The sequence below is a fragment of the Vipera ursinii genome (assembly GCF_947247035.1).
Source record: "Vipera ursinii genome assembly, chromosome: 3".
Taxonomy (NCBI): domain Eukaryota; kingdom Metazoa; phylum Chordata; class Lepidosauria; order Squamata; family Viperidae; genus Vipera; species Vipera ursinii.
This window is the reverse complement of record NC_139516.1, coordinates 164,890,462-164,962,550: the sequence shown is the minus strand read 5'-3', so window position 1 is coordinate 164,962,550 and position 72,089 is coordinate 164,890,462.

Genomic DNA, 72,089 nt, shown 5'->3' with positions numbered 1-72,089 from the left:
TGGACTGTTGTGTGTTTTGAAAAATAGATTATTTAGAATCTATGTTGCACTCCAGTCTTTAATTAACCTAGTATATACATAACAATATATGATGTTTTCCATGGTGAGCTTAACATCAATAACAACATTTATTTAAAAGGCTAAAATAATTTCTGGTGGTATTATCCGTACATTAAAATTTTGTTTAGTCACAATCTTTCACCTTTCACATTCTGGACAAGCAGTGGTCATGTATCCTAGCAAAAGATGTTACATATGTGCATAAGTGTAGTCAGTAGCATATGCCTTTTTAAAAATATCAAACATGCGAAGAAACAAAAATAAGTCCAAAATATCTGTATTACATCCAGAAACGCCAACTTTGCAACCAATATTTCTCATTCATAACTATGGCACCCTAAAGATACCTGCATACATGCAAATGCTTCTCTGGGATCAGTAACGCCGCAGGGATTGCTCTTTCCTTCCTGTAACAGATTGCTGGGAAATACCAAGCTTGGCCTTGAGAATTCCAATGTTTGTTACAATTTTTTCTGGATGTGGTTGTAAAGAGGCTGTTTGGCGCCAGAGACCACTGCCACGAGGAACACAGCTCTGGGTCGGGGTTCGGAGCAGCTCTGGGTGGGGGCTCAGCACGGGCCATGGCGTGGCAACTGCAGGGAGGGGAATCCCCACGGCGGCTGTGGGGAGGGGAATCCCCACAGCATGTGGGTCTGAGCCACAGGGGTGGGGGTGCAGAGGACGGGCGGCAACGCCGTAGCAAGACACCGGCATCACTCCCAGTGACAGCACCTCTGAGTTCCGGCACCTTTTTTTTTTTTAGAAAAAAAGTACTGTGTAGAAGTGATATCCAAACTCCACCCTTCCAGCAAGGCATTTTCCCAATGTTTCAGGCTACAATTTCCCCATCATTTCCAGTTAGTATATCAAATAGCCCTTCCAGCTGGGGATGAGAACACACATGGCCCATACCTTTGGGGAATGTATTCCCCAATACATAGACGAAGATAACAATATCCTAAGACAGTTCTTTCTTTTAATCAATTATTTGCTACTAACATTTCATGTTATTCTTGTAGTCTTTTTTCTTATTCCTAATCATAATCTTAGAAAAGTAGGCCAGTTCATTAATTTTGCTGAAGTCTATGTAAATAGCTTAAAAAGCAGGGATGTATGTGGGGGACAATCCCCATGGAAATATATTATCATAGAAAAACAGCTGTAGGAAATGTGATCAAACTATTTAAGCATTCCTTTTCTTCTGTGCCCAAAATTAATGAAAAATTGTCTACTTTCATATAAATTGAAGTTAGTTGGTAGAAAGTGGAAGAAGATGAAAAAGGTGTATAGAAAATCTCCATCTTTTTTTCCCTTCTACACCCACCCTGGAAATGAAGACAATTTCAATCATTGGATCTATAACTGTCACTGAAAGCCACAGGCAGACAAGTGACAGGGCATGCTGCACAGATTAATTTGTCTAAAAAGAATGTTAATGAAATGTGTAATAGATGTAGGAAGTCATTTTTCAAACAATTGCTTTAGAAATCTAATAGGCAGATTTATTTTTATGTACTTATTAAAGAAATGTGAGCAAGATAAGTGAGGTTGATTTTAATCTTTCCTATTTGTTTTTGTGTGCTGTTTCCATTATCTGCAATGCAGTAATTAGCAATATAAATTTTACTTCCATTAAGAGGCAATGAGGTGACCAAAGAAAACATGTTTGTGAATTTAGCCTCTCACACACAGATCAAAGATCGTATGTATTCATGGCTATAATGAGTAGGTGATGTACTAATGTTCTCCAGTGGGCTGAACTTTGTTTTTGCAAAAACCTTTCAGTGTTTCACTAATTGGTTTTAGCACCATTAAAAAGGTGCTGAAATCAGAAGGAAAGAAATTGTCAGTAGTGGGTGGAGAAGGAATAATTCTGATTCTCATCATATGCTAGAGATATTAAATTGTTACAACACAGGAGAGGAGGGGAAATGAAGACTTGTTGCTGTTTTATTTTTAAAATCAGTCTCATTATGAATTCTCTGTAATGTCCCAAAATATGCTTAACTCTAATAACCACAAGTCTCAGTTTCACAGTTTTTATTTTTGAGGAAACAACTTGCCACTCTTTTTGTTTGCAATGTGCTGCATTTTCTTGAACGAAATGTGTGAGGAACAGTGTAGTAACAAGGCAAATAGAGCTGAATAGCATATGCTTCGTGCCAGTCTTTTAATTCATATCTGATTATCTTTCTGAAAATGCTATGTCCACTACGCATGAACAACACCTCAGCTCAGGCTTATGGCTGTGGGTATCTGTGATCCTGTCCAATCTAGCTGGGAATTGCAAGCACAGGTGGGTATGTTAGTAATTTTCCAACCTAATTCTACAAACAGGCCTGACTTTTGAAAAAGCAATAAAACGCACAAAGCAGCTGCCTTGTTGGGCAAGTAGGAATTTGGATTCTATCCAATATGGAAAGTCTCCAGTACATCTTGAGAAATACAAAACTAGTGTAAAAGTACATTTATAGTATTTTGTCAAACGAGTTGCTTCACTCTAAGACATACTATGACTGTCATTGTATTGACAGCATTTAACATGAAGACTTACTCATATTTGGAAATTCCCCATTTCTTTGCTTTTTTGCCAAGTATAATTACACATTAATCAAAGCAAAATTATAAGAAATCAATAGCAAAAATCTCAACAGCAGGCATTCTGGTGGAGGAATGGTGTGGCAAGGGGAACCAAAAATATTGGGTTCAAAATTTGAACAGTTAAATTTCAGCACTGTTATAATTATGGAAACGTTATAATTATGGAAACGCAGTGCAACAAACTCAAGGCATCCATAAACTGAAATAAGAAAGTTGTATTTCTTTTCACAAATGGAAAATACATTGAAAACTTACACTGCAACGCTGGGTCCTTGGTACTCTCTGAGCTTGTTTGTTTTTTTGCAGATGTTTCATTAATCAAAATAAGTAACGTCATCAGTGCTAGAGATGATGTTACTTATTTTGGGTAATGAAACATTTGCAAGAAAACAACCAAGTTCAGAGAGCACCAAGGACCCATCATTGATCACCCTTGTTTGGTCTGGGAAACCTATGCAATTATATCCTTAAGAGTCCCTTGCTGGTATCACAGTTGCAGAGTTATCTGAATAATACTGTTTTTTCTGGATCTCTTTCAGGCGGGCTTTCAGCCACTATCTGGTACTGATACTCTGTTAGAAACTAGATTTGAGGAATGTGGCTCTACTAGTTTATGAACTCTTTGGTGCTCTTTGAGCTTGACTGTTCGCTTGTAGACATTTCATTATCCATCTAAGTAATATCATCAATGTTAGTAAGTATGGGTTTTCTCCCTGTTTATATACAGTAGATTGCTCTCCCAGTGTTGGCAGGGGTGTGGTTTTCTTCTTGTTAGTTCCTTAATTAGGGTATTGGATTCCCCATCTCTTAGTTTATGATTATTAATTTACTAATCTGTATAAATCAAACAAATGAATAAGTATGCTAAATTGCAGTACAATGAGCTATTCAGCTATGAAGATCTCAAATATTCAACCATGCATTGAAAGTATGCATAAGATGTTTATTAAGTAATGAGGTCTAATTGCACTCTCCTATGTAGCTCTTAAATTATGTAGCTCTTTACTAAAATATTTTTTTCTTATAACAGTGTATGTTACACAAAACCCAATATGCCAATTTAAAACTAAATTGGCAATTCCTTCATCTTTTGGTTAGTCTTCTTTGATGCACTGAATAACCTTCACATTATATTGGGTTGCTCAATAGTGTGACTTACTTCAGAATTGGCCAGTCTTGGATGAAATACTGCTGCTAGGTTCAATGAGCATTTAGTGCTTGGTGTTATGGGCTCTTAAAAAGGATTTTCATATCAACAATTTTCAGTTTAGAAAATTGTTACAATTAAATATGTCATATATGTATCCATATCTACATCAATGCTAGATTTCCTTCCTTTCTTCCATCCATTCTCCCATCCACCAATCCACTGTAATATATTTATAAAATATTTGTAACATAATAATTGTAAGATCAGGCTGATGGATCACCAATAAAGGATATGCTAATTTCATGTTTGTCTCCAAATATTCTCCAGAAAAGTATTTTTGAAGTCCATGAAGAAGGGATGGTCCAGATACCCAAGAACACAATATAAAATGCACATACAAGGGGGTTCCATCACTGAGAAGCTCAATAGTAAGGCTTCATAAGACATTCCTTTGGCAGAGGAACTGCCAATAGATTCAAGCAGAGAGGATAATGACAGTGAGAAGCAGAAGCATTTTGCCATGGAGGGCTTTAAAGAATATAACCACATTGAATTGCACCCAATGGTTAACTAGTAACAAATGCAGCTCTCTTAATAGCTGTTCCACACAAAACTTTGATAACAAGCAAGCAGAGCCAGAAGCAATTAACAGTCTTTTATGCTTAAATTAATTTGTCATAAATTACTCACAGAAGTTGACCAAAGATGAAAGGACTTTGCCACATCTCATAACAAATTGCCTGAGAGTTTGATCCCTCCCTGTCTTCACTTAGTGCAACTGGCAATTGAGGAAGAAAAATCATGGCAAAATAGGTCTCCTACTCCAAACTTGGCATCTATCCCAGAAAGATTGCCTAGTTAATGGTGCTAAAAGCTGCCAAAAGATATTGTGGGACCAGGAATGTTAAATTCCCACTATCCTGCTCCCACCAAAGTTCATCCACAAGACTATGCCTTGCATCTTATACTAAGGCTTGATTGTTCACTGATAAGGGCTCATCTAATCTAGTTCATTCAGAATGGCTATAGTAGCAGGTCCATCACCTTTTCAACATTATTTCCTGAAAAGGGAAGATCAGTTACTAGACAATAGTTGTCCAAAATAATAAGTTGAGAAAGGAGCACACTACCACTTTTTCAAGATAGAAAGTAGGTACCCCACACTCAAAGATGCATTCACTACTTCCTATCACCTCTCTGGCAGGGATCCAATCTATAGGAATCAGGCTAACAGCACAGAGAACCCTGTCCATCTTCTCAAGATCCATCAGTTCAAACAACTCCCAAATATCCTCTGCCATCTCTGTTGGACTTACCCAGCAAATGTGAGCAATTTTAGCCTCCAGAAGATGAGGAGCATAGTGGTCCAGATATGCTTGGTTTTTTGTATGAGGCAGCTATCTGCAGATGCAATAAGAGCAGAGAAGTAAATCCACTTTGTCACTCTTACACCATAGCCTAGGCTCAAATTTGAGCTCTTTCCCATATCTAGTCATACTCATTCCTTATTTATGCCAGTGTTGCTCGAGGCATCTCTTCTGCTGCTTCATATCCCAGAGCTCTTCAGCAAACCAATTTCTTTGTATATTGCTATTACTTAAAAAAAAGCAATAACATTATTCTCTTCCTGAGAAAAAAATGGTAGGGCTGCCATATATGAAAGAAAGAAGATAAGTTCACTTTTAAAATAACACCATCATTATTTATCATCCCTTTTCTCAATTATTGTATCACAAAGCAGTCACATCAAATAGAAAATCACAAAATGCAAAAGAGAGAAAGGAAAGTATAGGGAAAATACAATTCTCAAGGCTAGAACTTGAATGCAGAGTACTAAACTCAACCTTTCTTTCCTCTATAGGTTGAGTTGTTTTAGTTGGGTTGTTTTTGCTGGAATAGCAATGTGCCTCTTGGTCCCTAATCAATGGATGGAGTGATTGAGACACTCCATCCATTTAAAGCCAAATAGTCATTTCTTGTAAGACGATCCTGAAGCACAGTTTTTTTTATTTTTGTTTTTGTACAAATCTTTTAGAAGTGGACCTGATTTTATCACTTGTGGTTAGGGAAAACTTGAAGGTACAGGCTAAAAGAATAAATATGCAATTGATTCAAAGAGTACTTTTATGCACCATGCTAATCACTGAATTACTTTAAATGCTCCTTTGGCAGAGTGGATTTCATCCAGTGGTGCATTCCAGTAAATTAAGTGAAGTTCTTATACATTTTTTTATAGCACATTATGATCCCTTTTATCTCCCTATACATCTGCACTCTGACCTCAAACCAACCCAGGCAGATAATATTCTATGAATTCCCAGTTTGAGTTTAAGAATTTAAGATTATCCCAACCTTTACCGTTAATGCATACTTAACTAAATCTGTCATTTAAGAAATGCTATTTCCCTTCAGAAACTACTGAAGGAAACTACTACTTAAATATAATATGTAAGTTCTAAGAAAGTATCATATGAGGCTTTCCTCTGCTGTATGTGTTGCAAAGCAAAGTTTTTTCCATCTCACTTTAATTAAAAGTGAATGGATTTCTGCTCTTGATATAAAACACTAAATGAGAAGTTTCTAAGCAGAAGCAATGCATCGCATTAATATACATATACTTTATACCCAACAATAAAACCTTTTTGTTCCTAATGTCAGTTTATTTCAATTCAATTACAGTTTATGTAATTATTTTAATTAATTAAAATTTTTATTTTGTTGTCCTCTGTGAGCATAGATGCATAGATTGTTGGGGAAATATGAAACAACCAACAAGCTGGAAATACATCTTTATTTCATTAAAAATAATCATGAGCATTTCATTAGAAATAAAGGAGGTACTTGGAAGAAACAAGCAGAATAAATAGTTAACTAATTTTCAACTAATTAATAAGGAATACCTAAGCAAAATTTGCATCATCTATATATGCACAATTGTTCTTCAAGAGGATTCCCTACATCTGGACATAACATAAACATTTTTTCCTTGAAAGTAAGAACTGGTTTCACCATCTAGAAACTGTGGTACTTGTGCCAACTCATCAGGATAGTTAGAATTTACTTCAGGATATTCATCAAGGCTATCTAGGCTCCCTGCACAGCTCTCCCTAGTGGTAATTCATAATCATTATCATGGTATATTGAAATTCCTCTTCATCTGTTCTGTATCGATCGTAGTTAGTGTGTTATCAGGCACAAACAACCAGGCCCACATGTGCAGAATTCAAGCTAACTATTTTATTAAGTTCTGCCTATAATACAGGCATCTCCCCAGTCTGGCAGCTTTCTCTTGAACACCATTAGATAAGGAATTCAGGGAGAGCAAGTTCTGGCCCTTTTATAGTTGCACAATGACTCTAGACTACCATGCTTGATTCTTCCCCATTGCCAAGCTGGGTATTTCCCAACTTGAATGGAAGGAAATGTAAATCACTAGTGCATTGCAGGTGTCAAAGGTTAATTATACTTCTTATTACAGATGATATCATCTGTAATTCTTTGCAAAATCTAAAAGCTTTTGGAAAATACATCTACCATTTGGGCTCAGCTAAGAGGTAAATAAAGAACAAAGATTCCAGATATGTTTCATATTGTTTTTGGAAGTTCCCTTTATCTTACTTAAAATTTTATAGATACTTTTTCAGGAATGTAAGTGCAATATTTCTTTCTAAATATTGCACAAAGACTACCCCAAACTCTGAAAGACCTCTTTGATTACATTATACAGAGAAAATGGAATCCCACATGTCTTCTAAGTATATGTGGCAAATAGCAGGCGATTGGAGATGCGACAAAATGAAACTCCTTGAAAATGTGTATTAGACCCGCATTGATTCACTAGTGCCCTGCTAAAGCAATAAGACTAAATGGACAGGCATGAATGCATTGTAAAGACGAAGTCATATTGTAGCAAGACCTTTGAGCAGAGCCTTCTTCTAGAGATTGAAAGTTGCCATTGTGTCAAGGCATTAGGTTCACAATCCCGTTCTTTACTACCATCTATTTACAGTCTGAAATATGGTTTGAAGGCTCAAAGGTGATGAATGTAGGGGTTTAATTCTACCCAAATTCGGTTGTCACTTTCCCCCCTTGCCATGAGGTTTGCCACCTTATTTCCCCAACGAAAACTTGCTCCAGTTTCCACTCTTCCTACTCAGTTGGGTGGAATGTGCTTGAATCTCTTTGTTACCAGGATAAAGGGAAATTCTCCTCGAGGGAAGTAACAAGAAGCAATTGTTACAGGATAAGGCTTAGAAGGGCTACAGAAAATGTTATAGCTGAGATTATGAAAAGGTCAGCTGCTTGACTTTGTGATCAGTTTTGATAATTATAGAAGTCTCTGTGTGACCAGTCATCTTAATAACAGTTATTTCCTTGAAAAGCAGAACTCAAGATAAAAGTTCCCAAATAAGGGAACTGTGTTTGATTGGGCAGCCAAGTGATGTAAGACATTGTTTTTGCCAGAGATGTCCAAATTGTGCCCAATTTGTTAACAGAATAACAAAGATGGAAGAGACCTTGGAAATCTTCTAGTCCAACTCCCTGCTCAAGCAGGAAACCCTATACCATTCCATAAAAGTGGGTGTCCAATCTCTTCTTAAAAAGTCCGGTGATGGAGCATCCACAACTTCTGAAGGCAAGCTATTCTGAATGGCCTAGCCTGCAACAGAAACAGAAGAATTGTATACAATTTGATCATAGCTTTAGGATTGTTTTTCTAGTCTTCTCTGGGATTGCTCGTGCCCCGCTCCTTTGAGAATGTAATCACAAGGTCATTGACAGAAAAAGTAAGCCAACTATTAAGTTTAAGTTTATTATATTTGTATACCGCCCTTCTCCCGAAGGACTCAGGGCGGTGAACAGGGCATATATAAAAATACAAATTACAAAAATTAAAAAGAGAATTAAACACGAGCCCAACTAAAACAGTAGAAAAATGTAAAAAATCCCCAATAAAAACCCCAACGCATCCCCCATCAGGCCAGGCCGGCCTGTTCAAACAGGTAGGTCTTCAAGTCGCGTCGGAAGGAGCGAAGGTCAGGTGCCATCCGGAGCTCAACCGGCAGCTGATTCCATAAAGCCGGGGCACCCACAGAGAAGGCCCTCCCCCTGGGGGCCACCAGCCGACATTCTGTGACCGGTGGCACCCTGAGGAGGCCCTCTCTGTGGGAATGCACAGGGCAGAGGGAAGTTGACGCCGGCAGCAGGTGGTCCCCGAGGTACTCCGGACCCATGCCATGTAGGGCTTTAAAAACCATTACCAAAACCTTGAACCTCACCTCATTGGATTAAAGGTTTTCTTAATAAACCTTAAACCTTAAATGAACGAACAAAACTCTAACATTCAAAACAAAATAAAAATAAAATAAAGATGGTATTTCTGATTAAGGCAGGCATGTCAAACTCGCGTGACGTCACTGAGACGTATTATGACTTTTTCCCCATTGCCAGCAATGGGGTGGGCATGATGCATCCGGCCCGCGGGCCAGCAGTTTGACATGCCTGGATTAAGGGCTCACATTCAAAAGCAAATATTCCTTATCAATAGCCTCTGTAAATGATATTTTAAAACACCCATATCTCACTTTTACAAGCTTCTAGTCCAGGGGTGTCAAACTCAACTTCATTGAGGGCCGCATCAGCATTGCGGTTGCCCTCAGGGGGCCGGGTGGGTATGGCCAGGGTGGGCGTGGCCTACTGGGTGGGCATGGCTAGAGTGCGTATGGCCTACTGGGTGGGCATGGCCAGCTCTACATCGTTCACATCAAGGGTGCCTATGGGGGCCTGGGCAGGAGTGGGACAGGTCTGAGGGTCTCTGGCAGAAGGAGGGTCTCTGGGCCAGGGCCAAATCAGTGGGGGCCGTTCCCTCACTGTTTCCAGGATGGCTTCATGGGCCGCATGTAACCACTTTGTGGGTCGGATCCAGTCCCTGGGCCTCGTGTTTGACATGTCTGTTCTAATTTTTCAGAATAAAAGTCATAGCTGGCAGGTTCACAAAAATGTTTGGAAATGGTGAGCAAGGAGAATTAAAAACACAATAACACAAACAACAAAATCAGACAAACAATAGTCACATAACATTACAGTGGCATTTTGTCTACTTTTACAGCCCAACATTTGTGTTTGCATTTACAATTAAAATTGTTTTACTAATTATGTTCTTTTTTCATCTACTCCATGAGGCTTCTTCTGAAAGCGAACACAATATTAGTTAGGAACATTCTTTCCTTACAGGCATTAAAATGAATTGTTTAAAAATTAAATTAGCAGTGTACATCCACTGCTTAAATAATCTTAGCATAATCAAATAATAATAGCTAAATTCTTTAGAAAAACAACACTGTATTGAGTTAAATCTGCCAGACGTAGTAAAGAAAAAATTCCAGGTGGTAGCTGTGATGTGGTTCCACCTTTATGTTTATGTGCATTGAAAACAGGTGGAGCTTGCATTGCATCAACAGAGCCATCATTTTGACTTTTTTGACCATGCCCTCATTACATTTATACAGTAACTTATCTGGAGTCATGAAAGACAGAACTAGAATTAGGAACCATTTATGCATGGCACCAGTTCTATCAAAGAACTTGACATGTTTTTATTTTTTCACATATTTGCCATATAGTTCCATAAAACCATATGAATAATAGAAATGGGAAAATATGTTGCTTGAGCTGAAGGCAAATTAGTGTGGTGCAAATTAGTGGCGATAGTTTGACCCACCTCATTGTGTTTGGGAACTTTGACATCATATAAGTAAACAGGTAAATGTTCACAAGATATTTCTTGTTATTCAAATTTCTATCTGAATTGTCATATACATATACATATACAGACAACCAAAATTAGTATAATAAAGCTGAGACAATAAAAGACTTATGTTTGATAAGTTGTGAAACTGCCTGATTTAATTTACAAATTTGTTTGGCTTATAATAAATTGGATTTTGAATCAAAGTGATTTTTTGAAAGTAGCTGAGAATGTAAAGTGACTTCTGCATATACACATACACTGACACATGGATAGGCTTCATTTTAATAGCAAAATTAAAAATGAAATAAAAAGTTACTGTTTTTGAGTAACCAGAAAATTTTTGAAGCTTTGGAATAAAAACAAACAAACAATGAAACTACATCAATCTCTGTCTGTGTACTGGCCTAAGAAGCTGTTAGGCATATGGTGTTAGCCTACAATGTTGGGTTGAAAATATATTAACCATAATGCTATGTCTTTAAGTTGTTAATTGGCCAATGGGTGTGTAAGTGTTCTCATGGCCATAAGAGGGAGCTAGGAAGTAGTTTCTCTCTCTCTCTGAATTCACTGCTCTCTACTATTACTGTTTTTGCTCTGCTGTTGGTTTACTACTGTTGTAACCTGAACTGTGTATTGACCTCTGGACCGGTAAGAAGACTTTGTAGTTTGGATTACTCCTTGGACTGTTGCTATTGTTTATGACCTGGACTGTTTATTTTTGACTGTGCATTTTTGCTTTTACAACTCAGTGTACTCTTACTGTGTGACTCTTGCTGTTCTCAGTACCCTTCCTTGTCTGTGCAACTCTTTGGTAGCACAAGGAGACCTCTGCACAACAAATTCCTTAACACTGGTTATGGGCCCAGGCTTGTACTGAGAGTTAGTTCACACAGTTTTCCTAGCTGAGTTTGTGTTAGCCAATTTGGTGTAAAATGGCACAAGAACTGTTGTCAGGCATCTTCTGGATAACCCGGTTGGATGGGACAAACTATGTTTCCTGGTCCACGAAATGCTGCTTGCTTTTGCGCAAGGAAGGACTATGGACTGTTGTAAATAACCCACCTGATACTACTGCTTGGGATCCAGATGACGAAGAGGATGCAAAGAACATAGACGACTTTAAAAGAAGCAATGAGAAAGCTCTTTGCATTATTGGACTAACACTGAATGACCAGCAGCTTGTCCATATTCGTGGTGAGGAGTCTGCTGCTAGGTGTTGGGGCATTTTGCGAAGGCTTTATGTTTGAGACAGTGTGGGTGCACATATACACCTTACACGTAAGCTGTTTAGGGCTCGTCTGCAGAAGAATGGAGATATGCTGACCCATTTAAACTACATGAAGGCAACTTTTCAAGAGCTTCATGAAAAGGAGCTGATTTTTTCAGAGTTGCATCAGGTCTACATTATTCTGTCATCTTTGGATGAGAGTTATGATGGGTATGTTTCTTCTTTGGAAGTCCTGACCAGAGAGGAACTGACATTGACTAACATTACTGGGAGACTGCTGGAAGAGTCCAGAAGGAGGCGTGACAGAGACCAGCTGAGAGAGACACAGCCACGAGAGGAGCAGCCATTTACCACTGCTTACAATATCAAGAAATGTTATTCTTGTGGGGCTAGAGGGCATATAGCCAAATTCTGTAGAAAGGGAAGAAAACAGAATGTTAATAGCAGTGGGAAGGCTAAGAAGAGCATTGGTTTAGCTATTTCTGATGAATCAACATCCAGAAATAATGAATTGTGGGTTGTTGATAGTGGGGCTTCACAATGCATTACTAAAGAGAAAAAGAGGTTTATTAATATGAAAAACAGCAACCAATATGTTTCACTGGCCAACGGTTGGAGTATGAAGGCCTCTGGTGAAGCTAATTCCTATTGTCCATGCATTAATGAACAGTTACCTATGTTATATATACCTAAACTAAGATTCAACCTGTTATCTGTAAGGGAATTGGTTAAAGTTGGGTTTGTGGTAACATTCAGAGGGGAGCAATGCACTATTGAAAGGAATGGAACCTGTGTAACTGCTAATTTGAAAAATGGTTTATTCGTTCTCACAAGTAACCAGGTTAGTACAGTTAAAGCTAACTCGATATGTGAGAACAAGAAGCCACATGATGAATGTATACATTTATTGCATAGGCGGTTAGGGCATGTGAACTTTAACTCACTACGTAAAACAGTTGAGTTAGTAGAAGGAATTAAACTGAAGCCATGTAGTAAGTATTTGAATTGCAATGCCTGTAATCAGGAAAAGAGTAAGGCAACTCCTGCAAACAGGTTAAACAGCTTCAAAACAACTGTTCCTTTGGAAGTTGTGTTTGCTGATTTAATTGGACCCATGAAACCAAGTTTAGGAGGGTCATGTTATATTTTAAGTATCCTTGACCACTACTCTCGATATGGATTTTGTTATTTGCTTAAGTCAAAGGCAGACACTTTCCAACAATTTGCAAACTGGCTGAAGTTTGTGGAGAGAAAAACAAAGAGAAAGGTTCAGTGCATAATTACTGATAATGGTACTGAATTTACAAACAAGCGTTTTGTTGATATGCTAGAATCAGCTAGCATTGAGCATAAACGTTCAGCCCCTTATAGGCCTCAACATAATGCATTTGTTGAGAGATGTGGGCAAACGTTACAAGCCATGATGAGAACCATGTTGCAAGATTCTGGATTAACAGATAGACTGTGGGGGGAGGCAGCAAAATGTGCAAACCATGTTCTGAATATAGTTGTTAAAACTTCTACTGGTAAAATACCATACACAATATGGCATGGTAGAAGACCAAACCTTGATTACCTGCACACGTTTGGCACCCCAGCTTGGGTCCACATTCCTGCACAACTCAGGAGTAAAGGCCAACATAGGGCTAGGCAATTATACTTCGTAGGTTACGAAGCTAACCACAGATCTTATCATTTCTGGGAACGAGGCACAACTAATGTATATAACAGTACTAGTGCAAAATTCCTTGAGCACGTTGGTTGGGATAGGTTAGAGCAAGAAACTGTTAATACTGATCCTCTAGTGTTTGAGGACTCTTCTGATAACGTAAGTAGTAATGATAATATATCTCCTGTAAATATAAAAGATGAAGAAGAGATAGGGGAGATAAAAGAGGAATCAGAGGAAGGAAAGGAGTCAGAAATTCAAAGCCCTGTAATTCCTTGGCGTTCAACACGCATCAGACGTCCACCTGATCGCTATGAAGCTAGTATAATATGTCAAGTTAGTTTAGTACCTTCTAACTATGATGAGATCAGGATGTATCCTGAAAAGGAACAGGCATCATGGAAAGCTGCAATGAACAGGGAGTTGAAGTCTTTGCAGGATCTTAAGGTCTATGAGAAAGCAAAACTGCCTCCTGGTGAGCAAGCTATAGGTTGCAAATGGATATAAAAAATAAAGAAGGGTGTAGATGGGACCGTAACCCATAAGGCACGTTTGGTTGCACAAGGTTTTGCCCAAAATACTGAGGATTATGACGAGGTGTTTGCACCCAGTCTGAGGGCAACTACTTTAAGAGCAGCTTTAGTATGGGCGGCTAAAAACCAATATATGGTTACCCATGTAGATGTTGAAACTGCATATTTACATGCTCCATTGCAACATACTATTTATTTAAGAATACCACCAGGATTGACCAGTGATAGAGACCATGATTGTTGGGAATTAAAGAAAAGCCTCTATGGACTGAAACAATCAGGCTATGAGTGGAATAAATGTATAGTTAAAGAGTTAAGTGCATTAGGTTTTGTAGCCAGTAATGCTGATCCTTGTTTGTTTAGAAGAGAACACAATGGAGTGTTATCTTTTCTTTTATTATTCACAGATGATATTGCAATAATAACAAAAACTGAGTTAGAAGCACAAACCATCATTTCAAGATTGCAAAATAAATTCACAATTAGGAATCTTGGGAAAATAAGCCACTATTTGGGGTTAGATATTGTGAAAACGAATAGGGGTTTTAAGGTGTCGCAAGCCAGTAAAATATCTCAGTTATTAAAGAGATACAATATGGAAATGTGTAAACCAGCAAAAACTCCGATGGCTATGGATTTTAAGGACACTAATGTTGAGAGCCCCTTCATGGATTACTGCCTTGTCGTGGCGAAGGGGCTTGCGTAATTCAATGAAGCTATGAGCTATGCCGTGCAGGGCCACCCAAGACGGACAGGTCATAGCTGAGAGTTCTGACAAAACGTGATCCACTGGAGAAGGAAATGGCAACCCACTCCAGTATCTTTGCCATGAAAACCCTATGGACAGTACCAAAAGGCAAAACGATATGACGCTGGAAGATGAGCCCCTCAGGTCGGAAGGCGTCCAATATGCTACTGGGGAAGAGCAGAGGGCTAGTACTAGTAGCGCCAGAAAGAATGAAGCGACTGGGCCAAAGCCGAAAGGACGCTCAGCTGTGGATATGTCTGGTGGTGAAAGGAAAGTCCGATGCTGTAAAGAGTTTTTCTCCATAGGAACCTGGAATGTAAGATCCATGAATCAAGGAAAGCTGGACGTGGTCAAACAAGAGATGACAAGACTGAACATCGACATCTTAGGTATCAGCGAACTAAAATGGACAGGAATGGGTGAATTTAATTCAGATGACCATCAGGTATACTACTGCGGGCAAGAATCCCTCAGAAGAAATGGAGTAGCCTTCATAGTCAATAAAAGAGTAGGAAAATCAATACTGGGATACAATCCTCAAAATGACAGAATGATCTCAATTCGAATCCAAGGCAAACCATTCAATATCACAGTAGTCCAAGTCTATGCCCCAACCACCAGTGCTGAAGAGGATGAAATTGACCGGTTCTATGAAGCCCTACAGCACCTTATAGAAGTAACACCAAAAAATGATGTCCTTATCATCATGGGGGATTGGAATGCTAAAGTAGGAAGCCAAAAGATAACTGGAATAACAGGCAAGTTTGGCCTTGGAGTACAAAATGAAGCAGGGCACAGGCTGATAGAATTTTGTCAAGAGAATAAGATGGTCATAGCAAACACTCTTTTCCAACAACCCAAGAGACGGCTCTACACATGGACATCACCAGACGGTCAACACAGAAATCAGATTGACTATATGCTCTGCAGCCAAAGATGGAGAAGCTCTATACAGTCGGTAAAAACAAGACCAGGAGCTGACTGTGGCTCAGACCATGAGCTTCTCCTTGCAAAGTTTAGGCTTAAACTGAAGAAAGTAGGGAAAAGCACTTGGCCACTCAGGTATGAATTAAATCATATCCCTGTTGAATATACAGTAGAGGTGACAAATAGATTTAAGGAATTAGATCTGATAGACAGAGTGCCTGAAGAACTATGGACAGAGGTTCGCGACATTGTACAACAGGTAGCAACCAAAACCATCCCAAAGAAAAAGAAATGCAAGAAAGCAAAATGGCTGTCTGAGGAAGCTTTGCAAATAGCTGAGGAAAGGAGGGAAGCGAAAGGCAAGGGAGAAAAACATAGATATGCCCAATTGAATGCAGAATTCCAGAGAATAGCTAGAAGAGATAAGAATGCCTTCTTAAATGAACAATGCAAAGAAATAGAAGAAAACAATAGAATAGGGAGGACCAGAGATCTTTTCAAGAAAATTGGAGAGATGAAGGGAACGTTTCATGCAAAAATGGGCATGATAAAGGACCAAAATGGCAGGGACCTAACAGAGGCAGAAGAGATTAAGAAGAGGTGGCAAAATTACACAGAAGAACTATACAAGAATGAGCTTAATGTCCCAGATAATCACAATGAGGTGGTCACTGACCTCGAGCCAGACATCCTAGAATGTGAGGTGAAGTGGGCCTTAGAAAAGCTGAGCAACAACAAAGCTAGTGGAGGTGACAGTATTCCAGCTGAGCTATTCAAAATCTTAAAAGACAGTGCAGTAAAAGTGCTACACTCAATTTGCCAGCAAATTTGGAAAACTCAACAGTGGCCACAGGATTGGAAAAGATCAGTTTACATTCCAATTCCAAAGAAAGGCAGTGCCAAAGAATGTTCAAACTATCGCACCATTGCACTCATTTCTCATGCTAGTAAAGTTATGCTTAAAATCCTACAAGCTAGACTCCAGCAGTATGTGGATCGAGAACTACCAGAAGTACAGGCAGGATTTCGAAGAGGCAGAGGAACTAGAGTTCAAATTGCCAACATACGCTGGATCATGGAGAAAGCTAGAGAGTTCCAGAAAAACATCTACTTCTGCTTCATTGACTATGCTAAAGCCTTTGATTGTGTGGATCATAACAAACTGTGGCAAGTTCTTAAAGAGATGGGAGTACCAGACCATCTTATTTGTCTCTTGAGAAACCTATATGCGGGTCAAGAAGCAACAGTGAGAACTGGACACGGAACCACTGATTGGTTCAAAATTGGGAAAGGAGTCCGGCAAGGCTGTATACTGTCGCCCTGCCTATTTAACTTATATGCAGAGCACATCATGAGAAAGGCAGGGCTAGATGAATCAAAAGTTGGAATTAAGATTGCCGGAAGAAATATCAACAACCTAAGATACGCAGATGATACCACTCTAATGGCAGAAAGTGAAGAACTAAAGAGCCTCTTGTTGCGGGTGAAGAAGGAGAGTGCAAAACTTGGGTTGAAACTTAACATTAAGAAAACCAAGATCATGGCATCTGGCCCTCTCAATTCTTGGCAAATAGATGGGGAAGAAATGGAGGTAGTGACAGATTTTATTTTCCTGGGCTCCAAGATCACTGCAGATGGGGACTGTAGCCAAGAAATTAAAAGACGCTTGCTCCTGGGGAGGAAAGCCATGGCAAATCTAGACAGCACACTAAAAAGCAGAGACATCACCCTGTCAACAAAAGTACGTATAGTCAAGGCTATGGTCTTCCCAGTTGCAATGTATGGCAGTGAAAGTTGGACCATAAGAAAGGCTGAGCGCCAAAGAATTGAGGCCTTTGAACTATGGTGCTGGAGAAGACTCCTGCGAGTCCCTTGGACTGCAAGACGATCAAACCGGTCAGTCGTAGAAGAGATCAATCCTGACTGCTCTTTAGAAGGCCAGATCCTGAAGCTAAAACTCAAATACTTTGGCCACCTAATGAGAAGGAAGGACTCACTGGAGAAGAGCCTAATGCTGGGAAAGATCGAGGGCAATAGAAGAAGGGGACGACAGAGAATGAGGTGGCTGGATGGAGTCACTGAAGCAGTAGGTGTGAGCTTAAATGGACTCCAGAAGATGGTAGAAGACAGGAAGGCCTGGAGGAATGTTGTCCATAGGGTCGCGATGGGTCGGACACGACTTCGCAGCTAACAACAACAACAATGTTGAGAGTCCTGTATTTGATAAGGCTATGTACCAATCTTTGATAGGAAGTCTTATGTATCTGAGTAATTGAACTAGACCTGATATTTCTTACTGTGTAAACCAATTAGCTAGGTACAACAATAATCCAACTGTTAGACACTGGCAATCAGCTAAACGAGTATTAAGGTATTTGAAGCAAACTATTCACTACTCGTTATATTTAGAGCCAAATCGTGAGTTAATCCTTACTGCATATGCAGATGCGAGTTTTGCCTCTGATACAAACACTTGTAAATCTACTTCAGGGTTGGCTATAATGTTGGGTGATTCTTTGATTGGATGGAAGTCTATTAGACAAAAACACATAAGCTTATCTACAATGGAGGATGAATTTTCATGTCTATCAGTGTTATGTACAGAACTGCTAGTGTACAAACAATTATTGTTAGATATGGGTTTAAATGTAAATGATCCATTCATTGTATATGAGGACAATCAAGCTGCGATAAAGATGGCTAATAATGCTGCAGTAAGAACAAGATCTAAATATACTGATCTTCGTTATTTAAATGTCAGACAATGTATCAAAGATAAATTAATACAGCTAGAGTATTGTTCATCTGATGTAAATATTGCAGACCATTTTACGAAGGTACAAAGTGCTGTGAAACACAATGCTAATTGTGAAAGAATGTGCATAAGATTGTAAGAGTTATATATTATTCTACCCAAAGGGGAGAATGTTAGGCATATGGTGTTAGCCTACAATGTTGGGTTGAAAATAGATTAACCATAATGCTATGTCTTTAAGTTGTTAATTGGCCAATGGGTGTGTAAGTGTTCTCATGGCCATAAGAGGGAGCTAGGAAGTAGTTTCTCTCTCTCTCTGAATTCACTGCTCTCTACTATTACTGTTTTTGCTCTGCTGTTGGTTTACTACTGTTGTAACCTGAACTGTGTATTGACCTCTGGACCGGTAAGAAGACTTTGTAGTTTGGATTACTCCTTGGACTGTTGCTATTGTTTATGACCTGGACTGTTTATTTTTGACTGTGCATTTTTGCTTTTACAACTCAGTGTACTCTTACTGTGTGACTCTTGCTGTTCTCAGTACCCTTCCTTGTCTGTGCAACTCTTTGGTAGCACAAGGAGACCTCTGCACAACAAATTCCTTAACAGAAGCTTCCCTAAACTAAATGTTCCAATAATTTTCAGAAAGTCTTGTATTATCTTTCTTTTAGAGTTCCCCTAAAATTAATTTATCTTTTTCATCTTATGGTGGGAGCAAATGCATTTCTCTTAAGGCTATTGGTTTTAAATGGAAAGCTTTCCTAACCTCTTGGTTTTAACTTGGGAAAACAAACTGCTAATGGAATTTCACAACACTTAACTTGTTAGTAAGGGAAGTTAGTAAGGGTCCTCAGATTTCTTAATTCAATTAGGGCAATAACCTATGTAAACTCACGTATAACAAGTAATATTTAATTCAGGTTGTTTATTTTTTAAGGAACTTTATAACAATGAATTACTGGAATGAGTTAGCTTTAACTCTCATCATGACCCTGATATGAATAAATAAGCCAATACAAAATATTGCTTTGATTGCAAAATTGTGTGGTTTTTTCCTAAATATGTTTCAGTACATTGTATATATTCTTAGTTCATATGGTATGAAGACAGAATGTTGACTTGCAAGGTACATGTAGTCATTGCTTAGTGACTGCCAAGTTTAGCAACCATTCAATGTTATGATGGTGTATAGCTGGCTTGAGACAAGCAGAGGCAATGGAGAATCTGACCATGAAATCACAACTCTGAGTAATCTGTTGTCTCATTTAATAACTGAAACTGATTTACTTAACTACAGTGGAGGTCGTAAGTCTGTCATATCTTGTAAAATCTCACTTGATGACCACATTGCTTAGCAACAAACCTGTAGTCTCTAGATTCAAAATTGTTAAAATGAACATCCTTAGGATGAAACTGAGCTTTGGTTGCATTTATTACATTGGCTTAAATGTGACAAACCCAATCTGTGCTATCATTATCACTGGCAAGAACTGCTGTTATGGTATGAATATAATTAAAGAGAGTAACCTAGTCTTTATCTTATTAAAATGTATTATGTGAAACTTTTGATTAACTAAAGCCAGGATGGGGAGCAAACTTAGTATCCATTGGCCACCTGGTGATTTAGCTACATTTCCTGTTTTTCATTTTGCTTACTATTTTTATTCCCTTTCTGTTTGGCTTATCCCAAAAGGGCATAGGATGATGAATGTACATGTAATGTTAAATTCTTAAATTATTATTTGGTCTTCTTTAAAATCATACCACATCAATTTCCTAATGTCGACAAAGGGAGCATATTAACAGTTCTACCTTCTTATTGTTTCTGAAAATTTAAAAATTTATATAATAGATAATATATACTGTATGTAGTTTACACATTCAAAGAGTGCTGACTTTTTAAAAACAGATTTGAATTTCAATGTATGATACTCCCCCCATCCATTTCTATAGAATAGAATAATAGAGTTAGAAGGGACCTTGGAGGTCTTCTAGTTCAACCCTCTGCTTAGGCAGGAAATCCCTAGGCCATTTCAGACAAATGTTTGTCCAATCTCTTCTTAAAATCTCTTCTTAGATGATCTTAAAATCTCTTCCTAGATGATCTTAAATGATTTATTTATGTACTTATTTATTTATTTAGCAAAATTATATGACCACCCAACTCATACATGGTGACTTCGGGTAAGTGTACAGAAATGAAAAGCCACAATTTAAATTCCCCAACTCTCACCACCTCCCCATGGTGATGGCTAGCACAATCAAACAAGCCATTTAATTGGCCTCCTATCAGCTTGGGATCCCCAAGTCCACTGACAGAACCATGACTTCAGGGCCTTTCAGAAAAGTAACAAGGTGGGAGCTGAATCTGTCACCAGGGGCAAATATCCTTGAGGGCGTGGCCTTTCTTCATCATGGTCTGTAGCTGTAAAGCTCATAGTTATTTCTATAGATGGTATCCCCAGTTATCTCTATAGATATCCCCAGTTTATTTTGGCTTAATTGATTTTATTTTAATTAATTTTTATTTTATTTCTTTTTATTTTCTAAACGTTACAGCCCCAAAAATCCAGCATGCCTTGGGGCATGTAGTGAAGAGCTCAGGCAGGGCCAAGGTACGAAGAGATGAAGAACCAAGAAATGATGAAGAATACCAATAAAGAAGAATATTTCTAGCTCAGAGTTGAAATGAGTGCTTTCTGAGCTTGCTTGTTTTCTTGCAGACATTTCATTACTCAACTTGGTAACTTCATCTGTGCTAGTCATGAAGGAGATTCAGGGACAGTTGGGGTCATGATGGAAATCAAAGAGAACTCAGGGGGAGAAAAAAGATAGGAGCCCTAACAGAACAAAGAAAAATGTTTAGTGATATATGGTAAAGAGGGAATGCCATAGGAATTGTGAGTCACACTGAATATCCACTGGGCTACATCAAATTCTGTAGTGTACTTTGTATTCTGCACTCCTGATGTAGCTATTATCGAAAATATTTTAAATAATATGAAAAGTAATTTTACCAGTGATCTTTCCTCAAAGAAAGCCAAACACAAATAAAGCACTTCTCATTGTTTAGTGTAATAGAAGAGTGCATATCATTGTTGTTTTATTGTTATTTCAGTTGCTTGAATCATAGTATTGTATACTGAATCCCAGTGATTAAATGCACTGGCTAGCTGGCTCCCAGCCAGAGTGTATCATGCTGAGACTGCTAACAACTGTTGAGCATGCAGGAGGTGTATGCGATCCCATTTATCACATCCACTTGGCTGACAACCAAAATGCTCTTTGAGAGCAGAACATTTTTCATTTTACAGATGCCATGCATTATTTTCCCTTATTTACTACATGTCTATACTGTCCCACAGCCAAAACACTCATAGCAGTTACAAACCAGCATGTGGAAACAATATTTTATGGCTTGCAACATTTGCACAGCACTCCATAACTTAAAGTTTTCTAGGTAGTTTACAATAAGTAAATATTTTTAAAAAACTGTTCACAAAGAAAATAGAACATAAAACTGCAACATTAATAACGAGTAAAATACAGTAGAAAAAAAATCAAAGACAAAAGATAAATATTAATGAGATCAAGGCTACAAAACTTCTTTTGAAAGCTAAGTGAGCAGTGATACATGTGAAGTAGGAATTCTCAAGTTGCAAATTTGGTTATTGATTGATTATGTGCTATCAAGTTGGCTTTGAATCTTAGTTACCATATAGATAGATTTTAACCAGGATAATCTGTCCTCAAACTGGTCTTTCAAATCTTACAGTGGTACACCTATCGCTGATGTAATTAAGACCTTCCACCTTGCTGGTGGTTATCCTATTCTTCTCATTCCTTCCACTTTCCCAGCATTAAAACTTTTCCAGAGAGTTTAAGTCTTCAGACAAGGTGACTGAAATATTATAATGTGGTCATTTGTGCCTTGAGTGAGAACTGTGGGTTAATTTGTTCAATAATTTGTTTGTTTGTTTTCTTGGTATTGCTAACTTATGTTCAAGGAATACACTCTTTTCAGTTTTTCTATGGTATTCTCTGGAGTCTTTTGCAAAATTCATAAGCAACAATACTCTTTCTGTCCTGCTTCTTCAAAGTCCACTTTCATTTCTTTAGAGTGTCACAGAGAAAACCATTGTCTGCACAATTCTGATTTTTGTATTTATAAACAGTGCATTTTTTGTCATAGAACACACAGAACGGCGTTCTGGCACCTTTTTTTGAATGGAAGAACTGGCTCCTTCTAAGCTGCCAGCACGAGTAAAGCTCTGGCTTGGTGAAAGGAAGGTGCCCGGGGAAATTGGGAGCATCGAAGGTCAACCTGGAAACACTTCCACAGCCCTGAAAGCAGACCCACTTCTCTGCCTTGGTTCATGGGGCTCTCCCTGCCGCCACTGTCTGTCCTCACCCCCGTGTTGGCCACCGGGGCCCAGGACTGACTCCTGGAGTGAATCTCTTTGAGGGACCAGGTGCGCTCCCAAAGTAGCAATGCCACCACTGCCTTGGTCACTCTGGCTCCGGAGTAAGCCTCTGTGTCATCAGAGATGGAGGAGGACAAGGTGGCAGAAGACATGCCGACTCCGAACAGGCACCCCCTCAAAAGCCGTGGCAATGGCGTCTATCAGCTGACGCTGCTCACATGATCTGTGTCATGGTGCCGATGAATGAGACAAATCAAACAAATTGACAATCTGCAGGTTGGAAGCTCCCTAAAGCAGTTTCTCCCTCCCCCCTCCCGCTCCGTAAAGGGCTTTCGACAGGAGCTGGAGCTGTGTGTGAGTTCCAGCACCTTTTTTATTTTTTTTATTTTTTTAAAAAAAGCACTGTATATAGATATATCCTGGCATCTAAATATCATTTTATGGCCCTTACTGCTACTCTACCAAGTGCTAGTCTACAGTGTATTTTTTGACTGCTGATTTTTTTTACTGTTAATAGCTGATCCTAAAAGGCAGAAGCTATCAACCACTTCAATAGTTTCATTATAAATTTCAAGGCAAGTTGTTCTACCTGTTGTACTTAGTTTGATCTTCTGTATGTTCAACCTTAGTCCCATTTTTCTCTGGCACTTTGACTTTTGTTACTAGAGGTTGCAGATCATTTACATCTTCCACTGTTGGAAGTAATGTCTTCAGCATACCTCAGGTTATTGATGTTTCTTCCTCAAATTTTATCCCAATTCACTTTCCCTCAATACATATTCCTCATATATATCAAATTAATTCCACTCCATCTTAGTTCATTGATGCCTAAGATGTTAATGTACAGTAATTCATTTAATCTTTTGCTGTGTTACATTTTCTCATGTTCTTGTTTCTTACATGCCATGTTGCTGTTGCAGTTCTGCAACAGCAGTTTTTGCAGCTTCTGATTTTCTTTTCCTTTTTTCTTCCTGCATGGTAACACCTGAAAACAGAGGTTTCAAAGTTTTTAATTTAGTAATGTGATCAATACTGTTAGCAGTTGAAAAATAGTCATCTCTTTCTGAGTGCCTTCTGACCTGAGGAGCTCACCATCTCGCCCAATATTATCGTTTTATAATTTCTATCATGTGATTTTCTTGGTAAAGTGCCGAAGTAGTTTGTCATTGCCTTTTCTAATGCTGCCCAACGTAGGTGACTGCTTGGTTTATCTGGGCAGCTGGGAAGACCTTCCCACCTTGGTTGAGCCAGCTGGGAATATAGATCCTTGCCATATATTTATAGCTCTTTTTGTTCAACCCTCCCAGGTATATCCTGTCACCACAGTAAGACAGCACAGCAGTACTTGAAGTTGGGACTCAAGAAAGAAGTAATACCCAGTCCAGGCTGTTAAGACAAGCTACTACATATAAATAGGCAGCAAACTCCATTCTCCCATTTCTGATGAGGTTAGCTTCCCAGTAATGTTTGCAAGAAGAGAAACAAGCTCAGAGAATTCAATAATTCAGTTCTGAGTTTCATGCATTTTCCACTAAGGTAACCTTTTGAGATTTTCAGTTGGAGATACAGAAGACTTCAAACTGGGTAGTGAAAGGGAAAGGCATTTTTGTTCAGGCTTGGTTGTTGGAGAGTTTAGAATTAAGATTGCAGGCTTGATTCATCTAACTTAAAATATAAGCATTCATGTGGCATAACGGGCTGGAAACCTAAGCCAAATTCTCCTTTAGATACAAAATAAAGTGACCTTGGGGATTGTTTTTATATCGTAGCTTCATTATATCCCTAAAGATGCTTAGACATTTGAAACATATAAATACACATATACTCATCAGACATTATGTTATATACCCCTGAAAATAACATTAGTTCCAAGAAGTATTATTTTGTACAAAACCATTTCTTTGCATGGAAATATTCATGCTCAGTGGTGACAGGTGGATCAACCTTGTGAGCAGAGATGCACTTGAGTTGCTTGGCAACATAAAAGGTTAGATGGATAATAGTTCTATAATTTTAAAAAAGAGGATTAGTGAAATTTAAAGTTCAATGAATGAAGATACCTTTCACATTCAAGAAATGGAATTATTTTACTGTAACATTAAGTACCATTAAGAACACGATTCTTTCTGAAGGCTCTGTTTGTTAGAACACTTGCATTGTTATATAGAATCTATTCTTTAGATATGTTATCTTAAAGATATTTATACCAAGATAATTTTCAAAGATTGGGGAGGGCAGATCTCTGCTGTAGCCAATTCCATTATTCCCTAGGCATTCAATCATGGTTCTGGATGTTGTAGATGACTAGAGAAGGATGGAAATAAACATAGTAAACCTTTTCTTATGTGAATTTCCTTAAATTTTATAGAATCCAAGTCATAATATAAGGAATGAAAAGTGGCAAATGCTGAGACATCGGTTCACATAGGTATATTTTCTCGTTAACATTTTGCATTTCATTGTATGTAACTTGTGAGTTTTAATTGATAACAACACTATTAAAATGAAGGTGGGTGGAAAACCTTAGAGTGTGAGATATCAAACAGAGTCAGACATATTGTAAAAAAAATAGCAACACTAAAACAAACCAAAACAATGGGTATTAATGTGGAAATAAAATATGCTCTACTGTGCATGCTCCCAGATTTGGGGTTCTTTATCCACAGGCTGACAAAACGTGATCCACTGGAGAAGGAAATGGCAACCCACTCCAGTATCTTGGCCATGAAAACCCTATGGACAGTACCAAAAGGCAAAACGATATGACGCTGGAAGATGAGCCCCTCAGGTCGGAAGGCGTCCAATATGCTACTGGGGAAGAGCAGAGGGCTAGTACTAGTAGCACCAGAAAGAATGAAGCGACTGGGCCAAAGCCGAAAGGATGCTCAGCTGTGGATATGTCTGGTGGTGAAAGGAAAGTCCGATGCTGTAAAGATTTTTTCTCCATAGGAACCTGGAATGTAAGATCCATGAATCAAGAAAGCTGGACGTGGTCAAACAAGAGATGACAAGACTGAACATCGACATCTTAGGTATCAGCGAACTAAAATGGACAGGAATGGGTGAATTTAATTCAGATGACCATCAGGTATACTACTGCGGGCAAGAATCCCTCAGAAGAAATGGAGTAGCCTTCATAGTCAATAAAAGAGTAGGAAAAGCAATACTGGGATACAATCCTCAAAATGACAGAATGATCTCAGTTCGAATCCAAGGCAAACCATTCAATATCACAGTAGTCCAAGTCTATGCCCCAACCACCGGTGCTGAAGAGGATGAAATTGAGCGGTTCTATGAAGCCCTACAGCACCTTATAGAACTAACACCAAAAAATGATGTCCTTATCATCATGGGGGATTGGAATGCTAAAGTAGGAAGCCAAAAGATAACTGGAATAACAGGCAAGTTTGGCCTTGGAGTACAAAATGAAGCAGGGCACAGGCTGATAGAATTTTGTCAAGAGAATACGATGGTCATAGCAAACACTCTTTTCCAACAACCCAAGAGACGGCTCTACACATGGACATCACCAGACAGTCAACACAGAAATCAGATTGACTATATGCTCTGCAGCCAAAGATGGAGAAGCTCTATACAGTCAGTAAAAACAAGACCAGGAGCTGACTGTGGCTCAGACCATGAGCTTCTCCTTGCAAAGTTTAAGCTTAAACTGAAGAAAGTAGGGAAAAGCACTAGGCCAGTCAGCTATGAATTAAATCATATCCCTGTTGAATATACAGTAGAGGTGACAAATAGATTTAAGGAATTAGATCTGATAGACAGGGTGCCTGAAGAACTATGGACAGAGGTTCGCAACATTGTACAACAGGTAGCAACCAAAACCATCCCAAAGAAAAAGAAATGCAAGAAAGCAAAATGGCTGTCTGAGGAAGCTTTGCAAATAGCTGAGGAAAGGAGGGAATCGAAAGGCAAGGGAGAAAAAGAAAGATACACCCAATTGAATGCAGAATTCCAGAGAATAGCTAGAAGAGATAAGAATGCCTTCTTAAATGAACAGTGCAAAGAAATAGAAGAAAACAATAGAATAGGGAGGACCAGAGATCTTTTCAAGAAAATTGGAGAGATGAAGGGAACGTTTCATGCAAAAATGGGCATGATAAAGGACCAAAACGGCAGGGACCTAACAGAGGCAGAAGAGATTAAGAAGAGGTGGAAAAATTACACAGAAGAACTATACAAGAATGAGCTTAACGTCCCTGATAATCACAATGAGGTGGTCACTGACCTCGAGCCAGACATCCTAGAATGTGAAGTGAAGTGGGCCTTAGAAAAGCTGAGCAACAACAACGCTAGTGGAGGTGACAGTATTCCAGCTGAGCTATTCAAAAATTTAAAAGATGATGCAGTAAAAGTGCTACACTCAATTTGCCAACAAATTTGGAAAACTCAACAGTGGCCACAGGATTGGAAAAGATCAGTTTACATTCCAATTCCAAAGAAAGGCAGTGCCAAAGAATGTTCAAACTATCGCACCATTGCACTTATTTCTCATGCTAGTAAAGTTATGCTTAAAATCCTACAAGCTAGACTTCAGCAGTATGTGGATCGAGAACTACCAGAAGTACAGGCAGGATTTCGAAGAGGCAGAGAAACTAGAGATCAAATTGCCAACATACACTGGATCATGGAGAAAGCTAGAGAGTTCCAGAAAAACATCTACTTTTGCTTCATTGACTATGCTAAAGCCTTTGATTGTGTGGATCACTACAAACTGTGGCAAGTCCTTAAAGAGATGGGTGTACCAGATCATCTTATTTGTCTCTTGAGAAACCTATATGCGGGCCAAGAAGCAACAGTGAGAACTGGACACGGAACCACTGATTGGTTCAAAATTGGGAAAGGAGTCCGGCAAGGCTGTATACTGTCGCCTTGCCTATTTAACTTATATGCAGAGCACATCATGAGAAAGGCAGGGCTAGATGAATCAAAAGTTGGAATTAAGATTGCCGGAAGAAATATCAACAACCTAAGATATGCAGATGACACCACTCTAATGGCAGAAAGTGAAGAGGAACTGAAGAGTCTCTTGTTGCAGGTGAAGAAGGAGAGTGCAAAACTTGGGTTGAAACTAAACATTAAGAAACCCAAGATCATGGCATCCAGCCCTCTCAATTCCTGGCAAATAGATGGGGAAGAAATGGAGGTAGTGACAGATTTTATTTTCCTGGGCTCCAAGATCACTGCAGATGGGGACTGTAGCCAAGAAATTAAAAGACGCTTGCTCCTCGGGAGGAAAGCCATGGCAAATCTAGACAGCACACTAAAAAGCAGAGACATCACCCTGTCAACAAAAGTGCGTATAGTCAAGGCTATGTGTTCTGAACCAGCCCTCTTCTGGCCTTGTAGTAAGGCAAACCCCTATTCAGATAGAAGAGACTGGAGAGCGTCCAAGGCTAAAAGGCGTCTGCCATGATTTAATACACAATTAACATAACAAGAAACAAAAACACTAGAGCTTGACTCCTCAAGCGGAAGAGTTGCTTTCAGCAACCAGCCCCTCCCCAAACACTCCTTTTATTGAGAGCTCAGGGCGTGGTCTCCCTGTGCCTCCTCCCGAGGAGTCCCACAGCCTTTCTTTGTTTGTTCCTGCTCGACTGCCTCCTGCGTCGGGCGTCCTTGAACAGGGCCAGCTGTGGGTCATCATCCTCCGCATTATCGGGCTCACGCAGCTGAGAAGAGGTCCCCGGCTGAGGGCTCTGCAAAGCCTCCAAACCATCATCAGCCGGTTCGTCTCCCTCCTCCCCCTCATCTGAGTCATCCGATACATCGGAGCCGGCTGTCGGACCCACAGGCTGGCCCTGAGTCACAACACTATGGTCTTCCCAGTTGCAATGTATGGCAGTGAAAGCTGGACCATAAAAAAGGCTGACCGCCAAAGAATTGAGGCCTTTGAACTCTGGTGTTGGAGAAGACTCCTGCGAGTCCCTTGGACTGCAAGGCGATCAAACCGGTCAGTCCTAGAGGAGATCAACCCTGACTGCTCTTTAGAAGGCCAGATCCTGAAGCTAAAACTCAAATACTTTGGCCACCTAATGAGAAGGAAGGACTCACTGGAGAAGAGCCTAATGCTGGGAAAGATTGAGGGCAATAGAAGAAGGGGACGACAGAGAATGAGGTGGCTGGATGGAGTTACTGAAGCAGTAGGCGTGAGCTTAAATGGACTCCAGAAGATGGTAGAGGACAGGAAGGCCTGGAGGAACGTTGTCCATAGGGTCGCGATGGGTCGGACACGACTTCGCAACTAACAACAACAACAACATCCACAGGCTGCAGGTACATTACATCTGGACTAAAGAACCTATGAGAATTATTAGAAGATGCTAAAGAGATAAATAAACTTGTTGCTGAGTTTCTCAGGAAAAGATTGAGCTCAGGTACAGTATACTAACTCAGGGTACCACATAGTTTGATTCAATACACATTGCAATTGGAAATAAAGGATATATTTTTAGTTCATTGTATTCTGGAAAACATTCATCACTTCAGTATGTCCTGAGTGACATCTAGCTGCTGTTCCTTCTGTAAACAAAGGGAAAAAAATGGCACTTTGGCTTTTGCTGTGATATGCTGTTTTAAATGGCCACTATAGGGAAAATATTGTGTAGGCCTTCATAGCTTCATTGAAAACACCAGCATGTAAAATTTGACTTCCCTCCTTCCAGCTGATTTAGCAGCATGATGGAGGTAACAATGATTCATACATAATGTTTTGCTTTCCCTGTTGGGGTGTTCTTTGGAGTGAGTCTAGAATGCAGCCTCAACAAAGGTTTCTTTTAGTTCATATAAAAGTGCATCCAAAATAGATAAAGACAGTGACTACTAGAGAGTTACAAAAAGTCTGAGTGAGGGATTATATAATTCAAAACTCTGTTTGTTTTTTTCCTTTCCAGCAGAGAACTTAGGCATGTGCAACTATTTAGGATGAGATAGAACACGAAGTAGAAAAGGGTATACAAAAGAATAGGACTCTTCAAGAGTAGGTTGACTTAAATGCCATTGACATAAAGTTTCATAACAGGCAGTGCAAAATAAATCTAAGCATTGCTCAACAAGTTTTCTAGTTTGAGTGCTTCCCTTCTACAGTGACTTATTGATTACCCTTGTAAAAGCAGCAACATTTAAAAAGTCTGCTTGAGAGAATTGTTTTTGTATTGCTTTTTAAAATTAATTTATTAATTGTTATTGTACATGATTGTTTATAACACGTCTCAGCAAGGATGATTCAATTCTGAACAATACTCTGCCCACAAATTGGAAGAATTTAAAATACAACACATTTTTGTGTCTATTCAATGAGTCATTTTGCCCATACAAAAATGATAAATAGTATGGATCTCAATTTCTCTAGTTTTAAAAACTAGAGGGTATTTGCAAAAAAAATTATTTGGAATGAAATATTTCATTTGCAAAACATATTAGAAAGAAAATAATAGTTTTTACTAAAACAGATTGGATCAACTTGTCTGTGTTTCAGTTCTGGAAATTATCCTGTTCCTTCAACTATCACATATCTATATTTTAAACCTTCTTCTTGTCTATCCACTTTCCTGACTCTAAAAACAAAAAAACTTAGACTTTAAATAAGCAAACAAAGCAGACCAGGGGAAAGATTAGGTATTCAGAAAAATATCATCATCATCAACTTGCTGCCTGGGAACCTGCAACCTTTTCCTTTACCTTAGCAAAGATCATAACCACCGTGATAACTCAGCAGTGGTAAGGGAAGGGAACCAACTCAAATTCATAGTAAATACTGGCTTGTTTGAAAGTTAATTCCTCCCTCTGCAAATAGCCATTAAACTCCGGGACTAACCTGTAAGGTAAACATTCCATAGGAAATTCCATCAGTAATGGTGGAATTAGATTTGCCCAAATCTCTTCAATGAATCCACCCGGTGTTCCACTGCAGTTTATTAAAGACTGAAATTACACCACACCCCTGCCTTAGACCTGAATTACCATCATCGCCTGAGCCGTTAATGATAGAAGGGTCAAGAACACAACATGACATAAGAGGAAGAGAATACTTTCAAACCACAACAGGGTGATCAAAATTGCAATGGAATGGGGTGAATTAAGGCTGATGTCATCCATTTCTGCTATCACAAATCATTTGCTATTCCATTTTAGCAATGAAGCAATTAGGCAGGGTGGAAAAGCCCAAAGAGAGTTTTGTAAAATTGTTACCCCATTAAACCAATTTTAACAGAGTAAAGCCCTGGATTCAAATATTGTTATATGAGATAGCAAGTTTTAAAAATAGTGTTATTTTGTTGCACTGACATCTTTATAAGTTAGTATAAGTTACTATGATATATCCAGATGTCTATATCAAAATATTCATAAAAACCATAAGGATGACAGTATATTTGGCTACCTTATTGCTAAATAGCCAGTCCTAGGTAAATCTTTTACTCTATTCAAAATATTAATCCTAAACAAGTATCCCACAATAGATGAAAATTGTTGAGTTGCTTTCTCATATGCAAGTGACATCTAGCCTATATGAGTTTGCAGTTTGTTTACTTGTAGCTTCATTAAAACTGCATGCTGATCCAATGACTAGATTTTGTTAATGGCTCCACAGAGGGGCAATCATTGCCAAAGCATGAACACCATGATCCATTTCCTCTTATTATTGCTTTGTAACTATTGCTAAATTGACAGCTCCTGCTAAACAAAGGTTCATTTATTTTGTATTTGTGTTTTGAATAAAAAACCACTGGGAGAACATTAACAGTTGAACATTAATAATGAGCACCACTAATCTTAAACTTACATTAATGGTGTGTAAAGGGATCCATTTATAATCTTCTTTAAACTTATTTGAGTCATTTCATTTCACAAATGTAAAAGTTTGTGCTATGCTAGATAAGAAAAAAAGAATGGTTTTTATTGTTCCTTGCAGGCTAAGCCAAAACAATTTTGGCATGTTAAAGAAGATTTTTCTTAAGCACTCCAGCAATATTGCCAATCATAATAAAGAAATATTTTTTTTATTTATCCAGCATCATTTATTACATTAAAGTTAATGAACAATTGATATGACGTATCCTTTTTCAGTAGAGGAAGCAAGAAAGCCAACTATGGGATGGCAGGAAAATATATGATTACTTCAGTTACACAAGCATTGGTTTAATGTGACTGAAATCGAAGGTTTACAAGATGATCTAAAGATTTCCTTGGAAAAAAGTTTATTTTTGAGATGACATTTAAAAGGAAATAAGGAAATCATAACACGGAGATGCTCTGGATGCAAGGAAAGTGACAGCTGAAAGCAATGAGTGGTTTTCCTTAGAGCAGAAAATAGTTGGTGGTGCGGGATGAGTGAAAGCCACTCAAACGGATGTTGGACTTATAGTAGATCTGGAGAATTTTGCAAATAAGAACAAATCTCTGTGACATATCTCAAAATGAATAGGAAAGTTAAGGGATTTAAGGACTGAAATCACAAGGTAGGAATAATGAAATAGATGAATAATTTTGACAGTGCAGTGTTTTATTAGAAGTACAAGGTGACCAGGATATGAATAAGAACATTATCTAACAGAAAGAGAGAAATGAGTTATTGGTTTGAAACTTAACATATTTTTTAATAATATGTTTTAAGTAATTAATTTTCAAGGATTGAAAGCCCAAATGGATAAGAGGTTTTTGAGCTGAAATAATAGGAAAAATGTACTTCAGAACTGGAGTAGAGAAATCCTGTGTATCTTACAGTTATTTTGAAAGGGAGTAAAGGATTAAGACAACATGTCATCTTCCCTCCAGAAATCTTATTCTCTGGCAATGGGACAAACAGTGTGAATAAATCTATAATTTATTATGAATTGGACTTAGGGATATACTAAAAACAGGGGAAAAAATCAAAGCTTAGTGTCTGATCGCCAGGTGAGTTGGTGCAAAAACAGAATAAATAAATGTGAGATGTTATTGAATTTATTGAAACAATGGTGATGCATGCAAGTAGTAAACATTGAAAGATAACAAGAGGCATGGAAGCGCTGTGAATAATTTCCCCAATTTGACCATGCCAAGAACTGAATGTTGGTTTTGGATTTGCCAATAAACAGTGTATTAATGATTTGTGCATTTTCAGAAAAACCCAAGGGGCAAAATCAGGTTATAAGAATCCAAACAAGAATAAGAAACCTGCCTCAGGTATAAGGAGGTTAGAGATAAAAGAGGAATCTTTTCTTTTTCTTCCCAATGGTGGAAAGACAGAATCCAGAGAAGAGAAACAGACTGTTATTGTGATGAAAAAAATGGAAAATGCCAGGGGAAATGGCAGCTAGAAATCAGAAGGAATCAAAATCAGATAAGAAGGCCAATACCTCATCATGAACTTCAAGGCAAGGGGAAAATGAGAGACTTGCAAGGGAGAAGGATAAAACAGATTTTAGTGAAGATTGGTAGCTTCAAGCAGTGAGAGAAAAGAAACAACAAAAACTGTGGCAGCTCTCAGTACAAAAGTGGGAGAGGACAGTTTTGGAGGGAAGAGAAGAAGGTAACCAGGACAAAAAGTGGAATTTAGAGAGAGAGAACGAGATATCATAATGTTGAAGGCAGGCATTTCATAAGATATCAAGAAATTCTGGGCTGCCATGGGGTATCTAGGTTTTTCAAAAACTGACAGATTTTGGCATTTGTAAGGTATGAGAAGCACAATTGTGTTTGATCTAGCCTTTCCTCACCAAATGATCGCTTCCAGGTGATGGCTAGCAACAGCAGTAACTTTTCTTTGTTGTAATTCTTTATTCTCTGGTGACTCCTCTCTGTGTTTTGGGGCTCCATCTGCAAAACTATGTGTGTTAAAGACACGGGCAAAGGAAAGTCTAAATCTCTTTACCTGTTGGCCCCAGGAAGCCACCTAACTTGTATTTTTGTATTAATCCTGTGTTTATCATCCAAACAGCTAATATTAATAAGCAAAGAAATAATAAAACAGTAACAGCATAGTAGCACCCAAGAACTAACTATAAACTTGTGCTAAAGACCAGGTGACTGCAAAGAAATATGATCCTTCTATCTACCATCCTGCCAGAGTGAAGCTTCTTGGACGAGAAGTGAAATGTCTTCCTGAAGGAAAAAAAAACAGTCCAGTTGCCTTTTGAAACAGCACCTTTGATAAAACTGTGGTATGACCTGGATGACTGAGAACCTTCACAGACATTTGTCTAACTCAATCCTTACAACCATAATGGTATTAAGAAATAGCACATTGACAAGCTTGCCCAATGTCCAGATCACATGGCTGAAGTAATATCCAAGTCTTTAAGGACTTACTAAATATCAGCAGGGTTGAGATCAAGCAAATTTTAGGGGGTATGATGTTCCAGAAGGGCGGGCACCATAGCAGAGAAGGTTTGCTTCCTGGAGCCTGCTGTTTAAAAGACAGGTTCCAGAGAATGCCCACCCTCTTGATTCCACTGGCTGGGAGAAAAAAGTGCGAAAGGCAGTCCTGCAAATTACCTGGCCCCATACCATGAACAGCTGCATATTACACCAGGGAGTTTACTTGGAGCCACTGTAGTTCACAGAGCAATGGTCTAACATTGGTGTACCAGGGTGTACCTGAGTTGTAGCATATGAGACACATTGCAGTATTCATTCAGGAGATATCCTGTCACTATTGTAGCCCAGGGCAGCGATCTAAATATCACTATAGATATAAATATACAAAAAGGTATGGGCTAAAATAAAATCATTGAATGGTTTCACTTCCTGCTATTTGTGAGCTGATTATTAATTTGTTAGTGCCTATTCTAGTCCAGGCAAGCATAATAATGTTTGCACATGAGTGGTTTGGTCCAGGAAACAAATCTCTGGGCAGAAGCATTTTTTTTCTTTCTATGTACAATTCATACCTTTGCTGTATTGCTCTGCCTATATTTCACTGCAGTAATATAACTTGTCAAACATATTATTCAGGCTTTCAGGTTCTACAAAAAACTTTGTTAAACCCTTCCTTTATTAGGTATCTATATTAAGTTGCTGAAGATTATTCAGAGGATACTGGAATAACTGTTTTGTCTCCTGTGTAAGAAGTATTGCTGGAGTAACTCGACTGATATGCTGTTCTCTTGTCTGTCTGTTACATCATAAGCAACTTTCTCCTTTCTACTAAATCGCTTTACTAATTTCTGCAATGCCTTTTGTCATTTTTCTGTATACTGAATGAACTTTCAGTTGATTTGAGAAAGGAGTGAAAGAATCTATTTATGCCAAAGTGGAAAATCCTTCCCTTAACAGACGTGGAGGCCTCAGACACAACTTGTTCCCCATTTTTTATGCTGTTCTTTCATCAGTCCCCAGGGACATGGACCACTTCACAGGTTCACCAGGGAGGCCACAGTTAATGACACACTTAGGGTAAAGGATTTAGGAGTTGGAACATTTACATCCCAACAATTCTCCTGCTTGCTCAACCCAGCAAGCCTACCTAGATTAAGTGAGAAATGAAACTTCCCTGGAGGACATATATGGGGTCCCCCTAACCAAGTTGCTTAGACTGAAGATGGCACATAGATAGCAACAGTAATAGCAATAGCACTTAGGCTTATATATTGCTTCATAATGCTTTACAGCCCTCTCTAAACTGTAGATTCAGCATATTGTCCCCAACAATCTGGATCTTCATTTTACCAACCTTGGAAAGATTGGTAAGTCAACCTTGAGCTGGTCAAGATCAAACTGTTGGCAGTTGGCAGAATCAGCCTGCAATACTGCATTCTAACAACTGAACCACCACAGCTCAAGCATAAGGAGCAAAACATTTCACACCAACAAGATAAGAACTCCAGTTGCCATGACTAAACTTCCAGAAAACTCTGAAGAACCTCAGATAAACATTTGTGCATTCTAGAAATTGATGTGTTGCTAAAATGGGATCTCTTAAGATACTGGGGGGAAAAAAACCAAGAAAAAATACTGAATCATTAAGTTCATGACCTTCATTTTCTATTTAATCACACAGTATGGGAAATAAACAAGACAAGCTTGAGATCTTATTACCAAAGGGCAAATATGAATTTATAAGCATAAAAGAAAGTTGGTTGGATAATTCCCATGACTGGTATATATCAATTAAAGAATATTGTTTATTCAAAAGAAACAGAACAGAAAAGAAGAATTGCATACTATTTTTAAAAAATCTATTCCTGCTCAGAAATCCAAATGAATGAACTTAGAAGAACTACAGGGAGCAGTTGGGTTAAGATAAATTAAAAAACAAATATAAGCAAAACTGTTGAATCTATTATTACCTTTCCAAACAATGAGATATAGATGACGTCTTCCCAAACCAAATAGCATGTATTTCAAAGAGGCATGAAGTCATAATGATGGGATACTTTCATTAATAAATTAGATGAAAATTCAATTTGCACCTCAACTCATATTCACTTTGAAGATGACTCTGAATTCAGTGGAATAAGGCAAATATGAAAATGAGAAATGATATGGAAATAACAAGATAAAATTAGAGAGAAGTTAGAAAACAAAAGCAAAAATGAAAAGCACAGGTATAGTATGGTGGCTACGTGGTTGTAATAGTAATAATGAAAAAGATTGTGAGGTAATAGTTGATATGCAAAGTGAAAATGAGTTGTGGAATATTGTTGTAAAGAAGGGAAATAAATACAATTTACAAATAAATATAATTTTATGCATTTAGGAATTAGGTACAATATAAGTATAATAAAATTATATTTCTGCATCAACAAAAATATATTTTCCAAATCATAGGAAATAATTATTGTACCATATTTTGCTCTGACCAGACCATTCTTGACCTGCAGCCATCTCTTGCACATTCTCAAGCACCTTCAGGCATTCTTCCTAAGTGACGCAACTATCCTGACTGATGTGGCACCTCTCACATATTCCTGCATCCTCCAGGCATTCTTTTTTACTCACCTCCCCATGTGCCCTATTTGATCCACGCAGCACCACTCATGCATCCACAAGTACCCTTCCCAACATACAAAACCCTGTGTGGTTTTTATATACTCAGCTGCACACCATCTCAATCCACATGATACCACTTGCTCACCCTCATTTAGCATTCCTGACCTATATACCCCCCCACACATCCCCTCACTCCCTCCTCTATCCAGTAGCACTCATTCACTTGCCTGCTGATCTTGGATTTGTAACTTCCTGCTGGCTTCCACAATGAGTTTCTCCCTGCAAGCTTTCCACAAGCAAAGTAAATGGGAAAACTGGCAGGAATTAAGGAAGGGAAAGAGAGAAGGATAAAGATAGACAGAAGGACAGGGAGGGAGGGAAGGGAGAGGAAAGAAGAAAAGAAGAGAGAGAGGGAAGTAATGGGGGGAAGGAAGAAGGAAGGGAGGGGGGACTTCCGGTTTGCCACGCAGCCGCTATGGATGCTTGGGAGACTTGCTCTCTCTCTCCCCTGCCCAGTTTTGCATCACTGGGGGGGAGGCTCTGAAAAGGGCTGAAAGTCGCCCCTAAGAGGCGAACAGCAAGGAGGGGCACTCGCTGGATTGTGGGAGAGCCACAACTCTCCCATTAGACCTGGCGATCCCTCCAAACTGGCAGACAAAAGGACTGGCCATTATGGCTCATCCCTAGGCTGTGAACAGCCGAAGTCACATTTTCCACCAGGCAACTCTTAAAGCAGCACGGAAGAGACTGGGTGAGATCTACCTCTTCTAAACCCTAATTACTTTCTGTACCTCCTTAAGCTGCTAAGCATTCTCCCCCCCTGCAGTGAGGGAAGGGGGACTTTAGCCCTCCCTCCAGAATGAGCGGCGACTAAATACCCAGGGGTGTTTTAAACATTGAAAAAGTAACTGAATCCCAATTGGAACTTTATTTCTTAAAGCATGTGGACTGAAAGATTTTTTATTTCTTATTTTTCATTATTTGCTTCTTTTGTAAATCTGGGTTTCTTCTTATGAAAAGAAAAAAGAAAAACTGTAAAAATTAAGATAACTTTGGGACTCAAAGGGAAACTTTAAAAGGGGCCTGGCTGACTGCCCAGGGAAATAGATAAGATACATAACCTTGACAGCTCTGAAACAACAGCTGTGAAAGGCTCTGTGTTCCCTAACTAAAAAAAAATTCTCTCTCTTGGATTTTCTAAGTGTAAAGCCTTTAGTTTAAAATATCAATATGGAAGAAGGCCAGGAACAAAATTTTTTTATAGATGAAGATCAACAAACTTTTGCTATGTTGAAAACACTAATTCAAACTCTTACCACTACCAATGAAATACTAAGAGGCTATGTGAAGGAACAAGAAGACAGCCCAGATATGAAAGCCCAAATTTTGACCACAACTAAAGAACCATCTATACAAAATACAATAGAAAAAAATGAAACGTTCAAATACTATGACAGAAGAATCTACAATTCAACAAATATTGATATTTGAAAATCCAAAAAAGATATCGGCAACTTGGAAAAAGGAAAAGGATTCTTATACAACACAGAAGGAACTAGGGGATCTAGAAAAAGAACAGTTGGATGAGAAGAAAAACAATTCAGAACAACCACGTCGATATGGAAGACTAAGGAGATGACCCACTAGACCTACAAGTCCTCTCAAAAAAAATGGCGACCAGATGGGTTTGCCAACATCAATTAATATACATGATATTACAAGGAGATTGGTTCGATGACCCCAAAACAAGGACAAGTAAGATGACTTGGCAAAAGAAAAAAGCCAGAATAAGACTCAAGAAGAATGGAGTTTTGACCATCTTATTGAAATCTAAAACAGAATGTACTTAAATAGATAAGATATTGAACACAAGACATTGTTGGTCATTAAAATTTAGCAGTATAAATACTAATAGCTAATTTGAATATCTGCTATCTCTTGCTTAAACTGATAATTTTCATTTTTAACGGTCCATATAGACCTATTTATTACTTTCAACAATAAATGTTTAGCGTATCTACATTATTATCTACATTATAAGCTAAAAAATTATTGTTGAAAGTAATAAATAAGTTTATATGGACCGTTAAAAATGAAAATTATCAGTTTAAGCAAGAGATAGCAGATTCAAAGAGGAAGAGAGGAAGTATTAAATACTGAAATAAAAAAGAAATTTTGATTACTACTTAAAAAAACAACTGAAAATTAGCAAAAAGGAAGTATATGGGATGTTTATTTTGATTATTAGATTTTGTGAGGAATGGTGATAGATGAATTGGGAGTATATTAAAAATTTTGGGAATGATAAATATAAAACGTTACATCTAAAAGTTAGTGGAAAATTAAAATTGAAACATTTATTAGGTTATTGATTGTCTAAAAGATTATATGTTAAAACAACTAGAATATGTGTAAACTAAAAACTATGGATATATGTAAGAAAGTTATTTTTTATGTGATTGATAGGATAAACTTGTCTTTAAATTCACAAATAGACAGTACACATGAAGGGAAAGAGAGAGGAAATGCTTATGGTAGCAATCTGAAATCTGTACTAATGATATTTGTATGTAATTGAATTACTACTACCCAGCCACCACGCTGCTTTTCAAATATGTAAATGTAATATTAGAAAATCAATAAAATTTGTAAAAAAAAGAAGGAAGGGAGGGGACAGAAGAAAGAGAAAAAGGGAAGGGAGGGAGGGAGGGAGGGAGGGAGGGAGGGATAAAGAAAGGAAGAAAGGAATTTGTTTGATGGTCCTTGTCAGCTTCTCACAAGGAAATTCAGTGAGAAAGGCAACAAGGAGTCAGAAATGCTCCTGCTGCCACTGGTGTTTTTTTGCCTACCCATGATCATTCTGTTTCTATCTTTAGGTAAAGAACTGCCTCTGAAATGATCGTTCAGGTCATGAGTTATCTAGCTATTTCACTAATATGAAGAATTTTAAAGCACTTAACATATGTGTTTAATGTCTATCCTGGTTACAAAAATAAGTTAGCTAAATGCTATTATGAAACAATCCAAGACATTTAATCAGAATTATATTTAATTGTAATTATTTTTACCACCACCACTACTACTTTGAATTCTTAACAAAACAGATTTGATTTGTTTTCCCAGGGCTTGATAGCAAAACTTAGGATCAAGCTATTTTTTTTTCTAAAAATGAAACAAAATAACTCTTAACCATTTTTTAAAATCAGTTTTAGGGCAGTCTGGGATGAAAAGAACCTTTATTTTTTATCCTGGTGAGAGATAGACTATAATTAAATTTAAAAAATAGTAAGCTGCTATTTCATGGAAAAAATCTAACTGCTAAGTGTTGAGACTGATTTGTTGCCACATAATCAAAAACTATCAATATTGAGGGACACTTTAAAATAGCTATACTTACACATCTTAGTAGCTACATTAAAAAAGCCTCAAAAGTAAGCATGGGACACCAAATCCAGATTAAGAACTGTATATGCAGTTACAGTTGTTTTCATTATTGTGTATACTATGGTTATGATCTATAGGGACGCGGTGGCTCAGTGGGTTAGGACGCTGAGCTTGTCGATCAGAAGGTCGGCAGTTTGGCGGGTCGAATCCCGAGTGCCGCGTAGCAGAGTGAGTGCCTGTTACTCGTCCCAGCTTCTGCCAACCTAGCAGTTCGAAAGCACGTAAAAATGCAAGTAGAAAAATAGGGACCACTATGGTGGGAAGGTAACAATGTTCCGTGCACCTTTGGCGTCTATTCATGCCGGCCACATGACCACAGAGACGCCCTTGGACAAGCGCTGGCTCTTCGGCTTTGAAACAGAGATGAGCACCGGCCCCTAGAATCGGAAATGACTAGCACGCATATGCGGGGGAACCTTTACCCTTACCTTTATGGTTATGATCTAGACTGCATTTTCCACATCCACAATTTATAGTGCCATAATAAAAAAATTTTAAAAAATTGAGATTGTTTTTGGTAATATAAATAATGAGTGTTATTTAAATTAGACAACTGAATCAGATAACCAGTTCCAGCTTCTCTTCTTCCCTTTGAACAACTTCATTTGTAATAGACTCTCAATATATTGCATCAACATATAGTGTGTGTGTGTGTGTGTGTGTGTCTGCAAACACACACACACATCCTCTTTATACAAAGTCACTCTGTTCCCATTATCTTATTTTCTGTACTTGCAAAGACAGAAAACTAGGTATGTTTAGAATAGAATAGAATAGAATAGAATAGAATAGAATAGAATAGAATAGAATAGAATAGAATAGAATAGAATAGAATAGAATAGAATACTTTATTAGCCGAGTGATTGGACACACAAGAAATGTGTCTCCAGTGCATAAACTCTCAGTGTACATATAAACAACAAGGTATATAATCATAAGATACCAATGGAGAGGATAGTAAAAAGGATGAAAAGGATAATAGTAATACAGTCCTATTACATGGGTAAATATCCTTAAACATAAGACAGTACTGTGGTAATTAGGTTTTCAGCAGAACGATGACACAACTTTATTCCATCTCCTTTCCATCCCACACTCAAAAGAAGCGTGGACCTAAGAGGCCAAATAACATCCCTGTTTCTATTATTGTTTGCCCTTTGAGGTAGACCAGGTCAAGAAACAGCCATCCAGGCTGGGATGTTCTTTATTGTAGTAAGTATAAAAAAAGGATCTTGAATGTCTTTTGAGCTCTGTCCCATCTTCTACTAAACACAAAGAGCGGTTATTTTGAGTTTATTTCTCATGCTTTCCTCTGTTAAAAGACAGTATCTTTTCTGTTGTCCTTCCTTAACAGCTTTCTTATACTTTCCTCAGATCACCTCTACATTATTTTACAATTGCAAGCATGTGTATTCCCATTCTGGATTGGTTTCATAAGTAGCAGGATAAGAGGTTAAAGTCCTTTACTCTTCATTTAAAGTTCCACTTCATCTTGAATCCCCTGCAGGTATGATGAAAAAAGGGAAAATTAGTGCAATATAAAACTTGACCTTTAATTTCATGGAATATTTCATCTTCTTTTACTGCCATCAACAGAACACATGAAAGCCCTGTCACCTGGGAAGCCATTTGTAAGATTCTCCGTTGATATTTCCTATGCTATGCTAAGTCAATAGTAAGGTGGGGGTTTAATTTCAAGCAGCTGCCACAATTTTGCTTTTTGCAGAGACTAGATGCAGCCCATCATAATGCCTAAAGCCTGTGACTAAAAAAAAGGCACTCCAGGCAAGAGTTTGTAGTTTTTCTCCTGATAAATGAACATGTAGTACATAAAATCATGTTTGTTCTGTTCAGATCTTGCGTGTAAAATGCTGGAGGGCATTTTACTGAAGAATCCTTGATAGGATAATCAGCTTTTCCCAACCAGATGCCAACCAGAAAAATGATGTGATTGCTCCATGATAGAATGGAGTCAGTTGGAGAACATCAAACGAAGGAAAGTGAAGTCTTACAATGAAAGTCACATGTGGTTTTTCATTACACCTTGTATCTGAAAAAAAGATTAAGGCTAGAGGCAGACCACTAGATAATTTGTCCTAACACAGAGGTCCCCAACTTTTTGGGCTCCAGGGATCAGTTACGTCAAGACATGTCATGTGACATCGCACAATGTATCAGGACAGTTTTGCCATTGCTGGCAATGGGGTGGGTGCAGCTTCTGCATGACGCATCTGGCCCACAGGCCGGCAGTTTAACACCCCTGAGTTATGTGGAGAGAGGTTTTTCTGCAGACCGGAGGGGGTGTGGTTTTGTGTGCTGCCTGCATCCTGCAGATGGGGCTTTGCTTGTTTGTGCGGCCCAGTTGCTGGCATGCCACATCCCGTACCGGTCCACAGACAGGAGGTTGCGAACCCCTGTCCTAACATGTGCTGTAAGAAATAAATGAGATTAACTAGAAGGCTAATTTGAGGAACTGAAGATTGGGTCATATTAGAGACCAGGTCGTAAATAAGGGATACCTTCCCCTTCTTTAAGATCCAGGCCTATATCATTCTCCATGCTTTCAGCAGGTAAGGAGATCCTCTTTTGTGCTTCTTTGATGCATACAGAAGTGACATAGTTCTATGGGAAATAAATTCAAATTAAGCAATCCTGGTTGTGTCATGATAAATTCAGGCAGGTGCTGTTATTTGCTGATATTGCCCTTGGAATCCTATCCTAGGCTGAAAGGCTTGGCTGGGCACTTTTAAAGCCCTCCTGAACCCTTTAAGGCATGTAGATGTACACCCAGAACACCTCTCTGTTGGGGAATACCCAATAAACTGAAGCTTTCCAGGCGATAGTTATATTTGCATAGATGGAGGACTATGAAATTTGTTAGGGTAGTCGTGGCCCTTAAAAGTTTCAGAATACAATCTAATATTGATTAATCAAGCTTCTTTTTTTTATTGAAAAGTTTTAAAATACATTTTATCTTTAACAATCCCCTCTCCCCCTCCCCTACCTATCCCTCCCTACCCCTACCCCCCCTTTCCCCCCTCCCCCCCCCCGACTTCCCAGAGCTAAGTACAGGGTATAAAAACAAAGAACAATCATAAACATCCATATGCTACCAACAATAAATTCTTAAATCTATCACTCTCTAGCTCATATAAGGTAACTACAAACAATACTAATATTTCATATAGGAAAAGAAAAAGAAAAAGAAAATAGAAAGGAAGACTTATTCAAATGCTAAGTGAAACTTTTTAGTCCCATATTTCTTCTGAATATATTCAATCCATTTTTTCCACTCCATAATATAGCGTTCTTGCGAATGATCTTTCAAATAAGCTGAGATCTTTGCCATTTCTGCCAGGTCAGAAACCTTTAAAGTCCATTCCTCTATAGTCGGCAGTTCCTCCTTCTTCCAATACTGACCTATTAAAAGTCTTGCTGCCGTAATTAAATTCAACATCAGCTTAGTGTCCACAACAGTAGCTTCTGTAATTATACCCAACAAAAAGAATTGCGGACAAAACTTTATCTTTTGCTTGAAGATCTTCTGCATATTCCACCAAATTTTTATCCAAAAAGCCTTAACCTTTTTACAAGTCCACCATATGTGAAAATATGTTGCATCTTCACCACCACACCTCTAGCATTTTGGCTGATAGTTCGGATACATACTTGCAAGCTTTTTAGGATCTAAATGCCATCTATAAAACATTTTATAAAAGTTCTCTCTTAAGTTTTGAGCTTGTGTAAATTTTACGTTCCTCACCCAGATCTTTTCCCACGTGTCCATTGTAATAACTTCTTGGATGTTCTGGACCCATTTTATCATACAATCTTTAACAAGTTCTGTTTCTGAGTCAATTTCTATCAATGCAAGATATATCCGTTTGATATGTGCTGGTCCCTGATTTCTAATTTGCTTTATCAAATTTTCATCAGTCATTGCAAAACCAGTTTTCTGATCTTCTTTCCACCTGGCCCGTAACTGAGTATATTGAAACCAGGTTTGAACAATCTTCTCATCTCGCAAGAGATTATACGATTTTAAACACCATACACTTTTTTCCAAGCTTAAAATCTCCTTATACGTGGTCACGTCATGTTTGAAACCAACATTTATGTTTTCTATTGCGTGTTTTGGAATTGCCCACAATGGCATCTTACAGTCTAACTTGTGTCTATACTTCTTCCAAACTCTCAACAATGCCTGTCTTAAAATATGCACTTTAAACACATTATCTACCTTCTTATCATACAACAAATATGCATGCCAGCCAAATAACAAGTCGTGGCCCTCAAGATTTAATAATCTCTCTTGTGTCAAATTGATCCAATCACTTATCCCTGCTAATGCAGCAGCTTCATAGTATAATTTAAGATTGGGCATTTTAAGACCACCTCTTTCACGAGTAACCTGCATAATCTTAAGTTTAACTCGTGGCCTTTTCCCTGCCCAAACAAATTTATTGATACCCCATTGCCATTCTTCCAAATTAGAATCTTTCTTAAGAACCGGTATCATTTGAAATAAGAATAAAAACTTAGGCAGGATATTCATTTTCACTGCTGCGATTCTTCCCAACAAAGACAATTGCAGTTTTTCCCAACTCTCCATTTCTTTTTGAATTTTTCCCCATAGTTTTTCATAATTATTTTTATATAACTTTGTATTAGAGGGTGACAAAAACACCCCCAAATATTTAACCCTTTTAGCAATCTCAAATCCAGTTAATCCTTCTAAAAGGGCCTTTTGCGATACTGTCATATTTTTGGCCAGAATTTTAGTTTTTTGTACATTAACTTTAACTCCAGAAACCCTCCCATATTGCATTATTATCTCCATCAGGTCCACAACAGAGTTTTCTGGCTGGGTCACTGTAACAACCAGATCGTCTGCAAACGCCCTCAATCTATAATCCTGATCTCTAATTTGTATACCCTTAATTCTTTCCGAACTCCGTATTTTTATTAGTAATATCTCCAATGTTAACACAAATAATAAAGGCGATAACGGACACCCTTGCCTTGTGCCCTTCTCAATATTACATGCTTCAGTCAAACTATTGTTAACTATTATTCGGGCGGTTTGTTTTTGATACAATGCCCTAATTGGTTGCAAAAATTTATCCCCAAAATTCATTTTATCTAAAACTTTCATCAAAAATTGCCAATTCAGTTGATCAAAAGCTTTTTCAGCATCTAAAAAAATTAGCGCCGCAGGGATCTGGTTGTTCCTTTCCAAAAACTCTAACACATCAACTATATGCCTCACATTATTTTTCATTTGCCTACCACTAATAAACCCAGTTTGATCCCCATGAATCACCTGTTGCAGAACCCTCATCAATCTGTTAGCCAACACCTTAGCAAATATCTTATAATCTGTATTTAAAAGTGATATCGGTCTATAGTTTTTAACTTGAGTAGCATCTTGATCTTCCTTCAGAATCAAAGAGATAAAAGCAGTTCTCCAAGACGGAGGCACCTTTCCCCCTCTCTGAATTGTCTGGAACAGTTCCTTTAACGGCTTTATCAACTCCATTTGTAAATTTTTGTAGTAAACCGCAGTCAAACCATCCGTACCTGGCGCTTTATCCAACTTCAATTCTTTAATTGCTATGAGAATTTCTTCTTCTGTTATCAACTGGTTAATCTCCTCTTTTTGTGCTTGCGTAAGAACCGGGATGCTAGCATTCTCCAAATATACATCAATGTCTTTTTCATTAATCTTCTCCTTAGCATATAATTTAGAATAAAAATCCACAAAGGCTTCCTTAATAAGATCCTGTTGAAACACAACCTTTCCCTTATGTTCAATTTTATCTATATTAGAAGCCCTTTGCTTTTTCCTTAGTCTATAAGCTAGCCATCTACTTGGCTTATTAGCATTGCAAAAAGTATTATGCCTAGCAAACCGCAAGTTGGTTGCCACTTGATCAGCCATCAATTTATCAAATTGTCCTCTTAATAGCTTAATAACCTCCTTAGTCTTCACATCCGATGGATTCAAAATTAAGACCTTTTCTTTTTCCCTAATTTCATTCTCCAATTCTTTCCTTCTGGCTTCCAAAGTACGTCTGTATTTATTATTCATATATATCAACACCCCTCTCATGTAGGCCTTGCTAGCATCCCAAACCATGTCCATAGAGGTATCCTTATTCATATTAATTTAAAAAAAATCCTTCATCCGCTGTTTACATTCTTCCACATTTCTCTGATTTCTAAACAAATTCTCATTTACGCGCCACGAGCGCCTATCCCTATTGTCCTTATTGATCTCTAACCAAACTGGACTATGGTCCGAAATAGTTCTTGCACAAATCTTTACCTTCTTAATCCTAGAAAAAAAATCATTAGTCAGCAAAATAAAATCAATTCTAGAAAAAGATTGATGTCTGTCAGAAAAAAAAGTATAATCCTTTTCATGTAGGTGTATGTCACGCCAAATATCTCGCAATTCCAAGTCATCCTTCATTTCAAAAAAAGATTTAGGCAATCTGGCATGGCTCGGAGCACGCTTAAAAGAACCAGCCTTGTCCATCTGTACATCCAAAACTCCATTCCAATCCCCCATAAAAATAAATGATTTGTAATCCAATTGAGTAAGCTTTGTATGAAATGAATCAAAGAAATCAGCTTGTTGTTGATTAGGAGCATACAGTCCAACTAAGAGCGTTTTTTTACCTTCTAACAACAAATCTATCATAACATATCTTCCTTGCTTATCTGCTTCAATTAGTTCCGCTGTTAGAGTACTTTTAACGTAGACAACCACTCCATTTTTCTTATTCATCGCAGAAGCAACAAATTGCGTGCCCAACCTTGAGTTCGATAAATACTTTTGGTCCATAACCCTAATATGCGTTTCTTGCAAACATATAACATCAATCTTAAATTGTTTTAAATATTGAAAAACTTTCTTTCTCTTCTGTGGTGAGTTTAATCCATTAACATTCCAGGTTAGAAACTTAGTCACCATGCGTGGCATCCCGAAGCTTTTGGAGCACATCTTTAATAGCCCCTATATTTTCTTTGGGCCGCGCTCCTCCCACAGCTTCGCTGTAAGTACGCTTTGAGAGCTCCATAAACCTCTGCTGGTCTTGCTCTTGTACTTGTCTTGCTCGTTTTACAGCGGCACGCGTCAACCTCTGCTCTCCAGCAGCAGCCGATGAAGCTGTTAGATCCCCTCCAGCACCATTCTCCTCTGTCTGTCCATCTTCAGCCTCTTGAGGTTTTCCCTCTCCAGATCCCTTTGCAGCTTCCAGGAGTGATAGAGGAGTTGCTTTTAAAACATCATGGTAGAAATCACGTGCCTGAGTCACAGTAACCAGACGGTATCTTTTACCTTCGTGCATCACCACCAATCCAACTGGAATCTCCCATCTAAACTTAATATCACGTTGCTTAAGTTCCTGTACGAGAAATGCAAAATCCTTCCTTCTCCTTAAAATCTTTGGAGGAATTTCTTTTAGAACCAGAACTTCTTGCTCAGCAACCACAACTTTAGTATCATAAGCAGCTTGAATAACTTCATCTCTAGTTGCTCTCTTTGTAAAATAGACCACCACATCTCTAGGTAATTTCCTCTGCCTTGCAATCCATGAATTTACACGAAAAACTTTATCCATGTATCCCTCTATTTCAGATGCTGGCTGGCCCAATACTGCTTCCAAAGCCTCAGAAATCAGGTCTTCTTTAGGATTCTCTTTTAAACCCCTGATTCTAATAGCATACTGCATCTGATGATACTGAACAAGGCTTAATTCTCCTTCCATTTTATCCCTTAAATTTTCATTCTCCAGTACCTTTACTTCCAATATAGTGTTCTTTTGACTAAAATCCTCCATTTTTTCTTCCAAACATTGCACACATTCAGCCACGCTTTCCACTGTAGACAAGATGTCTACCCTCATTGCACTAAATCTCTGGTTAAACTTCTCTTCCATCCTCTCCTCCAATTTCTCCAATTTCTCCTCCAACTTTGCCATCTTATCATCCAGCATTTCTGACATTACCTGGGATTGCTTTGCAAAGGCATCTTGTAAGTCCTTAAGCGTCAATGCCACAGGAGGTGCAGGAGGAAGCAAAGCTTGCAACGATGTCTGTTGCACCGGGGAATTTCCCGCACTCCGAAGAACTTTAGAGGAAGATTTAGCCGCCATCTTTCCTCACTTTCACTTGTTGCGCACTTTCACTTTAAGTTTATAAAGTCCATTAAGCTAGGGAGTAAGAATAAAAATCCTCTTCACCTCGAACTCCTGTACCGCTCTGCCTGCTCCTTTTACTCCAAAGTCTTTCCTTCTGGCAGGGGTGGTCGCAAACACCTGGCTCTGCTCCAAAAATCCTGGAGCAGAGACGCTAAGCAGCTGGGAGCAACCCAGGCTACGGGGGAGTTCAATCCTTCAGCCACCCAAGCTTTCAGCTCAGGCGGCCCCGGAGAACTCAACCCCTACCTGGGGCCTCACCCCCTCCTCTTCTCCCGAGGAGGGGGCTTCGAATCCACCTAAACAGCTGATCGGCGCTGTTTTAGGTGGAAAAAACTCAGCTGTGAAGCGGATAGCCCGAAACGGCTATCTTCGGCGCCACGCCGCCACCGGAAGTCAATCAAGCTTCTTTTTAGCCACCATTCTTTAACACTGAGCAGAAAAGGAACTTTTCTATTAGAATAACTTAATGAACTGTAAATTATAATTCTGAAGTATATACATTATTGAGTCCATTTGCAAATTTATCTCTATTTCCTTTTTAGTGCAATGGAGACAAGTTTCACTGAATGATCAAATAGAATTTACCAGTTTAATCTACTCTAACAACCATCTATATTAGCCTTTTCGCTCTCCCCAAAACTTTTTCAAATTGCTGGAAACCTCAGGAAACCTTTTAATTTTGTTGTTGTACATTCATACAACATGGGTAGTTTAATAGCTACAATATTGTTTTTGCAATGCACTGATATCCCTGTTTCTGTTAAAAGAGATGGTAATATTTGTCAGAATTAATAGGGTCAAGAAAAATGGTCATCGGTTTTGTAATGTTTCTGCAGTTTACTTGATTGGGGCTCATGTCAAGGACAGATTATAAAAACTGATTACAGTTTTATAATCTATACTGTTAGTAAAAGTTGGATGGAGGTTACCCCCCGCAAAAAATTCAAAAGTTACTTCAAAGCATTATGTAAGGCCATAGCAGTATGAAGAAAGATATTTAGGAAACTCTGCTATCCTATATAGTACATGGGAGCTGTGTGACATGGTTTTCTTCCAACCTGTAACCTGTACTCATTCTGTAAAAGCAGAAAATGAGGATTATTTAGGGACTGTTGACTCATATATGGTCTTGTGTGCTATTGATATTCTTCTGGAAAAATATTTTAATATGTAGGAGTTAAATTTATCAGCAGTTTTTTTAACGTAAAAGAAGTTAATATTACGTTAAATTATACTTCAAAATGTGGGATTTGGCTGTTTTTGCAGGGAATTGCTAAGATAACTTTTTTGAGAAATTGGAACAGTACTGTTACTCTGGATGTTAAGGATTTGATTCAGGACAAGAGTATTGAAAAGGCTTTTTTAAACTAATTATAAGATAATGTTCCCCTTGCAGAAGAATTCATAGTGTTTTAGAGCAACAGTTTTATTCTCTTTTAAGATCTTTACATACTGTTTAATATTTGATACATTGCCTTCATACTTAAATTGCTTATCTTCTTTCTGTTTTGTTATTGTGTGTCATCAATTATGTTTTCTACTGTTCTCTGTTTTTGTATTCTTTTTGGTAATATTGTGAAGTTCGCAGATGATACAACAGTAGTGGGCCTTATTCATGATGACAAGGTGGAAGCTTACCGCAAGGAGGTTGGGGGGTTGGTGAACTGCTGTAAGGAAAACTAGTTTTAAATATTGGGAAAACCAAAGAGATAATTGTCAATTTCAGAAAAGGCAGGCACAGCCACACTTCTCTGTGCATAAATGATTCACCTGTGGAGAGGGTTACCAGCATCAAATTCCTGGGTGTGCAGCTAACATGTAGGCTGGCTTGGTGGCTCAACAGTGAGAAACTGGTGAAGTGGGCAGAGCAGCGCCTACATTTTCTGCATAGCATGAGAAAAGCACATTTTCCTTCCCCTGTCCTGACCACTTTCTACAGGGGGATGATCGAGAGCATCCTGTCATATAGCATCACAGTCTGGTTTGGAAGCATCACTGCTTTAGACAGGAAGGCGGTGCAGAGAGTGGTGATGATGGCCGAAAAGATAATTGGCTGTTCCCTCCCTTCCATCCATGACATAGTACAGAAGCGTTGCTTGAGCAGGGTCCGCAAGTTGTCTGGGACCTGTTCATGACCTATTTTCCTTGTTACCTTCTGGGAGGAGGCTTCATGGTATCCGTAGCAGAACATCCAGATTCAACCATAGTTTCATTCCATACAGCATTAACCTTGTGAACTCTCAAGCTTCCTCCTTCCGTTACATATTCAAGATAGACAGTATTTAATATTTATTTGTTATGTATATGTAGGGGTGTGGGTCTATACATATGTTGTATATAGTATGTTTAGGTGTGTGTCATGTATGTGTTTCACTTTGAGAGCGGGCAACTAAATTTCATTTTTGATGTGTGTCATTGTTTCCACAGAAAAAAATGACAATAAAGGTTATCTTATCTTATCTTATCTTATCTTATCTTATCTTATCTTATCTTATCTTATCTTATCTTATCTTATCTTATCTTATCTTATCTTATCTTATCTTATCTTATCTTATCTTATCTTAATTAGTTGGGGATTTTTGTACTTTCTATATATTTTTATAGCTTCAGTAAAATAAAGTTTAAAACAAAGAACAAAGATTTGGGGTTTAATTGGAAAATCAGTATCTCTTCCTAACGATGTTGCTTATTAATTTTTTAACACAATTCACATTTTGGCATCAACTATTGGAGGCCAATGATTCTATATAAACTGAGAATACTAGGGAGGTTCCCTGAGACAGATGGTGAGTGACAATTAAAGGGACACAGATGGCATTGGAGGCAAGTTTAAATAAGGCAGACTCTATACACAAGACTGAGAAATCATCTCATCTTCATTTCCCAGCTGGGGTCTGAGAGTATGAAAAGATTTAAGCAAAGTCATGAAAGTCATGTCTTTTACAATAGGCCACTTGGTGTCCTGCAGTGAGAAAAGGCTGCAGGACCTAAAGCTCTTTATTGATTGGAAGCTGCAATTTCAGCCACTGAATCATATTTTTTTTACAACCATACAATATCTATATCTGCTTAGTCACAATGGTAATTCCTGAGTTGCTTGTCTTTTGACATACACTATTGAAAATATACTGAATTACTTGGGGAGGCAGAACGCTTGCATGAGTCATTACAAATAGCTAACCATATGTAATATTAATATAGTTCAAATATTTATATATGTATGTTAACATGAGGCCTGTAAAAAACATAAACACACCAATCTATTTAACCAAACAAATCTATTTAACCAAATAGGAGCAGCAGTGAAGTGTATGACTGTCCCACAAAAAAATGGCATTTATTTGAGAAACTTGCATATGGGAAAGAATTTATTGGCAAAAGCTGTCAATGTTTATTGTTTTTGAATAATAATGATCTCTCCTGTTTGAGATGCTGATAAATGTCCATTTTTGTCTCATCTTTTCTCTAAGTTAAAAAAAAGAATAAGCGCTGTAACCTTTTCTTTGTTGATCCTACCTTCTGATCATTTTGATTAATCTTTTGTGCAGGTTCTAGTTATACAAAATCATTTTGAACCTAAAGCAAGTCTTGAACTACACACAGAATTCCAAGCATGGCCTTGGGAAAAGAGCAAAATTACATTAAGATGAAGAATATGTCACATAGATGTAAGTGAATCTAAACAGTTAGTCTCAGTTTCCTGAGGTTACGTATATTTTGGTAGATCGGTTTGGTGCTGGTCGATGTCAGGCACGGATATAGATTACACATGGATTCCATGGAATTATAACTGTAATTTTTGAGATACACATGGATTTGTAATATTTTTTATTCTATTTAATAATCAGATAGTTCTTGCTAATTGTCCACATTTGAATTTCATCATCTCATTTCTTTCTACTATCTGTATTATAGTCTATATAACAGATCTATTGCTGGGTTCACATGCATTCTAAAGCATCCCTATAACATGCCATGACCAATCCAATAAAACATAATATAGTTTAGTGTGGTTCAACATGCTAAAATGATAACTGGGATGACATCTGTTAATCCACAAATAGCCCAATTATATTTTAGTCTACTCTAGACTAAACCAGCACAAGTGTTTTTATGCAGATATTGTTTCAGTATATTTATGCCTTTTTTCCATAATTCTTCTTCATAGATTTCTTTTACAATAAAGAACATATACTGTTGGTAGTATGTATATTTTGAATTAAAATAGTTGGATAGAAGGTTAAACATATCATTCAAAGTAAATCTGAAGATGCTTAAATATTTTCAGTTTGGTGGGATAGAGTTGTCTGTAAATGGTCATTTCATTTATTAATAGAAAATTCAGACAATATTAAGTAGGAATAGTATTTTTATTTATAGATAGGACCAATATTGAAAGGAAAGGGGCTTTTTTCATTGAGGCTTTTATATATACAAGTTAGAGGTTTCCTCCTGTAGTCATACTAAATGGAATAACTGCATTGCATAATATACTAATAAACATGTCACAAGCACGTTTTGAAAAGTGCACAGTGGACACCATGATGAGGTAGTCTTTTAATCTAAGATGATGGATTTAAAGCAGAATCAAATAACACATTAAAATAATTATGGAGAAAGCAGTAAATGAAAACTCAAGAGTATAGTTCAACATGGAGTTATAATTCGGCTATAATATTTTAATTATGACTGCAGTTGTAAAAGTTATTATGTTTGCAGAAGATAATCCATCACTGAATGATTAAGCCTGAGGGTCAGTAGTGCTCTCTAGGACAGTCATATTGATTTTAACTTTCTCCGGCTATTTTTTGCGTAGGATGAAATGCCAGAGCTACTAAATAAGATCTCCCTCTCACAGTCAAAAGTAAATTTCAAAACTTTGGAAATCACAGATGTTGTTATGACATTTTAAAAAATCTCTCTCTCTCTCTCTCTCCCTCCCTCCCTCCCTCCCTCCCCCCCTCTCTCTCTCTCACACACACAAACAAACACACAGAGAAACCTCTCATGTTTTTAATGCTTTTTTAAAAGCTGGTAAGGTGGAGGTTACACAAATTTGGGGGGAAATGCTGTTCCAATGGGCAGACAGAGATGTGCCTCCTGAGTCTTGCTACATGACATTGTAGAAAGAAAACCAATTTTGCAGATCTTACAGGGGGAAGAAACCATGGACACAGAGTGTAATCAAATATCTACGCCTTATGCCATCAAGGGCTTTAAAGCTGGCAACTAACACCTTGAATTACACGTGGATACCAATAGGTGCCGCTGCAATAGAAACCACTGCAGTTCATGGTAAATGGGTGTTACATGACTATGACCTGCCCTGCCATTGCTTATGCTGCTGACTTTTGTACCAGTTATAACTTCTAAATAATTTTCAAGGGCAGGCCCATGTAGAGCACATTGTAATTGTCCATCTGCAAGATGACCAAGACCAAATAACCATAAGGAGGACATTATTGTCTGCAAATGGATACAACTGGCACACAAGGTGAGTGTGTGCAAAGGCCATCCTGGCCAAGCTGCCACCTGCTGTTCAAACAAGATCTTCAAATGCAGGAGAACCTCCAGACAAGATTAGAATGGGATAGTGCAATCCTATTCAGACCAGAGGTGGAAGTTCTTCATCAAGAGTTTCAAACACCCACAACCATTCAGTCTTGCCCAGGTTGAATCTGAGCTTGTTTGTCCCTCTCACAGCCACACAGTGTGTCTCAGCTTCCAGGCAATGGGATATAATTTCAATAGTATTGCTTGGCTAGTTTAGGAATGAGTTGTAACTGATCATGAACTGATGGATGATCTAAACCAGTGTCATCATGCAGGAATTAAATAATGGGGAGACCATTAAACCCTGAGGCCATTTGTAAAGAAGAGGAATTGGGCTCAACCTCTTTCTTCCTATTAACACTGACTGAAACAGACCATGGAGACTTTAATAGGGTACCTCTACTTCCAATCTCGACTGTCAGTCGATACCACAATTGATGATATCAAACCCCACTGAGAAATCAAGAAGAAACTGATTGTACCTCCTTCAACATAACTTCAGTACAAATCATTTATAAACCTCATGATAAAGACAGAATACATTAATACGTGTGTGTCTGTGTGTGTGTGTGTGTGTGTAAAATGGTTCTTAAGTGCCCCATTTCTCCACCTACATGTTTTGCAATAATTCCTTTGATTTTGACAATTTGAAATAAGCAGGAATAGCAAATTCTAGCTATACATCATATTGTAAAATTCCCAACATGAAATTAACTTATTACATACTACAATGGCATATGTATTTTGCATATATATGTGAAACCTTTGTGATCAAACAGTGAGATGAAGAAATATCTCAATTTAAATATCTCAAGTCAAAATTTGTGAAACAATATGGTGAAATAAATTTGGTATAATACTGATTTTGTAACTATTTATAGATGGAAATTATCAAAATGAATTTACTTGTGCAATTCGCTAATGTTTTAGGGAAGGAGACAGTGCTTCACCTTACCACAGTTTCTCCAAATATTATCAGCCTTATCTGTGATAACTTCCATTAATGATTCTAAGCTTATGGCATCACTAAGGTCATAAGATTGTGATAAGAATAATAGCTGCCAACTAAGTTGCTACTATTTACAATAACATTTATTTCAAAAGAAGAAAATTTTAGAAAGCAAGATACGGTGCTGTTGCTGATGCTAACGAAATTCTACCCAACAAATTGTTAGAGAATGTAATATTGAAAACAAAAACAATAAAATAAAATAAAAATCTAGCCATGAAAATTAAATATGAAAAAGACAGTTCATAAAGTTTCTGTCATGCATCCTTCACAGTCCTTGAGGAATGACTAGTAGACAGAAATGGGTTGACATGCAATTTAATCCGAGCAGGAACAAAGTCAGTGCTGGGAGTGATCTGCTCCCAGTGCTTTACATAGCCTCCCCACTCCGCAGCTCCACCCCCCAGTTAACAAGCCAGCATCCGGCGTTCAGTCTTGATAAGCAGCAACCCAGGCCCTTGCCTCCCTCCTGATCCACCATCCAGTCCCAGAATATTGCACCGTGGAGCACCAGGTAGAAATCCTGTCTTTTTCTCCCAGCGCAATGCTGACTGCCAGTACCCTGGTTACAATGTCAGCCGGGGTTGCGGGGAATTCCCCACCCTACAGTGGCATCGCCAGGCCGTGTTCTGTGCCACTGGCATCCTTGGATGTGATTCATAGGCCGTGGGGATCTCCTAGGCTCGAGCTGCGGGCCGCGGGAACTCCCTACCCTACAACGCTGTCACCAAACCACCTCCTGCCCTGCTGGCATCCCTGGACTTGGTTCACCTGCCGGTAGGCCTCCCATGCTGCTGATGCTGGAGCTTTGCCGAGCCACACGGCCTCCCTGGTGACATTACTGGCATCGGACAGCTGGAGCTGTCTTCCTCACCTCCTGAGTGTGTCAAGCCCACAGGGCTTGACTGTTTCATTGTCTAGTTTTTATCTCCGAAATCATTCCAACTGAATTTTTAAAAAAATAATGCATGTACAGTCAGCATGCCAATAACATCAGCAATTTGTCTTTTTCAAAAGTCATTGCATACTACATAGTCAGAAATGCTGAAACCAAAGATTACTAAATTGAAGAAAGATATTGAAAGAAGCTTTGGAGATTTCCTTTTTCCCAACTGTCAACAACATTTTTCCCCCTCTTTTTTTCTTGTCCCAATATAGCCTTTCTGTTAGCTTCATGCAATGACAGAGGGAACTTCTGGTAATGCATAGAAAATATTAAGATGTTAGGCCCTTTTATGACATGTGAACTTCAACTCCCAGAATTCCTCAGCCCGTTTGAAGACCCCTGTGTTAGGGGATCAGATGACCATAAAAAAGGGAAAATTGAAAAGGATAACTAGGTTTTTTAGAAACTATGATATGTTTAAAAGAGTTTAAAAATCTATCTATTGTCTATCTGTCATCTACTTTATACAATTTCTTTTAACAACTAAATAATGTCTGCAATGAAAAGCAGAGCCTAGTCTCATGTTTTGATAGAATTGGCCATTTATGCTGAATTCTATTTCTTAAGGCTACCTCACTACAGTTTGACATGGTTTTATTTAATATCTGATTGTGAATTGGTTTATATTCTGTTGAATATGTGCCACTTTTAGGTAAGTTCAATTCATTAGCAGAGTGCAAATTCACTTGTACAAAACAAGCAGCAGTCCCTATCTCTAAAAGTACAGACATTTATTTATTTTCCAAGTATCCAGCCATGTTCACTGTCACTGTAACATGGCAGACTCAAACTGCCTCACATTAGATTAAATCTAGCCATGTATTTCTTATGAATAAATCAGTCTAAGTTATAACAGTTAAGTCAGACATGTCAAACTTGCAACGTCACGTGAAATTGTGCAACGTATTGGGGCGGTTTTGCCATTGCCGGCAATGGGGTGGGCGTGGCTTCCGCATGATGCATCCAGCCCGTGGGCCGGCAGTTTGACACCCCTGAGTTAAGTTGTCTAAAATCTATTCACTTTTTTTAAAAAAAAGTCAAGCAAACATTAGAGCTTTTTGATATGTTTCCAGACCAAGTTTGTGGAGAAAGTAATCAATCTTCATTCCAATACCAAAACAAGGAGATCTAATTATCTTAATTATCCTTAATTTCACATGCTAGCAAAATAATGCTTAGGATCACTCAATGTAGATTAGAGCCTTACATGGGAAAAGAGTTGCCAGATATTCAAGCTGGCTTTAGAAAAACTGCCAAACATGAAACATGATTGCCAATGCACGCTGGATAATTGAGTAAGCCAAAAATATCAAAAGAATCTTCATTGATTATAGAAAAGCCTTTGATTGTGTCAATTATGTCTGTGGAAAGTGCTCAGAAAAATGGGAATCCCATAACATCTTAAAGCCCTTATGAGAAACTTACACACGGTCAGGAAGCCACAGTAAGGACAAAACATGTTGGTTCCAGAATGGCACAGGAGTTCAACAAGGCTCCATACTTTATCATTATTTATTCAGTCTATATGCAGAATATACTGAATATCTATTAAGGGAAATTGGATTGGAAAAAGATGGACATTGTGTTAAAACTGGAAGAAAAAACATCACTAATTTGCAGCATGGTGATGACACTAGCCTGAAAGCTGAAAACGCAAAGGATCTGCAAGTTACTAAAAGCCAAAAGCACAGTAAAAATGGGACTAAAATTAAATATAAAGAAGAAAAAACAATGATGACAGGTACAACAACCAACCTTAGAACTGACAATGTGATGGATAGCTTCTTTCTTTCAGGATCAAACAGGAACAGTAACTGAATAAGAAGTCAAGAAATTTGCTGCAGAATAGCACTTGATATAGCTATGAATGCCTTGGCAAAGATATTCAAATCTCATGATGTGTCTATACTTAAAAAGATCAGTATTGTGCAGGCCCTGGTATTCCCTATGATGCTCTATGGAGGTGAAATTTGGACTTTGAAGAAGCAGTATAGGAAGAGTTTTCGTGCCTTTGAACTTTGGTGTTGGAAAAGTCTTCCGAGAACATTGTGGGCAGCCAAGAAAACAAAGCACAAATAATCGGGTTCAAACTATCATATTTCAGATGAAGTATGTGAAGACCCAGTTCTCTGGAAAAGACTCTAATGCTAGGAACAGTAGAAGGAAAGGGAAAAAGAGCATAAGCCACAGCAAGGTAGATGGATTCAGGTATAGTGGCAATAAGTGCACCATTGGGAGACTTGAAAGAATAGGTTAGAATAGTCATGGAGAAAATTTATCTATGTGCTTGCTATGACTAAAACGTGACTTGATAGCATGTAATTAGTGTTAAATATCAGATCAAGCAAGGTTTAGCAAAACCTTAAAGTTTCTATTGAAATGATGAAGGAATGTTACCATCATTTATATACTGGTAAGGGAATGTTGAAAACATCATTGCTTTATAGGAACTTACAGTATACACTCTTATAGCTTATAAAAAGAAAGCGCTTATGGTTGAAGAAGAACTAAAACTTACATTTTATCTTTTGTCATGCAGGAAATTCAACCTGAGAATCACTGTTCCAGAACAATGTACTTGTTATATACTGGGTTCGTTGCTTGATTGACGAGATGAGGCGAATCATTCTCTATTTGCTAACAGGGACTGAACTGAGAAACAGGGCTGCGAATGCAGCTATTTATAACCTGTCCTCTAGGTGGCAACCAATAGGTTTAAAGCAACCTATTGCCGCCTTAGAAGCAGCCAATGGCGGCGCTGGAGATTGGTTGTCTGAGGAGCTGAGAGCCATTAGCCAGCTTCCCTGCTTAAACAACCTTCCAGCAATTAACCCCACGTGATACTCTTTAGTAAGACAAAAACCCAATACATTACAGTACTATTATAATCTCATCAAACACTATAACTCAGTGCTGAGAATCTTCTAAGAGACTGTTCTCTGCAAATATACTGGCAGCTATTCCAGATATTTTGGAGGATGTCGTGACTGGGTGCCCCTTGAACATTCGAATTCTGATTTCAGAGATTTTATTCAGATAAAGGGAGACTGAGTTTGAAATCGTGACAGTAAGTATTCTTTTTCTATATATGTGTGAACATCACGCTGACAAGAGAGTTCGTTTGGTAAATCCTTGCTGCATTTGAAAGAACTCTTATATTATTATTATTATTATTTTTAAAAATACCCTGTTGCTAAGGGTTCTTACAGTCTCCTTGCTCTGTTTCAGATAAAGAACATAGAAGCATGTTGCCTAGAACTCAATGACAATCCTTTCTCTTTCTTTCTTTCTATCCCTCAAAGCCAGAGTATCTCTGTATAGAATCCTTGATTCATTGCTTTCTTTCTTCTTTCCTTCTCTGAAACAACTTTCACGGAGAACTATAAAACTGTATTTGTAAATAGCTTCTCAATAAAATCTCTTATCCCCCAAAGCCACTGATTTCATTTCAGTGGTGTCCCTGAGTACATTGCAAGCATTGTCTCACATCTAGTCTTTATTTTTAAAGAAGTAAAAACATTAGTTTGGGGACTAGTTCTAATACATAAATAGTAGCTGACCCTCTTGCAGAACAGATCTGAGATTACAGTTGAAAAGGTGGACCTAATGCTTAGAATAGGTTTTCCTCCATCATACATGTTCCAGAAAATCTTACTTACTTTCTTATTTACTTTTCAATTATCAATAAACAGTCTGCAAGCAAATATGTATCCTGAGCAAAATAATGACATATTGCTACAGCTCACATGCTGTGAATCTGGAGAATAAAGTTATTAATAACCTTGGTGATGCTGCTGATATACCATAGATGTCTGAATCTTATTGCTTGGAAAACATAACTGGGAATTTCTATTGTGCTCATGTCTTGCATTGAGGTTTCCCATAAGGGAAGAATAACCCAGTGCTTGGCTAGTGGAGGAACAGATGCTGAAGGTGATAAACCCTAGAAAATAAGAGAAGTAAATAAGAAATGAATCAAAGAAAGATGACTTATGATGGCTCATTAAGTTATGAAATAGTAACTCAATGATTAGTACAAATATGCTGCCCAGAGTTATCGTATGGTAAGATGGGCAGCCAATAAATTTTATAAATAACAGAATATATATTTAGGAGCTATGGTGGTGTGGTGGTTAGAATGCAGTATTGCAGGCTGACCGGCTCAACATCCAAACATCCTTTGGAGGTCAGTGAAATGAGGACCCAGATTGTTGGGGAAATATGCTGACATTGGTAGATACAAATTTGCTCAGAATTGAAATTATATTGCCTTTATACTCATTTGAGTCTTATTATCTTGATGTAAATGTTGTACACTCTTATAGACTGAATTTATCCTATGTTTTTTAAATTAATTTAATTAATATTAAATTATTATCCATTTTGTTTGAATTATCCCAATTATATGTATATTTTTTATTGTTGTTAGCCAGCTTTTTTCCAGTTGAAAAGAAAAGAAACAAATCCAAAAAATAAATTTAATTTGCAAAACCTCATGGGCTTATTCTAAGTGTAGAATAATTTTTATTGTTTGATGAAATTTCCATGTGGCTAATGTATTCACTAATAGGTCCTCCTGCTCAAGCAGGGGCTGGACTAGAAGACCTCCAAGGTCCCTTCCAGCTCTATTCTATTCTATTTTTGTAATGCAGTATTTAGTTGATCAATAGGCAAGTAAAATACTTCTCAAAGATTTCTTCATTGGTAAGATATTGTTATTTTGGTTTGTTTCCTAGTTTGCATATGGGGCATGTTTGAACTAGCTATAGATTACAACATTTACAAGCCATTAAAGGTGGTTTTTTGATACTTCAAAGAAAATATATAAAATAGAACATGGAAAAAAGAATAAAAGAGCATAATACAAATGAGCCAGGGGTTTAGAACTGCCATGGAAGTTAGGGTTAGGTTTTCTATTTTATCATTAAATAGCTGTAAATGGGTAATGTACTATATATTGTATAGAATATGTCATGTTTAAAAAGTAAAGGTCACTATTAAATTTAACCTAATAGTGACTATTAGGAACCTTAATAAACATACATAAATCTAATGATCTAACTAAGGATCTATTTTGATTTAGGTTTCTCATAAAATCGAAGCATAAATTCTATGCATAAATGAATTGAAACCCAGTCTGCATATTAGATTAAGAATTATTTCCAGCTTAAGTTGAAATCTTTGTTAGGTTTATTTTTAAAATATGAAGCTATTCAAGACATTGAAACATACTCCCACTACCTGTTTAGCTCTTCTTTCATTGTGAAAAGAGCAAATGATTTTTCATGGGTCACTAAAATCTATGATATACAAAAACATAGAAAGAAGCTAAGAAACCAGAGTGTAAATACAAAAAAGGAGAAAGTAATTGTGAGCCTAAGTATCAATGACTTTGTTTCATAATATGCTTAAGTGGATAATGTAGTGTATGCCCTTAAAGCATAGACGGAAATGTCAGCACAGCAGGGGGCTGGACAGCTCCAGGCTATAACCGCTTTGGCGGGAAAGCCTGAATAGAGCGAGTCGTTGACAGCCCCAGGGCATGGTCAGCTCTGGCGGGAAGCCAGGGTTTAAATCCATTGGCCACCTGCACTGGCAGGAAGCCCAGGTTTAAATCTATTGGTCGGGATTCACCTGGGCAGGTATAAAGAGTCGCCAGGCAACCCCTTTGCTCCAGCTTCATTTCTGACTCAATAAAGAAATACTACCCAGCTCAAGTGTCCGTCTCTCCGTGCAACCACACGACATTGCAGGTAATAAGATAATTATTGGACAACATGGAAAAAGGCGTTAATTGATCCAGCATTTTAATTCCAAAAGGGTTGGATTAAGCCCAAAGCAAAACCATGTTGCATAAAAGTAAATAAATCCAACCTATAATCCAGTTCTGTAAATTGCTCTATTTTGCATTCTTGATCCTTCAAGAAATACCACTATAGAACTCATTGCCAAGACCTTCAAACAACAGAACACCACTTCCCTAAACTGATTTTTTTTTTGCAATGATAGCCAATGCTGTTTGTCCAGGGGAAAATGATGTAATGATACCATGAAGCCTTTCCAGAATCTTCTTGATGTACAGACTAATGTGGCACCAAGGACTTCCCAGAGAAAGTAGATTGTGACTCCACAGTCACAGAATGATAATTGTTGCCCAAAGGGATTTGATTGTGTTAGTGCCTGATTGGATTAAAAAGTTGCAGAAGAAGAGCCATTTTATTATCATGTCATGTTCATGAAACTTGTCTGATCAGCATTGTTTGATGTCTGATGTTGGATACCATCTTTCTAAATCTATTTATTTTTCAGATTATCTTGTACATTACATCTCACTCAACTTTGTGACAAAGTTGGTAATTATCAAATATTAAGTGAAAATCTTTATTATGGGGAGAATTTCTAGACCGCCAGATAAACATTTAGGTTTTTATTTTTCACTTTCAAAGTAAAAGTGGAACATTGTTGTTCTTAGCATCTTTTTCAATCCAAGGTCAAGTATTCTTTCTATCTAAAAATCTATTTGTGCATTCTGATATTTTGTGTACAGATTTTTACTATAACTTTGTAATTTTTGCTCATATCTTTTTACTATATCTTTGAAATTTTTGCTCATAATTTTGCAAGTATTTGGCAGAAAATTTACTGGAGCTGTTTGAAAGTCCCAGGATTTTCTGTTTATAGGAAAGAATCATTTTGGAATAAAGAATATTTTAGTTTCATAGGTAAAAATGTTATCATGGTTGCCTAGGAACCAGAGAAAGAGTTTCAGGGGCAAAAAAAGAGGAGTAAAGAAAAATAATGGAAATAGTATAGTTACTAGTATTTGTTGGTCAAACCAGAAAGGGTTCAATTTTTATAAAATTTAAAGAAAACTGTTCTTGATTTCTGTCCAGCTGTTCCTGTATGCTGGGTTTTAACCAATTTAAGCAACATATGCTTCTAAATCCTGCTTAATAAAAGAATCTCAGCTGAATATCTAAAAACTCCCTAAATAAGGGAGAATTTAGTCAATGATACTTAAAGCTTTGTATACAGGTCCCATGTGCTGCAATAACAACCTTCCTTTCTGTCTTTTTCCCTGTTAATGCTTTTTAACTGTGTATCAGCTATAAGCCTATTAAAATGTGGGTTTTTTTCTATTAAAAGTGAGTATATGCTTTATTTTTGAAATTATTATTTTACTATTTGATAGAGTTGTTTAGAATGAAATCACTCCCTGATTTCTAAATGAATTGATGAGTGACAGCTGTGTGGAATATTTAGACAGCTAAGACATATGGCAGAACAATGGCCTATGTGCTAAGGATACCTGAGACTTTTCAACTTTGCATGTAAATGGATTTGGCAGCCTGAGTAGATGAAAACTGGTTGTAGAATAATTGTCATGTACTGAGTTTGGGGCAATAATGGCATGCTGTGGTGCAGCTCGGCAAGCCATCTGCCTGTTGTATTACATGCTTAAGCAGAGATCATTCTGCAGAACAAATACTTGAAATCATTGCTTTATGATGCTAAGGCTATTTTCTTTTCTCCGAAGAGTCTACTGCTGAAAAATGTCAAATCCTTAAAGGAGCAATGGGTGAACTCCATTTGATTCAATTCATAATTGGATTGGTATTTATGTACTTACTAGAAAGTGTTCAGGGAACAAAATATTTTTGGATAGTTCTATCCAGGTTTATTATCAGATGCATGAATGCTGAAGCTTATATAACCATATATATGCTACTTTGCATCCTGGGAATTCATTTGGTTTCATTGCCCAGTACCAATCTCGTATCATCGGCCTGGGTAGCTTTTTCATTAAACTGCACAGCCCTTTCAAAAGAGAAACACAATTGGGAGTAGAGAACTGGATGGATAATGACAACCCTCAAAGGCACTTCAGTGAAACAAGAGTATTGATCGAAGTAGAAAATGTATTTGCCAAACAAGAAGCTGTATGCTGTGGACTTTCACAGGATTTTCAAAATCAAAGCCAGCTTTGCCAAGAATAAAGGAGAATCTAGTGCATTATTCATTCACCATTACAGTTTATTATGAATAATTGTAATTTGACCACTAACTAAAGTTTTCTACAGTTTTGGGTGCTTGTTCTGCTTAATTTTGCCAGTTAATATAAATCTTTTTAACTTTCCAAGGTGAATGAAAAATTTGATCTGTACATTCAACGTATTTTTATTATAAAGGATGGTCCTTTATTTCAGAAAGATGTCCTTTAAACTTACAGTATTTTTCAGAAACTCACTTTTGTTCTTCATTTGATTATTTCACAAATGGTACCTCTTAATGTAGTCTTTCACATTCACAGGAAAATTATGGAAACTGAGTTGTCTTTTTAAAATAAATTTACATATTCTGTTTGATTTTAGATATTTTTATTAGGATCTGCCTTTTCTTGGTTTTGCTCCTGAAGTTTCCTATGCAGAGCAAAATTATAAACAAAACCAATTATTTTTTTAAATCCTTTTATCCTTATTAACCTCTTTAAGATTTGTCCTTAATTTTTTCCAAGAAAATATGTTCACTGTAGATATATGAAGAATAGAAAGTTATTAAGTCATGTTACAGCTGGATAATTACTAGAGGCAATGATTTCTCTTCCTTAACTTCAGAAGTGAACAATATACAGAAGTTTGTATTTTCTTCTTTTCAATTTTGTGGCCATTTTTGAATTCAGAGAAGATATAACATAAAATGAACTCTAGTCAGATTTGTGATTGCTATTAGAATAATGACAACTAAAACAATGCAACTAAGAAAACATTAATTATACCGTAACTTGATTGGATGACATAACCACTCAAATGAATGAATGAACCTTTATTGTCAAAGTACAGCCATGTATACATTGAGACTGGCTGAGCCTCCCTTCGTGCCCCCACCCCCCAACTCACAGTGATAACAAACCCTCCATCTTATTACACCATGTGAGCTAATTGCACAACACACCGGCCTCGCAAGTCAATCATGCATAAAGTTTATAAAATTATTTCCCGTTCAAGAGCCTAACAGCCCATGGATAAAAGCTGTTCTTCAGCCTGTTGGTATGGCTAGCTACTGAATAAGTAGCCAAAAATAATTGTACAGGTAATCCTCAACTTGTCTGCTTGGCAACTGACTGATAGTTATGTCGCAGGGTCATGTAATCACCTTTTGCGACCTTCTGACAAGCAAAGTCAATGGGGAAACTACTTTCATTTAACAATCATGTTACTAACTTAACAAATGCAGCGATTCACTTAACAACTATGGCAAGAAAGGTTGTAATATGGGGCACTTAGCTATGGTCTCACTTAGCAACAAGAATTTTAGGCTCAGTTGTGGTCATACATTGAGGACCACGTGTACTATGTGAGTTCCAGTTCTGCCTCAGCCATGAAAGCCAGCTGGATGACCTTGGGCCAATCACTATCTCTCAGCCCAGCTCACTTCATAGAGTTGTTGTTGTGGAGGAAATAAGAGGAGGAAGGTATGTTGGTATGTTCACAGCCTTGAATTGTTTATAAAAAATGTGGGAAATAAATAATTAACCTGCTCACCATAGTTACATTTAATAGTTGGAATTCTTTCATTAGGAACCATAGCAAGATGCTCCAAAGGGAAGCAATATAAGACCTAGTGTATTTAATGACATCATAGCCAAAAATCTCAAAAAGATTGCACAGGAGGAAGCAGTTATACTCTTTTTGTAGATTTAATTGGAGCTGCAGTGGGAAATACAGTGACATAGAGAATACAGAACAGGTGGGAACTCTAATTGAGGTGCCTCATTAATCTTATATAGTTCTTTTCTGAAAAGTCATTGGGTATTCAAGTGGTGTCTTTTGGTAATCCACATTAGCAATATTGATTTTCTATTTTCTCTTTAATTATAATTTCCTTTTGTGATTGTCTTATGACCTGTCATCTACTACACTGTCATTCACACACAGAAAGAGATGAAATTATCTGTTCTTCCAGAAGTTGAATTTATGAAAGTTTGAACTTATCATGGGATGCTCTCTCTCTCTGTCTCTCTGTCTCTGTCTCTGTCTCTGTCTCTGTCTCTGTCTCTGTCTCTGTCTCTCTCTCTCTCTCTCTCTCTCTCTCTCTCTCTCTCTCTCTCTCTCTCTCTCGTGTGTGTGTGTGTGTTTGTACATGTCTACCATCTGCCCTTCCCAGAGTACTTGCATTTTATTTATCTGTCTTGTAAAATGACTACTTGCTATTGATTTTCTATTCTCTCAGTGGTATTGTTTAAACTTTGTATTGTTTATTACCCTCTGTTTTATGACCAAATCAGCTTCCACCTAACCTTTGAGAAACGTATTGAGGCTCGAAACCATATGAATGAGAGGCCTCTAGATTCAAGCAAAATTGGCATTGATAGGCCTTTTATTGGAATTAATACTTCAGTTCTAATATCAGAGAGCTATTTCTGCAACAAAAATCCGACTTAAATCTCTAGACAGAGAAAAGTGTAATCAAATGTTTAGCACTGACATCCTGTTGCTTAAGTTGGGCTTCCATTGATAGCTCTTAGATGAGTGGACAAAATTTATCTTACAAGATGGCATTATCATTTTTAATTTTTTTAGTAAGATAACGTAGTTTTCAGTGAAATTGTTGATCATCATCTTCATCAATGACTTAGATAAGAGGATAGAAGGGGAACTCCTCAAATTTGCAGATGACACGAAGCCAGCAGGAATAGCCAATGATCCAGAAGATAGACTCAAGATACAGAAGGATCTTGACAGACTTGAACACTGGGCCCTATCTAAGAAAGTGAAATTCAGTGTAGAGAAGTAAAGTTTTACATTTAGGCAAGAAAAACCAAATGCATAGGTATAAAATAGGTGATACCTGGTTCAACAACAGTAACTGTGAGAGAGATTTTGGAGTCCTAGTGGACTTAAATATGAGCTAGCAGTGTGCTGCAGCTACCAAAAAGTCAATTGAATCCTAGACTGCATTATAGAAGGATAGAATCAAGATCATGGTATTAAAGTGTTAATAGCACTTTATAATGCCTTGGTAAGACCATACTTGGAATACTGCATCCAGTTTTGGTCGCCACAATATGATAAAAAATGGCGAGACTGTAGAAAAAGTACAAGGAAGAGCAACAAAGATGATTAGAGGACTGGAAGATAAAATATACAAAAAATGTTTGTAGGAATTGGGTATGTCTAACTTAATGAAAAGGACAAGGAGTGATATGATAGCAGTGTTCCAATATCTGAGGAGCTGTTACAAAGAAGAGGGGGGGGTCAACCTATTCTCCAAAGCACTTGAAGGCCGGACAAGAAGCAATGGATGGAAACTAATCAAGGAAAGGACCAGCCTACAGGTAAGGAGAAATTTCCTGACAGTTGAACAACCTGCCTCCAGAAGTTGTGAATACTCCCACACTGGAGATTTTTAAGAAGATATTGGCCAGCCATTTGTTTGAAATGGTATAGAGTTTCCGGTTTGAGTAGGGATTGTACTAGGAGACCTACAAGGTACCTTCTAACTCTGTTATTCCATTATCATCTTTATTCACATTTTTTAAAAATAATGATTTCATTGTTTTATGATTTTCTTATATGACATTATTAGTGTCTTTATTGACCTGAGGAGAGGAGGGATATAATAGCTATATAGATGAAAAAGATAAATTTGAAAAACAGATATAACATACAAAAGCATTTGTTGTTATAACAATAGCTCAAGCTATTTTGAGTTACTATTAGTTGTGATGTATTCTGTACCTTTGGCTACCTTTGTGTGCACATACAATCTCTTGCCCCTGCTCCCCTCACAACATATACATTCCTGGCATCTATATTACATTGCTAGTTGGCAAAATACTCTTGAAATATTTTTGAGTGCTGAGTGGTTGCGTCTAATTATATTCAATGAGAGTATTTAAGTTTTTTTTAAAAAAAAACCCAGATCATTCTAATTCTTAACACTTGGCTAATTTTATTAAAAAGAAGGGTTTAAAAACATTTCCTTCTACTGGTCATTTATTCTTTTTTGTATTTATTAGCATATATTTTTCTTTTTAAAAAGAGTCACTTTTCTGACTTCAGTCACACTAAGTAAGTGGGAGGTTTTTCTACTGACGTCAGTGAGCTGTGGGTCAGGCCCTTAGTGCAGGCTCATAATACATAATTCAGGTTCTTAATGCATTTCAGATTCCTTTTTTTTTACATTTTGCTGGTTGGTTATCCTACCAGAAGAAAAACTATCAGCAATGTTCTTTGCTGTCCTAGGACAACTCTATATTTATCCCTTAGCCCTCTTTAGATGGCCTCTTTTTATATGCTTCTAGGCACACATTGCCCTTGAAAACAAATGCACTTCCTTTTCTTCTAATGGTCCTTTTCTCTGCTCCAAGTCCATTATTATTGAGGAAAAAATTCCTAAATTAATGTACTTTTTGTATCTCAAGGTCCTGCCATTCTGTGGTGATTTATTCTTTCTCTTCCTTCTGGCCTTCTTTATCACCTGCAAATCCCCTCCCTGCAATCTTTTATATGATTCTTATTGGGTTTTCTATTCACCTTATTAATGAATGTGTAATTTTGAAATTTAACTTAATGTGAATTTAATATAATTCATTGATATAAATCAATAATATGAAACAGCAAAACAGAATTGCATCTGCTGCCATTTCTCTGCCATCATGCCTTGTTTGTCTTGTCCTCTAGCATCCATGAAAGAAGATCCATGAATTGGAATTGAGTACAGAGGGAGACCTTCACACATTTTAAATTTTAATGAATGAAACTAAGGCAATGAAACAAAGAGGGGAAAACCTGAGTTCATTCTATGCCTTTAGTTCAGAATGAAGAGACAGAATCTCACTAATTCCTAAGTGACATCCATAATTGTTGAATAAAATATAATTGTAATACCACAATGCTATTATTAATTTATTTAATTTGTATTCCGCTTTTGTTAGTTTTACAAATAATTCAAGGTGGTAAACATATCTAACGCTCATTCCTCTTCCTATTTTCCCCACAATAACAAATAACCTGGAAAATGGGTTGAACTGAGAGAAAGTAAGTGGCCCAAAGTCACTCAGTTGGCTTTTGGCTAAGGCGGAACTTGCACTTACGGTCCCCTGCTTTCTAGCCAGGTCCCTCAACCACTGGACCAAATAGGCTTTAGTGTGTGATCCCTATCAGCTGGAATCATGAAGTGAAGGAAAAAGAAGATACAAAACAAGGCCCACAAAAGGGGGGGAATAGCTTAAACACCATAAAACTCATTCATGTAAAGAAAGTCTAGAGGAATTTTTTTTTTTAAAAAAAAAATTTTTCCTCAAAATCCCCTAATTCTGACTTTACATACATTTCACCTCTGGTAATAACAACAACAGCTTACCCCAGTTTATATTTCATTATATTTCATTAAATATTGCTATACATAATTTAAAAAATATTTTTCCTTAAAACTTCAGAAATCTATCATCCAGCCCTGACTAACTAGATTGCTACATGCTTCGACACAACACTTACAACAAATAACTGAAGATTAAAAGTATACTTATATAAGTCTTCATATGATGAATTCAATGTTACAGGTTTCATCTATATTTGTCAGGAATATGAAGCTTGTTAACTATACCAGGGGTACCAACCCCTGGTCCATGGACCAGTACCAGGCCGTGCAATGCCAGCAACCAGGCCATACAAGCAAGTAAAGCCCTATCCGCAAGATGCAGGCAGCAAACAAACCACGCCCCTCTGGTCCTCGGAAAAACCTCTCTCCGTGTAACTGGTCCCTGATGCCCAAAAGGTTGGGGACCTCTGAACTAGACCATGTATACAATGATTTAATGCAGAGTTCAGGTTCAGTTTTCTGGTTCAGGATATTGTCCCAATATTTCAAAGCAGAAACGTGTGTCTGCTTCTTATGATATGAAATCCACTCAGCAAGAAGAAAATAGGTTGAATTTTAGCAATAAGTCTCACACAGAAAATCCATTCTTTTTTAGTTCCTTACTTTTCAAACACTTTTTTCTTCTTTTAAAAGAGAGAGAATCCAGCAGATAGATCCATCTGACATCAGTAATCTGCATTAAGAAACTGAAAACCGATAGAATAAGATGTGCAGGTTGAAAGAACAAATAATACAATTTAATTAATTTTAAATAGCAATTATTTAAACATTTCAAAACATTTTAGAAGAAACTGTATCATTTATCCATTTGATAATATAATATTAATTTTAAGATTTTCATATAGCACTTTTGGTGCTAGAATTCTTTTCCAATTTTGATACAGTAGGAATTTTTGTTATGAATGATACTCAGATAATTGTTTTTCCTACTGCTAATTTTAAAACATTCATTTGCAGTTTTAGGGTAATTTATTTTCATATGAAACTCTTTAATTTTTATTATTTATTAATTCAATATGAAATAATTTATTAACAATAATAAAAGTTTGATATGGAGATAATAAAAAATTGATATCTTGTACTTATAACTGAAATGTTTTTCTGATTTCCAAAGATAATATTTGGGAAGTCCAAACTAATTTAGCAGTAGAAAATCTATTAAACTGCAAATTAAAGAGGAAAGAAACACTCTTTGTGGTCAAATTTAATTATGGATAACATCTCTCAACTCAAAGATTTTCATGTAATTAAACAACAAAATAAGCATCAGCATCCTTTACTAGATGAACTGTTTTTCCCAAACCATGATATTTTTAAAAAGTTAAATGTCTTATGATCATGAGTTTTAGGTAGTTTTAATCATACTTGAAAGAAACCCCTGAAACCAAGGGAATTGTTCCACTTCCTGTCTGTTTTTCCTAAGTAAAATAAAAGCTAAATTCAGCTCCATACAATTTTATCATAAATATATGCAAGGTTAAAGGCGTGACGTATATTAAATTAATGTTATACTATAAAGCCAGCATGTCGAACACTTGTGCTTCTGTGTTGTTCTTTGGTATGAATTTAAATGAGGATTGTTTGGGAATCAACTTTCAGAATTGAAGATTCCAAAGTCCCATGCTTTCTCTTCTTCTGGCTTGCTCCCAGAAGGGAAATGGGCTGTCTATAGTGACCACAGATGCCATTTGTATTTCTGACCTACTATGATGGAACCACAGTCCTCCAGACATCTGTAGTCCCTTTGGAGGTGAAGCCTTTAGAGGCTGAATGAAAAGTTAATATCTTTAATAATGGAGAAGGTTTCAATTGGGATAAGTGTAGATTGCAGCCATTCCCAGGATCTTAAATTGCAATTATATGGCTGATTGTATTTTGCTTACAATTTATTTAAGGAAAATTGATACTGTTCAGAATTAGTTGATTATCTAAATAAATCAATAAATTTTAAATATTCCCTCATCTGTGTTGATGATTTGCACAAACATGTTAAAATAATGAGATTGTTAATTTGCCCATTTTAGATAATGTTTTTGATGGAATGATATTAAACAGGAAAATAAAATAGTTCATAGAGCAAAGTGCACTGCTTTTCTGCATTGTCTAATAAATATGTCCATTTCTGTTCTTAGACTCTTATGAAGCTTTGATTCTCTCTCTCTGTCTCTGTCTCTCTGTCTCTGTCTCTCTCTCTCTCTCTCTCTCTCTCTCCCCAGTCTTATTAGTTTCCATGGTGATTCCATCTCTTTCTTTCACTTTGTAAAATACTACACATATAAACATCTGCACACACAAACCAATTGTAATATGGGAGTTAAGCAACCTTTGGTCCACTAGGTCCTACACAACTGTACCCCCAGCAGCTTCAACTAGCCATAAATCCCTCATTTCTGGTGTATACAGTCACATAAAAACCATACATTTACTCAGTGTTATCAATCCACTACATACAACTACATACACAAACATATTACATTTGTACCCCAACATATGTTTTGCCCATTGAATTTAAAGTCCATTGAGTGGGAATCTGTTCTATAAGGATTTTACCCTCTTATTTTAGGTAAACTTAGGAAAGAGAAAATTATTTCCTTAATCATAGTTATAATGAATGTCTATATACGTGACATGACCCAGGACTGTAAATATAAAAAAGAAAACAGAAATATAAGTTTTGGATTACATATCTGCTGTGTATTCTGCTTTTGCATAATTTGTAACTAGTTCAGCAAAGTATTATGCTTATTTATTTTTAATTAACAGGCTATGTTG